The 60,187-nt window shown below is 41.2% G+C and overlaps 6 protein-coding genes across 9 annotated transcripts; 1 reads left to right on the top strand and 5 right to left on the bottom strand.

The window, feature by feature from the left end:
• The first annotated feature begins 1,209 nt into the window (after nt 1-1,209).
• On the top strand, nt 1,210-4,879 carry LOC134637745 (retinol-binding protein 1-like). Of its 2 annotated transcripts, none has more exons than XM_063488264.1 (5): nt 1,210-1,340; nt 1,618-1,780; nt 2,105-2,289; nt 3,858-3,959; nt 4,623-4,879. In XM_063488264.1, the coding sequence occupies exons 2-5, from the start codon at nt 1,711-1,713 to the stop codon at nt 4,674-4,676; spliced, it is 411 nt and encodes a 136-aa protein (XP_063344334.1). In that variant the 5' UTR covers nt 1,210-1,340; nt 1,618-1,710; the 3' UTR covers nt 4,677-4,879. The 2 variants fall into 2 exon arrangements, with proteins under 2 accessions (XP_063344334.1, XP_063344332.1); XM_063488262.1 differs by having other exon boundaries at nt 1,618-1,786.
• A 2,181-nt stretch (nt 4,880-7,060) lies between these two features.
• Nucleotides 7,061-11,941, bottom strand: clk2b (CDC-like kinase 2b). The gene is made up of 11 exons (XM_063484853.2): nt 11,846-11,941; nt 11,209-11,296; nt 11,059-11,125; nt 10,785-10,901; nt 10,543-10,709; nt 9,336-9,430; nt 7,830-7,959; nt 7,666-7,748; nt 7,504-7,583; nt 7,335-7,425; nt 7,061-7,247 (listed from the first exon to the last, which is right to left on the bottom strand). The coding sequence occupies exons 1-11, from the start codon at nt 11,909-11,911 to the stop codon at nt 7,065-7,067; spliced, it is 1,167 nt and encodes a 388-aa protein (XP_063340923.2). The 5' UTR covers nt 11,912-11,941; the 3' UTR covers nt 7,061-7,064.
• Nucleotides 11,942-12,815: 874 nt separating this feature from the next.
• Nucleotides 12,816-22,641, bottom strand: LOC134635470 (meiotic recombination protein REC8 homolog). Its single transcript, XM_063484852.1, has 17 exons — nt 22,624-22,641; nt 20,200-20,339; nt 19,982-20,124; nt 19,830-19,905; nt 19,620-19,740; nt 19,446-19,521; nt 17,516-17,583; nt 17,365-17,443; nt 17,147-17,270; nt 16,887-17,064; nt 15,427-15,628; nt 14,897-15,048; nt 14,730-14,775; nt 13,708-13,786; nt 13,518-13,607; nt 13,311-13,420; nt 12,816-13,026 (listed from the first exon to the last, which is right to left on the bottom strand). Exons 1-17 carry the CDS (start codon nt 22,639-22,641, stop codon nt 12,923-12,925), a joined length of 1,806 nt encoding a protein of 601 aa, XP_063340922.1. The 3' UTR covers nt 12,816-12,922.
• A 315-nt stretch (nt 22,642-22,956) lies between these two features.
• On the bottom strand, nt 22,957-36,855 carry setdb1b (SET domain bifurcated histone lysine methyltransferase 1b). Of its 2 annotated transcripts, none has more exons than XM_063487572.1 (25): nt 36,745-36,855; nt 34,510-34,713; nt 34,231-34,394; nt 34,094-34,137; nt 33,388-33,514; nt 33,135-33,302; nt 32,841-33,042; nt 32,682-32,755; nt 32,388-32,578; nt 31,428-31,557; nt 31,155-31,341; nt 29,695-29,808; nt 29,292-29,595; nt 28,934-29,195; nt 27,597-27,687; nt 27,372-27,488; nt 27,054-27,223; nt 26,744-26,968; nt 26,485-26,655; nt 25,403-25,533; nt 25,222-25,241; nt 24,964-25,082; nt 24,534-24,784; nt 24,346-24,434; nt 22,957-23,325 (listed from the first exon to the last, which is right to left on the bottom strand). In XM_063487572.1, exons 1-25 carry the CDS (start codon nt 36,759-36,761, stop codon nt 23,208-23,210), a joined length of 3,690 nt encoding a protein of 1,229 aa, XP_063343642.1. In that variant the 5' UTR covers nt 36,762-36,855; the 3' UTR covers nt 22,957-23,207. The 2 variants fall into 2 exon arrangements, with proteins under 2 accessions (XP_063343642.1, XP_063343643.1); XM_063487573.1 differs by lacking the exon at nt 36,745-36,855 and adding an exon at nt 36,476-36,561.
• Nucleotides 36,856-38,968: 2,113 nt separating this feature from the next.
• Nucleotides 38,969-39,154, bottom strand: LOC134636086 (cortexin domain-containing 1 protein-like). The gene has a single exon (XM_063485889.1). It carries the CDS (start codon nt 39,152-39,154, stop codon nt 38,969-38,971), a length of 186 nt encoding a protein of 61 aa, XP_063341959.1.
• Nucleotides 39,155-44,305: 5,151 nt separating this feature from the next.
• Nucleotides 44,306-59,490, bottom strand: arnt (aryl hydrocarbon receptor nuclear translocator). Of its 2 annotated transcripts, none has more exons than XM_063485738.1 (19): nt 59,384-59,490; nt 58,702-58,795; nt 58,470-58,508; nt 58,330-58,380; nt 57,209-57,422; nt 55,381-55,594; nt 55,182-55,284; nt 55,022-55,087; nt 54,812-54,897; nt 54,572-54,648; nt 54,027-54,161; nt 53,842-53,916; nt 51,929-52,080; nt 51,053-51,128; nt 48,707-48,897; nt 46,881-47,076; nt 46,510-46,705; nt 46,276-46,397; nt 44,306-46,183 (listed from the first exon to the last, which is right to left on the bottom strand). In XM_063485738.1, the coding sequence occupies exons 1-19, from the start codon at nt 59,418-59,420 to the stop codon at nt 46,100-46,102; spliced, it is 2,208 nt and encodes a 735-aa protein (XP_063341808.1). In that variant the 5' UTR covers nt 59,421-59,490; the 3' UTR covers nt 44,306-46,099. The 2 variants fall into 2 exon arrangements, with proteins under 2 accessions (XP_063341808.1, XP_063341807.1); XM_063485737.1 differs by having other exon boundaries at nt 46,510-46,708; nt 59,384-59,489.
• Between the last annotated feature and the right edge of the window lie 697 nt (nt 59,491-60,187).

The following is a 60,187-nucleotide window of genomic DNA, read 5'->3' as shown; positions in this document are numbered from 1 at the left end:
ATATGGCAAAATGTTATAAATGTCAATGATATCGTATCTTGGGGTGTTTGGTGACTCCCACCTATATAAAAAGCAGTGAGGTCCTCGGTTTTTCTCCTTATGGTGACAAAGGCCGATGTGGCATCGGGTGAACTGAGCCTCATTTAGATGACTAGACGAGTGTTTACACACACCTAGACTGATACGGGGAGATTTATAGCTCACGTCACATGTGCACGTGGGGTTTTGAGACTCTCTAAGGGCTGCCAGCTTCTACACAGATCCACAAATGTAAGCAGCATTCACGTACTAACAGAAAACTGGTGCATTTGGGCTTCCCGTGGAATTCCCCAATTTATGATTACAGACGCCATATAGGAGCCTGGATGTAGTCATTCTACATCACCTGGATTAAATCTATATTTAAAAATGAGCAAGAGTTATCCTATACTCGCTTCAGAGAAGGAGCTCTAACTGACCGTTTTACAACAGAAGAACATCCAGCATGTAGTGCAGGTTATTTAAACCATATATTAACTTTCACAGGCTATTACTCGTTTTCTAGTCGAGGGATGATATATGAAAAACGCATGAAGCTCAGATGTCCCAGTTCTCCACCCTCACTTGAAAGCAGCTTACATTTGTCAGCTTAAAAATTGTCTCCAAAGCCCATGTGCACATGTGACGGGATCTGTGCGTGTCACCGGGGATTTATACTTATGTGTAGGGACGTCGTAACCCCTTCCCCCGAATCCTACGACGTCACCAGACGTGCACCAGCTTACTGGAAATGTAACTACAGGTGGCGTCGAAGGAGCTGGCAGCTGCTGTGATTGGCCTGTGGATCCCTCCTATGCATTTCCTGCTACCTGTTCGCCGCAGTTTTTGAATTTATCGCCGAGAATAATAATAATCATCATCACCTCAGTATAAAGACTCACAAACCTTGAATTGGATAAGTGAAAGAAAAAGGATGGATGGAGATGTTAGGGAGATAGTTTCGGCAATCAGTATGGATGTGATGAAATATACAAAGAAGTGGAAGGGGGCCGGGGGAGGGGTGGCGAGGGACAAAAAATTAGCCCCGGGGGGAGAGACAAAAAAGCAACAGACCACTACAAAGAGTGGGGACCCAAGAGGGGAAAAGCCCCGGCATTTTATTTGTTTCCATCGTGGCTGACACCGCATATAAAACACCGGGACAGACGATAAGGTAATTACAGGGAACACCACGCAAAAGCTGGCAACTACGTCGGTCAGTTACGTAGCTTACGTCGTCAGCTGTACAAAGGTTCACCGCAGAAGTGATGATTAGACTTCTGCGATCAACAGGCGATTCGTGCACGGATATTTAACGACCTGTAAGTGAGCGAAAAGAACATCACAAGTATTTGTAGACATTTGTGCGCGCTGGAAGTAAAAAGCTAAAATAGCAGATTTGTGAAGTTTAGCTTAAATGTGTGTGTAAATTATTACTATTTATTCACATTATGGGATCTCTTTAGATTACTCTGTATTTGTGTTTCGATTGGAGCAGGTATTTGCCAGGGCTTAGAATTTACGCACAAGTGGTTGTACACTAATCTTGGTTCAGACTTGTGGGTCTTGTCACTTTGGGACTAATTTCACTCCATACAGTAAGTCGGCAGCTGATCTGTGGGATCCAGACGGGACTGGAGGAAAAACCAGAACAAGGCAAAGCAGGAATTTCTGGAGTTTCTTAAGGAAAAAATGACTAAACCTAATTACTCCGGCACCTATCATATGGTGGAGCAGGAGAATATGGACGCCTACCTGACAGGTTTAGGTACCAGTCTTTATGCAGCATATTTTATAGTATTATTACCATCAAATGTTTAATGGGTAAAACCCTCTAATTTAACATTCATCTTTCATGCTTTTATCTTTAAATAATTGTTTATATGTTGACTGATTTATAATCTTCAGTGTCTGATTTAGTGATGTGGACTGTCTACATTTCCAGCAGCACATTAGTGTAATGAAATCACCACCTTTGACCCACTTACACCCTCACAAGTGTGTGTTCACTCCACCTGCAGTGTCTGCGGTAGAAAAGATCCCCCCATAAGTGTGGCTTACAAAATCTCTCCCTCTTTTCTCCCAGATGTTAATGTTGCTTTGAGGAAGATCGTGTGTATGTTGAAGCCCACTAAAGAGATCATCCATGACCCAGAGACAGGAGCCATGAAAATCAACACAATCACTACCTTCAAGAATTTCAGCATGGATTTTAATATTGGAAAAGAATTTACTGAGGACCTGGGGATAGTGGATGGCCGTACCTGTCAGGTGTGTGTTGTGTTTTTTCCAAAGTTTGCTTTGAAGGTTAGGTACTTGAGTAAAGTCTGTACACTTCCCGCTGGGATTATTCCATAACCACTCGTTGTTGTTTAAAAACCCAGAATAAGAAACATTCAGCTCCTTCCCAAGTAACCATTCAATGATGGGCTATGATGATATTCTTCAGCTGAATGCTAAACAGAGAGGACTCATATCCCAGATTTATGATCTTATCAGTAACCTTAATCCATGCTCCACTGACTGTCTGAGACTGGGACACTGACTTGGGGATAACTTTAACTGATGAGCCCTGGAACTCTGTCCTAAACTTGGTGCGCTAATCATCTGTCTTTGCTGGTGCAAAGTGTTCACTTAACTAATGCTAGATTAGTAAGGATTTATCCAAATGCTGACCCGAAATGTCCTCGGTGAGAGTCCAGACAGCAGATCTGACACACATGTGTTGGTCGTGCCCGGGATTGCCCTCCTTATGGTGAAGAATTTTTAAAGCATTTGGTGAAATGTTTAAAATGTAATGTGACCCTGAGGCGGGGTTTGTGCACATTTGCCAGCCAGGACTCGTGTAATTGTGGCTTTTACCACTTTGCTTGTAAAATGCTTGAGTTTTCAGAAATGGGAAGTGTGTCATGGCCCAAACAGAGGAGGTTCCTCTGTTGTATTGATTTGATTTATTGATTTAATGATGCTCATCAGTCTGGAGAGGTTATAAAACCATCCTTAAAGAGTTTGTCTCGACAACAGTGACAGTGTTCAGGTTACTGAGTCTAAGATCAGCAGAACATTAAACAGCGATGGAGTCCATCATAGCAGCGCAAACTCCACCTGCAGATTGCTAAAGATCTCACTGGGAAACCAGAAGGCTGTTTGAAGTAGAATTCATGTATAGATGATACTGAAGTAGAACTTTTTAGTATGAAATAAGAAGTCTTATGTTTGGACAAAGGAAATGGCGATGGTGGCGTCATGTTTTGGATCGGTTTTTGTGCATTTAGTCTTAAACAACTTGATGAACAAATTAATTCTGAATCATACCAGAAAAGTCTCAAGGAGGGAGGTGACAGGACCCCTGTCCGTGGATTAAATCTCAGGAGGAAATGGATCATAAAACAAAAAAATAACCCCAAACTCACAAGTTGTTCCACCAAAGTGATGTTAAGGAGATCAAAGATAATGTTTTGGAAAGTCAAAGCCCAAGCTTTTATCTTTAAATGTTCTTTTTTTTTAGTTATTACTGTCTACAGGGGGTCACATGATACAAAAGATGCAAAGGTTCATGAGCTCTTACATTTAGAGATATAATATTGGATCATTTTTTATCAGGTCCAACTAATATATTCATGTAATTTTTAAACAAATATCTAAAATCTGATGTTTTTGTTCACATCTTTGAAAAAATGAAGTATATTTTAAAGGCTCCATGACCTTTCACGCATCACTGTATTAGTCTCCCCTTTTTGCACCGCACAAAGCTTCTTGTCTCTTTGTGTGGCTGAGTGTTGAGTGGGCTACTTTACATGCTAATGTCTCACACTAACGGCATCTCTGTGGTTACACAGACTACAGTAGATTGGGACGGAGACAAGCTGGTTTGTGTACAGCGAGGCGAGAAAGAGGGACGAGGCTGGACGCACTGGCTGGAGGGCGACAAGCTGCATTTGGTAAGGATGTACGAGGGGAACAAGAGGCCAGTGCAGAGAGAAAGCAAGGAAGAGGGAACAAGGAAAATGAAAGCTTAAAGGGAAGTGATGGAGAAATTGATATGCTAAATGAGGGAGGGTATTCAAATAAGGCAAGTTTTAGAAGTTATTCATTGGCTAATTCTGTTACTGTCTTTGTGAGAAAAGGTTTTTATTAAGAGGTCTGTGGAGTTTGTATGTGCCTAGGGGAAAGTCCATCACCTAACAAAGGAGTACACACAAACTGAATGCACATAGCTTATCTTTCATTGCTGGTTACGTTTTCAAACGGTTAGCATTCTCCCACTAAAAAGCTCTCACAAATTTAGAGAAAGTGTTGCCAATGCTAAACTCAATATGCTGGGGAATACCAGCGACGGTTTCAGAGGTTACACAAAGGGAACAGTGAGGGACTAATGAAGAGCTGGAGGAGGAAAGTGGGAGCAGGCTGAAAAGACCTGATGAATAGATGGTGAAAGAGTGGAAGACGGATTATGACGTCAAAGCATGAGCTGGGGGGGGGGGGGGGGGGGGGGGGGGGGTGTTCTGGACAGAATCCCAAATGTTCTTGTTGCTTCTCACCATTCATTTACACCCTCTCACCTCATGTTTTTTTCCCTCTTCTTCTCCGCCTCGTCTCTGCAGGAAATGAGAGTTCAAGGCGTCACAGCAAAGCAAGTCTTCAAGAAGGCTGAATGAAGTCACTGAAAATGTTTTACAGTGAATAGTCTCATTTTAAACGTAGCCGGTACGAGAGTCGTGTTTATAGTATTATTTATTAACAATATATTTGAAGTACTGAATATTTGTGGAAAAAAACATTGTTCTGAGAGAAGAGAGTTGTAGAGCTTTTGTAACGGTCTTTCCCTATATTGCACAATCTTATAAAGAAGTGATGCATCTGTCATGTTTCTTATTTTAAATGATAAGGTGTGTGTGTGTGTTGGGGGGGTGTTGCTGCATCTTCATATCTAAAGTGATTTTTATGCATTATTGCACTGGAGCCCTGAACTTCTACAGAAATTACCAAATGGAAGTGCATGTGAAAACTGTCTGGGACAGTCGGATCGGATGCTAGCTGATCTTTAACCTCCGGCTTCCTGGTTCAAAGTCCGCGTGATGTCGCCTTGCGCCCATGTGACAGTAGAACACTTAAATATGCATTCACTGCCAGTGAGTGGGCGTCATGCGTCCTGCCTCCTGCACTCGCTTTCAGCACTGCAAAAGCTGAAGAGGGGAAACTGGCGAGTACACGCTCGCACTCAGCAGAGTGACCATGCTCTCTGCTGAGCTGCACTCAATCAAGATGCTAGAGGAGGGCTGAGAGTCAGTAGTGTGTGAATGTATGAGTGATGAACTGAAAGGTTGCAAGAAAAACATGAAAAATTGAATTAATTCAATAACTGAAGGTGCTATTTTATGCAAAATTTATTACAGAAAACATAAAAATTGCCATAAAGTGACTGCAAGCACAAAACTGAAAGGATCATACATCTTCAGCTTTTAAATGCAACATGTCCTCCAAATGTTAGAGACATATCTGAATACATTTTATTTTTTCCCTTTGAAATGTCCAATTTTAGAACATGTTTCTTTTATTAGCATGAAGACAACGTCTGTTGTGTTTGTTATAACCATTACTAGATCACCTGTTTCCAAACTTCAGTGTTTTTGCTTGGGTGACCAGATGTCCCTTTTTTTTGTGGGACTCCGCAGCAGTTTTATGACATCTCCCACATACAGAAGCAGAGTCCCACATTTACACTGCACTTTCCTAAACTCTGTTTTGTTTTTTCTGTTTTGTTTTTTTTTTAGCCTTCCCTGAGTTTAAAGAACGCAGAGAAGGCTTTTTATTATATTTAACTGGAGGTTAGCCTGTCCCATCAGAGCAAGAAGTCACCAAAAAGTTAGCAGCTTGTTTAATCTGATGGAACCTACCACAAAGAAAATGATTTGGCAGTTTATACTGAGAAATACAATTTTTGTCTCTTTAGATAAAATTATACTTCAATTTCACAGATGGGGAAATATGGCATGAAGTGACACAGTGCATGTGTGTTATAATTGACTAGAAAAATCTTAATATTTTTTTTAGATATAGCTAATATAAGAACATGAATCATGAATACAGGGTTAAATAAGGACTACTGCATAACAGGTTAGTTTAGTTGGCCTTTACATGCTAGACTCATGTCTGATTTATTGTATTTTTTTTAAGTTTGGTATGAAACTTTCAGACATGGCATCTGGTCACCCTAATCATAATTCTGATCATCACACAAGCCTAAGATGTAATATTTCCTTCAGTTGATTTGCTTGTTAAGGTCAGTTCTCCATTAGTAGTTTAACGTTTGGCACCTGCGCCATTTCTTCATCTTTTTTCCTCCAATATAAAAAGTACAGCATAAAAAAAGTAAAAGCAAATAACTTTTATATTTTTCAATTGTTTCCTTTTTTAATGTTATATATAATTCTTTTATTTTTTAATGTTTTATATAATTAAAACTACAAACTAGAAAATTACACTTAAAAAAATCACATTTATTCTAAATAATATCTATAGACTCATTACCTCAAAAAATGCTTCTGTTCTGGGGGATACATTAAGGCTGAGACTGTTGGATTTTTACAATGTCACGTAGGTTGCATTTGTCAAGTCTTTCCATACTTAACAAGCTTGTAAACAATTTTAAGACAATTTTAACAGAAACATAGAAAAGCAAACAAACATAAAAATAATATGCTCAGAAAAAAATTGCTAGCACCTTTAGACAAACGTGTTTGCTAAATTAATTTTTGTCCCTACTTGAAAGGAAGTGAGCTATATAACAGAAATCCCACTGATTTGTCTTTGTAGTGCTTCTCTCCTTTCTCTCTTCCAGCTCAATCAGCTGTAACTGTTCAAACTTCCTTTTATCTGAGAAGCTGCTTACAATAATGCTTTCAGACTTTCTCTTTCACTGTTAGCTGTCATTTCAGTGTTTAACTCAAATAACTTAAACCTCTTATTTTTAAAGCTTAAATTAAAAATAAACTTGCAAACACCCTCACCATATGGTCCACATATGGTTAAGTGTCTACCAAAGGTCATCTGCTCATGTCACAGCTGTTCCTCCACCCCTGACTTCTTCCTGGATGATGGAGGGGCTGGAAGAAGGGATGGCACAGAGCAGAGGAAAGAGAAATACGCTTTGAGGGCTCGTACTCCAGCATCCTCTCTAGGAGATCGAAAAAATGGTGGTGTTCTCTCCCGTGTGATAACAAGTATTCCTGTAAAACAAGGAGAGAGACATTATATTCAAATGGTGGGCACTGAGCAGATAATGCTTATCTGTGGTCCGCCTGCCCACGGCTCACCCTTAACGGCTTGCATTTGGATTTGACGTAGCGTCCAGCTTTGGAGCACTCGTTCCAGTCTAGATGTCCACGGTGGAAATACTTCTGCTTTCTGAGAATCAAAATGAAGAGTCGTCAGATCAAAGTGTTTCAGAGTTTGTGACAATGAGAGGGTGCACGAGCGGGATACCTGCTCCTCTGAATCATCCTCTGAGGAATCGGTCCCTGTACTCTCTCTATCATAGCAAGATGCTCCTTGTTGTCATGAGTCTGTAAGTGGACACAAGAGGAAGTAAAGACCATGACAAATAAAAAGACAAAGTTCGTCTTACTTTTATGTCGAATGTGTGACCTGGAAGAGTGTGAACCCTTTGTAGTATTCAAACAGGATGCAGCCGATACTCCACACATCACACGGTTGACTCCAACCCAACTCTGTGGAAGAAGGAAGAGCTTTGTTACCAACTGGACTGGACAGGTCCTGGATACTCCCCGAGCTAAAATGACATTTCTTACCAAGTATGACCTCTGGGGCTCGGTAGTGACGAGTAGAGATGATGACAGAGTGATGTTCGTGGTCAAAGGTGGCGCTGCCGAAGTCGACGAGCCGCACTGTGGTGTCATTTATCCGCCTTTCATTGCACTTCTAAATGGGCGACAGGTGCAAACACTGTAAACCCTCCCAACTTCGCTCATTTAAAGTATAATCTTTGTATTTTCCTGCTATTGATGATGCTTTGATAAAAATGATAAAGAGCATTAGGCTTGAGCTAATGTGATGAAAATAACATAAAAAGTTATGAACAATTTTACAACACCGCAACACGGTAGGACAAAACAAGAACTGGTCTATCAGATTAGAAAAACAGCAACAACAAAAACGCTACTATCGGCTGTTTCCATGTGGACAAGGGGTCACTGTAGCTGGTAGCTCTGCATGTTTGATTTGGTAGCGTTTTACAGCAGATGCCCTTCGTGACACAACCCCACCAGCAGATAAACCCCCTTAATCTCCCACTTCTTTTTTGGTTGGATTAAACTAATTAGATTAAACATCTCAATTAACTAACTGAATCAACGTCTCACAACGTCTCAATTAACCCAGTTAACCTTAAAAAAAACCCTGCTTGGTGGATTTAACTAATTCCAAGAATGTCAACAAGCTTGTTTTCCCTAATATCAAAAACAGCTCTGAGCCCATAAATCAGTCTTATACAGTATGTGTTTCTCTCCTAAACAGCCTTGGCTAATTAAAACATATAAAAAGTTTTCTCTTGTGAAAAACTAAGTGCACCCTATGATTCATGAGCTTGGCTTTAACCAGGACCACCTTTAGCAGCAACGACTTGAAGTTTGTTTTCTGACTTGCTTCAAATTATGTTTATGCACAGCTCCACTTAGAGGTCAGCACTTGGACTGTGTGTCTGCAGGCTGGTGCATTTGGGATCAATTTCATCCAAGCGTTATCTGGTCTTACATTTGACTCTAGAATACTTTGGTAAAAGTCTTCACAGTCAACTTAATGAGTGCAAGGTCATTGAGTTGAGCCCAATTCATCTCCCCTCTGTCACTGTGCTTGACAGTCGGTATGAGCTGTTGCTGTGTCATTTTTTTTGCTAAATGCAACACTGTGTCTCCACTTTGGTCTTGTCTGTTCACAGGACATTGGTCCAGAAGCCATGTGATTTGTTCAAACCAAGCCATGGTGCCATCATAAAGTTTAGTATTTAGTTTTCTTTTTTATGTGGCTGCGAAAAACTAAGAAAAAGTGGAGATTTCCATAAATAAAAATTCAGCAATATGTCTCAGAGCTGCCACATATTTTCCTGCAAAGGTCAACAAACAGGCTGCAGCCTTCCTGGATAAATATGAGATTATAAAAAGCATACATGTGGGTGTCTGAGTTCTGCTGAAACAAATTTGCACCCAAATGAAAAGCTGCATTTTTCTGCCATCATTAATTCCCGCTTTTTCTACCATCCCCTGAAGCGCTCAGCCTTCACGCCTGCAGCCATTTCTGACCTTCTCAGCGTTGTATATGAGGGAGTAGTCCGAGTTGACAAAGAGGATGTTCTCAGGCTTCAGGTCAGTGTGAGTCAGCTTGTTGTCATGGAGAACTGCAGAGGAAACGGGAGGGAAGTTCAAATGAGGAAGTTTATAATGAGCAGACATACCTCAAATCTCAGTTGATAGGTTGGTTGGTTGATTGTAGACAGCTGGATGTGACAGATTTACAGCAGCGAATTAAATGTTAGTAGATAGGATATTATAAAGATTATATATCAGAAACCCGAATGAAGCCACTCTGTCTGATGAAATGTTGGTTTAATTAAAGCAGAGGGACTCTTTGATGGTGTGATGCGTCCCAGCTGAGGAGTAACCTCCAGGGCCGAAAACTGAACCCGAGGTGAAGCTGCCAAAGACTACAGCTTCTCTAATGGCCACTTGAGGCCAGTTCCAAAAGCAAGTCAATCCCCATGACCCCATGTGTTAAAACACGTTTACAGTACAAACATGCACCAAGTGGCATTCGAGTTTTTAAAAAAGCTTTTTAATAGAGAAATTTAATATTATTACATCCTGTGTGGTACAGCCCTGCTTCAGGTTTAGTTTGCAATATCTGTGCATTGCACGTGCATCCAAAAATGTGATATCTCTTGTCTCCAAAAAACAAAAACATTTTAATGACCAAAAAAGTAGCATTAAACTAATCTAAACCAATGTGTGAAGTCACAGTGGATGAACCCATCTTCTATAAAATCTGTGGTTGCAGCTCATCTTTTGTGCTGTTTATGTTTGAATATTTAGGAGTGCATGCTCTGCTTTTATTTTGGAGAATCGTAGGCCGCGGTTTGCAGCATCCTGTCTCATTCTGAAGTTAATTTGCCAGCATGATATCAAGCAAATGATACCATGTTATGGCTACATAACAAATGGTTGTACTGAATATGAAATTAATATTTGATATGACTAAATTATAAATAGCAGACTTGTCTGCTTGACTACAGAGATTTGCAAATGATTGCGTTCGGTTATTGACTAGAATTAATCACTGAATGATATCAATCATCGTGAATGAAATCAATCACTCACTGCCCTAACTGCTCCTGCGTCTTGCTCTAATTTGCCGTGTTTAATCTGCTTAGTCTCATCCCTGGCATTGATGCAGAGGTGCAGCAGAAAAGGGAAAGTGGTGCTGCACACTCTGTATGATGCATATTGGACTCACAGCTGACGGCGTGGCAGATCTGCTGGGCCATGTGTCGGATCTGGTTAATTGGATACGGCAGGAAGTTGTTTGATTTCAAGAAGTCAAATGTGCTGAGAGACAGCAGCTCAAAGGAGATGCACACATGGCCGTAGTAGTTAAACCAGTTGAGCATCTGCACGCAGTTACTGATGAGGAAGAGAAACAGAGGGTGAAACATAAAGCACATGAAACGGGTAACAGCATTTCAATCACAGACTCACTGTTTGTTGTGCGGATCCTTCTCACTGATCTTCTCCAGGACGTTGATTTCCAGTTTGGCTGCTTCTCTGTATTTGTCCTGGTTCTTAATGATCTTCAATGCGACTTGATTTCCTCCTCTGTTTTTATAATAATAATAATAATAATAATGGATTGCGTTTATATAGTGCTTTTCGAGACCCTCAAAGCACTGTTTTTTAAATATACCCCCCCCCACACACACACACACACACACTGCACATTGATTCAACTTGAAACTCCTGATGAAAAGCTTACCTGCTGTGGTCCACACACTGAACCACTTTCCCAAAGGTCCCCTCACCTAAAGTGTCGACTATCTCATCTGCAAGACAGATAAAGATCAGCTTAATGACGGAGCACCATAACAAGGCTGCTTACTCTTCCTACATCTGTACTGCAACCTACATCTGTCGTCAAGGACGTCACCACTTTTGTAGATCAGGTGACCATTTTCAGAGTCCCTCTCACTGTCGTTTGCAGCCTGGCCGCTTCTCTGCAAACAAAGTCAGCCACATTCATGACAAGGTGGAGCAAAAGATCAAAGAAACATCAACCTGCTTCTGTCACACCCCACCGAGTAACATCTGACCTCTGGGTCTGTAAGGAGAAAGGTCACCAGCTGGACATACCTGTGCACTCAAGCTTGCATGGTTATAGAAGCTCACACAGCTTTGTGTACTTCCTCCTGCCGAGGCTGTCCTAATGCAGCCATGATTAATGCATTAAGGTTGATCTCAAAGACCTGAGCCTGCCCTAAAGGGGGCTCATAAGAAATGCCAGATGACTCTCTTTGGAGGAGCTGAGGCTCTATTTCCATCCACATTCTGAGACTGTTATTAATATCAGAAGCTCAGCATGTGAGTAACTGACACTTAGCGCAGGACATGGGCCACTGACATACATAAACACAACCAATCTGCACATTCATTGTTAGAAAGCTGGTGATCTTTAAGAGATCAACACATAGTGCAGCTGGTTAAAAGTAAATCACACAGACTTAGAAAGAGACACAAAAACATGCTCAAAGAACGCAGATACTCACAGAAAGGCAGAGGCAAATACAGTCCAGAAAACCCTTAAACAGAGAATGCAGCTCTGTCTTTCCCATCGCACAGCAGTGCAGATCTACTCAGAGAAAAGACGAGCCTGAGTGGAAGAGAGGCGGATGGAGGGATGCTGCACCGAAGGTGAAGGCGAGATGCAGGTGAGGTAGCGGCAGGAACAAAAGGCGATGAGGAGATGTGGAGAGGAAAGGCGCCAAGGTCGGCACGATAAATAGTCAAGTAGCAGCACGGGAACAAACTGGAGGACGAGGAGTTGTGAAAAAGTAAAAAATAGCCCGCAGTGTTGTCAGCTGAAACCAGAAGTGAAAGGAAGACACGATGCCAAAGCTTCACCACGAAAGTGACAAAAGAAGAAAAAATATCTTAGGGAGAATAGGGAAAAAGTAAAAGGCAAACACTGAAAGTAAGCAAACACGACAGCTGAAGCAGACAAACACAAAAAGTGAGGAACAGACGGACAGAGAGGAGGGCGAGCTGAGACAGACGCTAAGAATAAACTTTGGTCACAACCCCCTGAGAAAGTTTTCAGATGAGAATCAAGATGTGGGCACAGGGGCTGAGCGGATCCAGTTTCACTCAACTTACTTACTCTCCTCCTCGCACCTCCTTAACCCCAGCAGTATGTTTTTCCACACCCGTCCTCCTCCGCATGCTACAGATACTTTGTTGCGTGCATGCAGCGCACGCTTTCGTCACAGAAATAACTCACAGAGGTCACAAAAATTCATTTATTTTGCAGTTCAACAGAGCACAGCACACTTCAACTGAGTGCACAGAACAACAACATTTCTGTTTGATTGCAGATAAAACGATAAAAATTGTTAAAATATTTATCAGAAATCTCATAAACCTGGTAGCACTAAGGAACAATTATAAAAACAACATTTAATCGCATTAAAAGCTCGATAAAATGCTTTTTAAACCCTTCTTGTGAAATGATCTCTCACAAAACACTGCTTTGTATTTATGATACTGTTGAACACGAAGTTTCCAGTCTGGCTTTAAAACGGAACAAGTCCGATCAGGAGGCTCAGCGCTGCTTCGCTGCTTCCATGTTACAAAGGCAGATCTTTTTCTTCATAGTTGGAGCCACGAAATATGAAGATGTCACCATAAGGCTCATCCTGCTCCACACGCAGCTTCCTGGCAGATAAAGATGCTACCCACCAACATAACACACACACACATAAACGGTCACTGAAGCACAGAAAAGATCTCATGTTTTTAAAGCAAATTACTTTTCCATGAATGTACACAAGTCACCAGTTTGTTTGTTCATCAGTTCATTCCTAAAGCTTCCACTAGTGACACTGTTTGTTATTTCAACCTTTATAAACTGAAGGTCACGGGCCAGGGACCGCCACAGCCTTGGCGCTGTACCGTTAATACAATTTTAACATGAGTGACAGGACAGTTCGATGATAAGTGAAAGTGCCTCCTTACCCAGAAGCCGCTGAAAAACATTGCTGACAGTTTTGCGATTGACCTCGGGCGGCAAGAGGGACTGAAAAAGCAGAGGCTCTACTTCACCCTCGGCCAATTCTGGCAGCAACCTGGCAACAAACAAGCCACATTCCTGTCTCCAAATCAAACTCAAACATCGGGAGACACTAAAGAGAGAGTCGTCTCTGTTTTTCTGCTGGTTATTACCGAGGTGACTCTGCGGCTACTCTCCCAGGCAACTCGTCCGACACCTCTGGGATGTCCCTCAGTGTAGAAATAGACCTGGAGAGAGTGGACCTGCCAAATGATGGGTGCACATGAGTGTGATTGCTCACACACACACACACACACACCTGCACATCAACACACACAGAGATCTTCTTTGATACTTACTTACCCTTCAGATAGATATAAGGGGGAGATCTCTCGAGACACCTCTCTCTGGTCACTGCCCTCCAGTGGCAGTGTACCCTGGGCTGGATGTATACATGCATATTAAAATGAATGCATCTTATCGTATTTTAAAAGCCGTTAGTGTTACACACCTGACCTGACCTCTGACCTCAGCCTCACCCCATGTGAATGCACAGAAAGTTTTAGCTTGTGCCAAATAAATCTGCAACGCTAACACACTGAGGACAAAATGTTACATCCAGTTAAGCTAAAAAAAACTACACACATCTGCTAATTTAAACCTAAAATTGGCTTCTGCTCTGTTTTGTGTGTTGTGAATTTCTACCTTTAATCCAAAGACTGTATACAAAGATGGACGTAACTATTTTTATGACACTCAGTAGTTATTCAGGTCATGTTGAAGCCTCAGCCCCTTTCTAATTACTAACCGGGGCGGATGGCTTGGAGCCTGGTTCCGCAGGAGGTTTCTTCCTGTTAAAAGGGAGTTTTTCCTTCCCACTGTTGCCAAGTGCTTGCTCATAGGGGGTCATTTGATTATTGTGGGTGTTTCTTGTGTATTTGTTTAACAAAGTAGGGTAGCTTACAGTATAAAGCACCTTGTGAGACAGTTGTTGTGAACTGGTGCTTTAAATAAAACTGAGTGTAACTGAATGTTTGTGATTTGTGGTGTGTTGAAATCATGTGTGATTAGTGAGTGGGTTGGGTGAGTGATATAAAATTCATGATACTGCACACAGTAGCAGCATGCAAGGTAGGCCTGGCTTAAAGCATTAATTGTGCTCACTGATTCTAATAGGGTTCATAATAAAATATACTGCCTTGAAAAACACTTGAAATTAGTGCTTGAGATCTTAAACCCTTCAGGAAAGTTTTTACTAAGATATCAGGATAGTGCAACTTATGGTGTCGCCCCCTGCTGGTCATGACTTCATCACTAGCTTTAGTTTTTAGAACTGGAATCTACATCCATCTTTGCATACCGGTGATAATCTTTGATAATCTTACCTGAAATATCAAGCATCTCTGTTTCTGCCATTTCTCTGAGGACCTGCTTCACGCAAAGACATAAGTAATGAATTAACAACTGTGGGTGTTTTCACATCTCCTGCATTAAAAGCCTTTGCAGACATCCCTGCCAATCACTGCCCACATAACAAACAGCTTTTCCACACCTCTCTTTCAGGAACCTCGATCATCTCACGCTCTCTCTCCCTTTCAGAATCAGTGGATTCGGGGCCTCGCTCCCCAACTTGCAGGTCCGAGCCCGAGAGGGGTGTGATGGTTGCACTCTGTCTCCATAGAAACTGAACCTCTTCAGGCAAGACTGCAGGGGAAAATAGCTTCGTGGTTTATTTTTGAAAAGGTTACTTGAGTCACACCATTAATAGAGCTGGAGCGGCCGCTGAATATAAGAAGTGAGGGGAATAAATAGAATTCAAGGTTCCATGTGAAGCTTTTACTGCAACAATTTAGAGGAGCCAGCATTAAAAATATTAGCAGTTAGATTATTAGAAGCCTGTAATTAGAAAAGAAAGGAGCTCGCAGCATAGTCCATGGCCATACTAGAAAACCAACAGTGCACAGCTCTACCCGATTTCCATCTGAGTAATGAGTAAGGTATAAAGGGGGGTGAGATTTAAACAGATGTTTCTGGGGTGACGAGAGGATGCTTTGCTCTATTTTTAGCAGCTGTGATACTGACAGGTGCAGGGCTTGTTGAAGAGATCAGCAGCAGGAAGGATCCTTTGAAAGGAAAGCGGGGCGAGGAGTGGTCGCCTCGTCTCGGTCAAAGGGTCGTCGATCTGTCGCTGCAGATCATCCTGGGAGAGCTGCGTCACCGGGTCAAAGAAGATCAGCTGCCTCCTTCTCCTCTTCCTCTTCTTCATCTCTGGTGAAGCCACATCCTGGGGGTGAGGAAAATAGATTGACTAAAGGGGACCAGAGATTTGTAAGTTGTAGCTAATGTCTTGTTTTTATGTTACGATTTAGTAAAAGAGGGTTAGGGAGATTTTTCAAAAGGGGGTGGGGGTAGCTACCCTACAAAATATTCCTCCAGTTGGTGTTAATCTTCCACCAGAATGGAAAGCTCTCAGGGAGGCTTCACACTCAGTTTTAAGACATTTCTATACCTATTCAAGACCTAAACAAAGCAAAATGACAGTAATTTTCCCTTTAAAACTAGAACTGTAATCTCTGAATAACTGATTCCAAAGATTTCAGCTGGTAATATGGACTCTATATAGTCTCAGCAAAGTATTATACACAAGCCACTTTATTAAGTACAGCCATTTAACTTCTTATTAACACAAATATCTAATCAGCCAATCAAATGGAAGCAACTTTGCATATTTAGAATTGGAAGCATTTATGATTCCAGGTCGGGACTGCCTAAAGACAGCACTCTACTGCTGAAACCCGGGATTGAACCAAAGCTTTAGAGCTTCAGTCTAAAGCTCTCCCAACTGAGCTATTTCAGCATGTTTGGGTAAGTAGGTACAGATAATGAACAAAAAGACGTGCTGAAGTTCAATCTCAACATCAGAAAGAGGAAGAAGAGAGAGATTTAGGTGTTTTTGCCACAAAACCATGCGTAGGGTTTAAAGAGGGATGGTCAGAAAAGTAGTGATATAATGTGGAAGATATTTTCTTTGCACGCTTTGGGCCCTCAGAGCCTGAGCATCGTTTAAACATTGCAGCCTACGTCAGTATTGCTGCTATGTCCATTACTTTACAACCACTGTGTGCCCATCCTGCTTCCAGCAAGATAACAAAGCTGAAATCACCTTTTTTTTTAACATGACAATGGGTTTACATCTCAGTCAAACAGAGCACCGTTGGGATGTGGTGAAACAGGAGATTGACATTGTGGATGTGCAGCCATCAAATCTGCAGCAACCGAGTGATGCTATCATGTCAATCTGGACAAACTTGATTCATTATTTATTATCATTTCTAGCTGCACATATAATCTTACATGTTTGACCTTCTTAAATAGTACTGGCAGTAATGAGAGCATCACAGGGTCTACAGATTGGTGTGCGTGGGAGGGGTAAAGATACTTAATGTTCATCTGTTAGGGCAAAACCGTTTACAGCTCTTTCTGTTTTTGTTAAATACATTAAATATTTCTGTCATTTAAGTAAAACCCACAAAAGCCAGCACCTCCAACTCCAGACTTCTTAGACGCCTTTCACGTTCCTTTGCTGCAGAGGGCGGAGAAGGCAGGCCGGGCACAGAGACGGGCGTGAGCTGGTCTGTGGGGGGCTTCTCTGCGGGCAGGCCTGGCTCTTCCTGAGGCAACAAAATAGCCTCCTCACTGGAAAGAGTAGTGGGCTGCAACCTGACACAGGTAATAACACAGTAAGTGGATCACTGTTTGTTTGTCGTGGTATTTTCTGTTTACATAAGTGTCTCTAAGTTACTCTAGAGTGGATCCTGTGAGCTCCTTTGCTCCGTGTTTCTCCAGGTCGCCCTCTCGTTCTTCCCGTTCCACCTCTTTTTCTTGTTCCCCTGCTGCCACCTTTTCTCCCGGTATCTCCAAATCTCCTGTTAGAAAAGATTATAGATTATGTTATGTCCCATTCTACGTTTTGTTTTTGTTTTTGAAAATGCAACATCACAGAAGCTTTTTGCTACACACCTTCTGGAAAGTGATCTGTTTGTGCCAGCAGGAAGTCAATAGTATCTGGATGGTCATCAACCAGCTCTGCACCCTCAAACTAGCAGTGAAATAAGGCAGATGATGAGCAGAGATATTACACTGAAGATCTGTTTCCTTTTTACTCCCCTACCTCTGTAACGGGGATACCAACAGGCTCCGCCTCTCTCAGAGTGATGGCCTCTGGAGACACAGTTATACCTGCGAAAACAGAGTCGTGAATACACATTAATATAAAAGTCACTATTTCAGCATCAACTCCACAGAGGCCAGCAGAAGCTATGACTAATCATGTTTAAATTAAAGTGCTCTCCTCCGCTGAGTGAAATTTAGCTGCACAACCCTTCCTGACTCTGAGGCATCACTTTCTGCAAATTAAGTGTTTGAAGGCACTCTGCTCTGCTCTGCTTTGACCTGCCGTTTTCTTTCTGCTCCTCACTTCTGGCTGGATTTGCAGTGTGAGCTCATGCAGGGACATGGACATGCTGCACATCCCTGAACACATTTCTACAGAAAAATAAGCCATGTGAGCAGATATTATTTGAACAACTAGTGCAGGTGTATCTGCTTAAAGTGCAAAAGGTTCCTGCTTCTATAGGAATTAAGAAGATAAGTAGGCGCTGCTAAATAAACTTGATTTGATTAACAATATCCGTGCCAAAGATGAAATAAGATGCAATAGTGATTAAAAAAAGCTTTCTGCTCCTTATTTTGGTGTATCTGTATATATTATTCATAGAACAGCAACGTTCTAGGAGATGCTGAACGATTCTTGAGTTAATGGTAAGTTCAAACCAATACTTGGAAAAGTGTGAGTTGATCATCAGCACATGTGAGCACCTCTATAAAACAGAGACTTTTCAGTTTTCTGGTCTGGGGCATTCAGTTTTGTGCTAACACAACACCAAAGAGGAAAGAAAGCAGGGAAGCATTTGTTGTTCCCCATCAATCTGGGAAAGGTTAAAAAGCCATTTCAAAACAATTTAAAGTCCATTCAACTTTCTACAGAGAGAAAAGTTGTTCACAAGTGGAAAACATTCAAGACAGCTGCACACAGGTGAGACGACACAATGCTCAGAGAAATTGGAAAAAAACAACGAGCCACATCTCAGACTCTCCAGATCTCAGTCAGCATGTTAAATGTTAAAGTTCATGACAGTGCAATCAGGAGAAGACTGAACAAGTACAGCTTGTTTGGGCTGCCAGGAGAACATCTCCTCTCTCTAAAAGGATCATGGTAGTTTAAATCTGAACAAACCACAAGACTTCAGGAACAATGTCCTTTGGAGAGATGAAACCAAAGTGGAGATATTTGGCCATGATGAACAGTGATATGTTGGGTGAAAGCCAAACACTGCATGTCAGCACAAACACCTCATACAAACTGTCAAACATGGTGGTGAGGGGTACCTTACAGTCACTGAGTCATGAACTCCTCTGCATACTAAAGTATTATAAAGTCAAAGGTGAAGCCAGCTGAAGCCTGCCTGAATTATGTCATAGAACAGGACAATGATCACAGCAGCAAATCTACAACAAAATGTTTGAAAAAGAAAAGAGTCAAAATCTAGAACTCAATCTGACAGAAATGGTCCTTAAGAAAGACCAACCCTTGGCAACAGCCTATACCTAGGAGGGGTTTTAGGTATAAGTAAGTAAGTAAGTAAGTAAGGGACCTTGAGAGAGCTGCGCACAAATAAATCCCCACAAACCTTCATGAACTACTTCGTAAAGAGGAGTGGGCCAAAATTCCTCCACAACAATGTGAGGGACTGATAAAGTCCCAGGGAAAGTGATTTCTTCAAGCTGTTGCTGCTAAAGGTGGTTCCACAAGCTGCTGAATCATGTCGTATACTTACCTTTGCACTCAGTGTTTCTACATTTAGGCTTTTTGTTAAATTAATTATGACAAGGTGTAATGTGACATGTGTTGTTCATTTGAGGCTGTATTTAAATGATTTTAAGACCTGCTAAGGTCATTCTTTTAGTATGACTTGATACATACATAAAAAGGAAAGAAAACTAGTACACTTTTTCAATTCAGCAACTTTAACACATCCTACCGCTTTCCAGTGCAGCAGCTGGACTGATCAGTTCAGGATGCTCAGGAGAGGCTTCTCTCAGATACTCCCAACTCATCTGAGAATCAATACAGCCAGAGAACTCTTAGTTTATGAACTAATAAGATGATTTACAGCTCCACTTTCACTTATTAACTGCTACTATTTAGTTGCGACCTGTACTAGTGTACTGGGGCTGGGCATGGCATCCTGCAGCTGCATCACTCCAAATAAAGGGTCGGGAGCGCCGTCTGTCTCCTCCAGCAGAGTCAGGGCATCTGGCAGGACCAGAGATGGTCTGGAAAACAACAGGAAGCTCAGTGCCAGGAAACAGCTGTTACTCTGGGATTGAACATGAAGGTAAATATGCTGAGCATAATTTCTCACCTGCTGTGGTCATCCATATCAATTTTCTGTGAGGGTCTCTGTTTGACCAGCTGTCCCACAATGGACTGAAGTTCCTCTGAAAGGACAACAAATGAATCAACATCAGGATCACTTATGTCTCTCCTTCCTTCAGTGTGTAAATGCCTCCTTACCCAGAAGAATAGCACACTGCCGGTGGTAGACCACAACGATACCATACTGAAGCTGAGAGGACAGGTAGAGGGAGAATCGGGGTCGGGGCAGACCTGGACGAGGTGGTGCGACCCGCTCCAGCAGGTAGTTTATGATGTCATCACTGGATGAGCATTAACTTTATTTTAATATGCAAGCAAGCTAAAAATGTGAGAAAATGACTCAAATAACTCCTTACCAGGTGCTTCTAACGTTGACTTTCAGGAAATCCCGGCGGGGAACCTTGATTCCTTTGGTAGCTGCCAGCCTGAAATGGGCACAGGGGATTAATGACGACTCATGTTTTATTTTACTGAAGATGATAATCAGGATTAAAAGCTAAAGAACGAATAAATAATGTTTAATCTTTTAAACTGTAACAGAAAAGAACCAAAGACAGTCTGTGGTTGGGAAAAGTTTATGGTACCATTAACACGAGATTCACCTCTCCGTCTACTCGCTCTTGTGCTCCGTTTTTGGAGTAAAACTGAGCAAGTATCAGTTAAAAATACCAATAGATTCTCATAGTTTTAACACCCTTTGATGCTCATTGTTGCATTTGGGCATTTTGGCTTTTTTCATATTTCTTGTTTGAAGATATTCAAAATATTTTCAGTCAGTGAAAGGTCTGGTCTGCAGGGAGGCCAGTCCAGCACCTGAACTCTTCTACTATGAAGTCATCCATAGATGCAGTATGTGGCTTATCATTATCTTTGTCTTGCTGAAATATACAAGGATTTCCCAGAAGAACAAAACCTCATTCTGGATGGGAGCATATGTTGCTCTATAGGTAGCAACATATGCCAGTTGCTTGCACAGTCAGGCAGCATTCCCATCAGACATGCAGGCTTTTCAACTGAGCACTGATATCAATGGTCCCTCTCCTCTTCAGTACAGAGGACGCTCCATGAATGTTTTATAATAATTTGTGGCTGACACACTGAACTGTGTTTACAGACGACTTCTGCAAATGTTTCTGAGCCCTGCAGTGATTTGTTTTTGGCAGATTCACATCTGTTTTTGATGCAGCACCGCCTGATGGCCAGAAGATCACAAGCGTCCAGTTTTAATTTACAGCCTGTTCCAGCCTTGTGCAGAGAGATTTCTCCAGATTCTCTGAATCTTTTAAATTTTATATACTGTAGATGATGAATTATTCAAAGACTTTGCAATTTTCATTGAAAAACATTACTCTGAAATCCCAGAAAGTTGATTCTATTCATCTGGATGTAATGTTTTCAGTGGGAGAAACGTTTCATCACTCATTCAAGTGACTTCTTCAAACCTTATGAACATCTTATAATTCTGTGATTGCAGCCATTCTCCAACTGTCTGTGAATGATACTCATGGCCATTGATTAATGGGCATACATCAAAATGTTACTCTGAAATTGTTCCACAATTCTGCAGATGCATTTTTTTCCAGACTGATGAATCTCTGTCTATTTAAGATGCTGTTTTAATGCTCAGTTATGTTACTCTGCTCTGCTGCCAATTAAGTTAGTTGCAAAATGTTCCTCCGCCTGTCTCCCCCTCCAGCCCAGCATCTTCGAGATATGTTGCTAACAAGAAATTCAAACTGAACTAATATTTTACATGATTAAAAATGTCTCAGTCGAAACATCTCATATGTTTTCTATGTTCTATTGAGAGTAAAATTTAGGGTTTATAAAATTTGCAAATCACTCCATTGTTGTTTTTATTTTCATTTTACACAGCATAGGTCAGTGAATTCTTAAGTGTACTTAGGACAAATGTACAAATGTGTACTTTTTTTTAAAGTACACATTTGTGTATGAAAAATGATTCCATATTTGGCACATTAACAATTTACCCGTTTCTAACCTTTAATAGATGCAGTTTCATTTGCTTTTAAGCTAAAAACCGATCGAAATTACTTTGATCATCATATAAAGAATTTTTTTCACCGTTTTAAAAATGTCTGAAAGTACTTTGAATAAATACAAAGATGGGAATGCCCTCATTTTACGTTTGATCTCTCAATCTTCAAAGCTAGCGTCTTTTATAAACATGTTTATGTTTGTTTAACCTCAGCTGCACCTGCACCGTGCGATCTTTTTTTTTTTTTACATATTTAAATATACATATGCACTCAGAGGCAGAATGTGAGTTTTACATGCATAAAAATGTTGGTAAAATGTATGTAAAATTGATAAACTCCCCCCAAAACTAACACACAGTGCACCGGCTATTTTCCTTGTGAGGAAGTACATACATTTAATTACTTTAACGGGTCGACAGAAACGTGCTTCTGTTAGGCTTTTATAGACTAAATTATTAATATGTTTAACCACTTAAAATGTACTTAAACCCCGTGTTCTCTCTGGGTAAAGGAAGACTGGAACATAAAACGTAACCATCAGTGAGTCTGAATGTATACTTCAGGGGTTTGTGCACATTGGCAACATTTTTTCCCAGATTTAAGCTTTTTCATGATTAGAAACTAGTCTAAAATACCCCTTTTCCTATTAAACGTAATGATTTTTAAAACATCTTATCAATAATGTTAGCTGACATGAAACGGCCTAATTAGCCTACTGACTAAGCGCTGTGGAGTACATCTATGTGTCGATTGAAAGATTATAACCAGGTTTTTACTCACCAGATGGTAGAAAAGCATCCTGTGTGACGCTTTAAAACTGTGGGATAGTAAAACATTTCAGCAAATTTTTGATAAATCAATTAATTAGAGATAAAATCAGATAGATCACAGCTTCCGATCTACATCAGAGCTGATTCTCTCCACTGTGAGATATAAATGTTAGTTTGTTTATTCTTCTGAGACAGGTGGTTGGTCAGTGCTGCTGTGAGAAACTACAACACTTCTATGATTTGCTGGTCACTCTGATCGCTTTAAGTAACATTTTAAGAGAAATAGGCACACAAAAATTAAAGCTCGATTAAATAAAATATCAATACACTATTAAAAACAAAAAAGGTTCATAACAGTTATTTTATTGTGAAGGGGTTTTTTTTTGTCAATTCAGGACCTTTGGTGAATTTCACAGAGAGGACATTTTATTGAGATGTAGAGGAACAATAAAACCAAGGCAGTAGTAATAAAATGTAAAATTTGAATACAAAAACAAACAAAAAAAACCCTCCAAAAAAAGAACAAATAAAACTCAGGGTACATTGTTGACAGGGTTCCTTAGTTTTACTACAGATAATGGAGGTCCCTGTGGATCACAGCAGTCTTCCTCGGCACTCGGTGGACCCGCAGCAGCAGAGCAGGACTTTACCCTCCACGCTGCCCACCTCGTAGTTATAGTCCCAGGTCAGCTCTGTGCCAGCCCGGATCCTCCTGCACGACGACACAAACGGTGATGTCAGTGAAAGAACAAAACGTTAAGATGTTGTTAGGTACATATTCATTAACGCAAATGTCTAATCAGCCACACATGGCAGCAACTCAATTCATTTAGGCTTGTAGACACAGTTGAGACAACTTGCTGATGTTGAAACTGAGCATGGCACGGTTCTTGTTGCCAGCTGTGTTGGTTTGAGTGTTTCAGAAACTGCTGATCTACTGAGTCATCAGATATTGATCTATTAGAGAAACTGTGTGATGCTATCATGTCAATATGGACCAGAATCTCTGAGGAATGTCTCCAGCATCTCGTTGTCATGAAGAATTAAAGCTGTTCTGAAAGTAAAAGGGCAGAGCAACCTGCCCTTTTACCTTGCAAAGGGCAAAGGCCAGCAAGGTGAAGTGGCCAGATGAGTCAGATGAGTCTTCATTGTACGTTCTAGCCTTGAAACTAATAGTCAGAGCGGTCGACTGCTTGTTACAGAGTTCCCAGTCTAATGCCTCTCTCTTTCCCTGCAAACACTAAGCCACAAGTGCTGTTTAGGCGGGTGGCATAAATCCAGTCCATTGCTAATAGGAACACCTTTCCACAACTGTAAAACTATGTCTGTATGATCCAATGGCAGGCCTAAACACGACACAGCAGCGCCACCCTAAGGCTGCGCTCACACAGAAAACAACACAGCATCTTTGTTTTTCTCACTTCCACTCAAAACTCCACCCTGTTTAACAGAAAGCAAACATTCAAAGTAGTGCAGTCTCAGTGTTAGACATGATTAAATAATATTAATAATTAATAAAAAACTCATCAAGATATTTATGGATGATGGCCTCTCGCCCTGTAAGAGAGAAATCCACTAAAATTAAACGGCACATATGTTGAACTTTACTCAACTTTAAACACACCTTCCTGTCAGTTTATTTGTAACAGTAAAGACAAGAATTCTACTGTTTTGCAGGCATGTTCAAGTACAGAAAATCTTGGATAATCTTTTCCTCTGTTTCAAAACTCACTTGCTGGCAAAGAAGGCAACCCAGGGAAACCTCAAGTCATGCGTGTCTACAAACACATTCTGGACGAAAAGGTTCGGACTGCAGCTGTGCTGTAACACAAACAGAGAGCAGAGGTGACAACGTCAGAGGAAAGTAATCAGAGCGGCGCTCAAGTGACATAAAACGATCACACAGCAGCAGATTCATACGTTGAGATAACGTCCGAGGTTTCCTTCCAACTTGGCATCAATGATGTAACAGGACTCTTCCCCATCAAAGAACTGGCGGGTGTTTTTAGTGGGAGTGTTGTCTCCGCCTCCTCCCGTCTGCCCCTGCTGTCCTCCTTTACCTCCTCCCAGCCCTCCGCCTCCAGGCACACCTGTTTTTACCATCATCCCGTGGCTGTTTTTCAGGGCGATGCCACGAGTCGATTTCACAGCCACCTGCTTTTTAGTCACACCTGATCCAGATGTAAGAAGAGAGAAAGCCAGTGGAAAGTTACGATAAGTGTGGTGACAAACAAAAGCAATTCAAGCTAAGATAAGATAAATCTTTACTGTCATTGTACAGATCAGCGTGCTACATCTGATAGTGCGTTAAGACCAGTTAAAACAATGAAACAGACAACCGACTCTTTACCTGGCGTTGCTTTCTCTTTGTCCTTGTTGTCATCGGATCCTGAGCTGATGGTCTGAACATCGTCACTGTCAGACAAAGTCATCACATCCTGCTTCTTCACCACTTCTGGCTTCACTGGACTGAAAGAGGTAAATAAAAAAAAAAGAAAGTCATCTCAACAGAAATGCTTTCCAGCAAAATGAGCTCAAGCACAAACGTGTAAAAGCAAACACAATCTAAACACCAGTTTAAGCATGTTTGTGTGGAATCCAAACAAACCTCTTGTTATCTCCAGTTTCCTGCGAAGAAAATAGAAAAGGAAGGCTTATTAATAATCACGCAGCATGTTCATGAAGAAAAAGAGCCACCTTTTACCATTCAGCCTTTTACTGTACTAAGATGAAAGTAGGATTACAGCTTTATTTCAGTGTATTTCCAACATTATGTTGTCTTTAATCACCTTTTTAAGCCCCTGGCTCGTTAGCCAGGAAGCCACTTTGCTTTTTCCCGTCTCCTCTGGCATAGATGGTGGCTTCTCATCATCTGTTCCTTTGGCTGAGACGCTCATTCCATCTTTACTATCTTGACTCCCTGTGGCAGAGGAGGAGAGAGACAAGTGTAAAAATAAAACACAGAAATCTTTCTGACAGTATTAATGAGGAAACACTGCAGGAAGTGAGGCCGAAAAGCTTAAATGTGTTTCATACAATCCGTACAAAGGTTGTCCCTAACTCCCACTGTGTGGGACACTTCACACTTAACCAAAACTACACTCACATACACTATATTGCCAAAAGTATTCAAACAGTCATCCAAATCTTTGTTAAGGTACACCAATCACTTTCATGACCACAGATGTATAAAATCAAACACCTAGGCATGCAGACTACTTCTAAGAATATTTGTGGGTCGCTCTCATGAGCTCACTGAATTCCAGCGTGGTACCGTGATAAGATGATACCTTTACAAGTCTGCTCATGAAATTTTCTCGCTACTAAATATTCCACAGTCACTTGTTAGTGGTCTTATAGCAAAGTGGAAGTGATTGGGAATGACAGCAACACAGAGCGGGGTCAGCGAATGCTGAAGTTCATAGTCCGCAACTTTCTCCATAGTCAGTCACTACAGACCTCCGAACTTCATGTGGCCTTCAGGTTCACTCAAGAACAGTTGGTAGAGAGCTTTATGGAATGGGTTTCCATGGCCCGAGCAGCCGCATTAAAGCCTTACGTCATATTAAACAACATTAAAATATTAAACCTTATAGATTAGGTATTGGATGTCCTTCAAGCTCATGTGTGCGTGAAGGCAGAAGAGTGAATACTTTTGCCAGTATAGTGTATATATTATAAGAATAACATAAGAGAAGAAAACCCTGTTGGTTACTCTATTTCTAAGAAAAAAAAAGACCCAAAACATAATAAGCATTTAGTCACTGACAAATCTTCATAACAAAGCACACATACACAAACTCCTCATCTATCCAATGTGAACTGTCCTTTGTGTGAAACCCGTTACACTACAAAGACGCAGCTGGCTCACCTTCCTTGTTGCCTTTGACCTGCCCACGTGTGGTGTAACTCCTCCACACCGAGCTGGAGCTGTAGTAGCTGTCCTTCACAAACGTGTCATCTGAACTGTCGCTTTCATCTTCACTCTTAGACTCTTTGTCCTCATCCTCATTGCTGTCGCCTGACGAGCTCGAGCTTCGGGCTGTAAGAAAAAAAGAAATGTGAGAAATTATATGGAGAATAAGAAGATCAACACCGCTTTGATCTCTCGTGTTTGGATTTAGACTCACTCTTTTTAGCTGGTCGCCCCACAGGGTTAGCTGACACTAAAGCAGAGGGCTGGATTTTTATCCTGGATACGTCCACGCCGCTTCCCTCGCTGTCTGAACAGTGAGCCTCGCTCTCATAGCCCTCCTTAAAGTTCTCCACACTCTCTATGTGGTCCAGGTTAGCAAAATACTCATCACCCATCTCAAGACCTTCTTTGTCAGCAAAGTCATCTGTCAGGATTTTACCTGGTGAAGCGGCAGGAAAAAAAGGCAAATAATTAGGTCCTCTTGCAATAAAGTCATCATCTGAATTCAAAGTATGCTTCCTCACCAGCATAAATGCACACAAATGAGCCTTTAGCCACATCATCCAGACATCGGATGCCCCAGCCTTTGTTCTGGGTCTTGAAGAGTTGGAGACGGACCTGCAGGCCGTGCTGCACCAGCCGGTTGGTGCACATCTGAGCGTTACATTTGCATCTTTTATTACACTCATAGATCCTGAGAGAGAGAACGGGAAACAAGAAGAAAGAAGAGATAAGTGCCTCTGAAGAAAGACGGCCCAATAAGCTGTTCTGCTCAACAGTAATTATGGTCTCATGAGGTGCTAAGGGGAATGAGGGTTCAGTATTGTTGTTCAGTGTCTCACCCTGTGGGTAGGCACTCCTCCAATCGTTTGTACGAATATCCTGCGTTTGGGTTGATCTGTCCCCCCGGTGTACAACCTGTAGCCTGAAGGGTCAGCTGGTGGCAGGAGCATTTGGATCTGTAATTAAGTGATAACAGGTATTAAAACTCAAAGACACATCCTCAGAGCTCTAGAAGTGGGAGAAATATGAAAAAGAGAAAGAAAAAAAAAAGCTGCTTCACTAACTTGTCCTGACAGCCGTCGGTGCAATCACAGCCGACAAGGAAGTCTGCACTGGTGTTGATAAACACGCCATCTTCAGGAATACGCTCTTTACCTTAAAGAGAGGACAACATGATCTATTAGCCTGTCATTACAAAGTAACTCTGCATTAATGTGGTGTCGGAGTCATTTTTAAAAATGAATTTTCACATTAACAGTACTCTTCACATTAAGTCTTAATATGAGCTGCTGAGTTGTTGACTTCAAAAGAAAACCACAGTGGAAAAAGTGAACATCACATCATATAATATCACAAGAAATCATAAAGTTTTCCTAAAGGGTTTTTATCCACATATTGTGCATAATTTATTCATTTATTCATTTTTTTGTTAACCTGTAGTGTATTTCACATCGTGGTTCACTTTTTTGTGAAAAACTAAACACAACAGATGAATCAATAGCGACTAGAACAACCTTTATCAGCAATAACTTGTTGCTTCTTGTTTTTCTATGACGTCATCAGTCCCTGACCTGAATTTTGGCCCACTCATGTTTCCAGTATTGCTTCAGTTCTTTGAGGTTTGCCTGTATTTCACTGCAACACAGCATCACTGCTTGTTGTTTTTCTTTTTCAGCCATTCTGTTGCAGATTTGTTCCTGTACTTGGGATCATCTGCATCAGAACAGTGATAGCCTCACATCTGACCCTGTAACAGTTAGACATAGAGAGGAGCTCATGACTCAATGACTACAGGGTGCCCTGGTTATGTGGCTACAAAACAAGCCCAAATCATGGCCCCTCCACCGCTGTGCTTGACAGTCAGTTTGCTGTGTTTGTGCTGATATGCTGTGTTTGGTTTTCACCAAATGTGTTGCCGTACAATAGCAAACGTCTCCACAGTGGTTTCATCTCTCTAAAAGATGCTTTTCAAGACGTTTTGTGATTTGTTCAAAGGCAATGATGCAAATCTAAGCTGTGCTGTTCTTTTTACATTTGACAACCTATCCAAACAAGCCATATTTGTTTACTCTTTTTCTAGTTGTACTGTCATGAATTTTATCATTTAACAAAAATTCATGACAGTACAAAATTCATGAGGCCTTTAGAGTCTAAAATGGAGCTGGTTTTTTGCAGCTTCTCTAAGCACTGAATGAATTTGCTGGACGTCCATTATAACCAAGTTTTAAAAAATGACTTGGCTAGTGTTGTGTCTTGGCTCATATGTCATCTTCTCATATGTACACATAATACTTTCTCATACCACTGAAAATGCTCTGTTGGGTGCCATTTGTCCTTAAACCCCACCCTAAACAAAAAAAAGGCCTCTGTCCCTTTATTATGATCTCAGTGTTGTTCTTACTGTAAGCTACTTCAGGAGCAGAGCTGTTATCAATCTCATTGACGCAGGAAAGTGGAATATCCTCCTTTCCCGCTGTGATGTCTGGAATGTAATAAAAGGGCCTTTGTGGCTGGAAGGGACGATCGACGAGCACGTAGGGGTCCAGGCAAAACATCTCTAAGAATATAAAGTCACAGTTCGTCTGGAAGAGGTACTGCTGGATCTCGGCCATGTTACGCAAGCAAAGTCCACATGGAGCCTTGTAGATGACGTGGAAAGACATCTGAGGAGTGGACATGTAAAAGGTAAGGGTTACCTATAAATACAAAAAAAAGAAATATATTTTAAAGTCGTCAATCATGTTGCTGTTCCTTATCACCTTGCGGTTGACTTTGCGCCGTCCTGTCATACGTCTGAAGTCATACAGCAAAGGTGTGAGGAGCGGGTTCTTCCCTCTGTGCATGCTTGTTGTTGTGGGCCGGACGCGCTTCAGACAGGCAGGCTGACACGTGTGCGCCAAGTAGAAGATTCGGTCGGTTGGGGCGCGGTACGCCGGCTGGTGTGGGACGGGGGCCACTGCGTGGGGAATAGTAGCAGGGACTGTAGTCAGCGGGGTCATTTGTCTCTGATACGTTTGTGTGAACGTGGGCGCCACAGGGTTTGGGGCATTCAGCACTCTTCCGCTGTGGATTGACAAGCAAACAGGGAAAAGACAGAGAGTGAAGTTAACGCTTTCTGTGCTGAAAAACATGGCTAGTTTAATGAACACAAGGTGAACTCACGCTGAGAGGTTGCTGTTAGTGGATGTAAGAGACTGCGTGACTTTAGAGGCATGTGTGCCTCCCACCCCAGGAACAAATGGAGACGTACTCTTTCGGGCCATCTGATGTTTATTCCTTCAAGTCAGTGAAAAGGGGGAAAAAAATGCACAAATAGTCAGTTAAAGGAAAAACAATCCAACCCCTCTGCATTTCTATATTTTGATTCTTAATATTAGCTGCTTATTAAGGGATGATGTTTAAAGGTTCAGATGAGTTACACGGGCAGTGCTGTGTAACTCATCTGAACCTTTAAACATCATCCCTTAATAAGCAGCTAGCCCATCCATGTTATACCATCACAGTTCACAGGTTACTGGCTGTAAAACAATTAAAGTGACCTGGATAGGTGAAAATTCATTAGGCATTCAATGTGTTTTACTAACAAGTTTTAATAAAATCTGATCAATACTTTAGGAGGAGAAGCAATTCTTGGGAGTTTGCATACGCTCATCAGTCCTTCAGCCGTTCTTTAGGTCAATTTATTTGCTGCAAACTTTTAAACCTTTATCTTTCACTTTAAAACTCCGGACTCATGGTGTCCCAACACCTATTCGAACATAGCTGACCAGACAGCGATTGCTCTGTGATGTTTGGTATGGAGATGTGAGGGCAGATTTATAAGAAATTTAATTAGAAAAAAAGCACAACACAAATTATCTGTAAAACTAACCACAACTATGAGCACAATTTGGGGATTGTGTTCGCCATTTTACCCCCTTTAGTAAATCTGGCCCATGGAGAGCAAGATTAGGGTCATTATTTTTTGTAGGAAATGATTCAAATAATGTAAAATAATAATAATAATAACAATAACTACTATCCTTATATTATGGTAGTCATTTAAATGGTGGTATCTTGGACTCTCTTGGGTTCATTATATCTGTTTTCTAGTTTTTCTTTCCACCATATCTCTGGGAGGAAACCCACACAGACAGACACCGACCAATCAGGAGGCTCAAACCACAAACCTTGTTGACATGATGTGACAGTACCACCTCGCCCACCTGCTGATAATCCTGTTAATCTAAAAAGATTTGTGTTCTCTTTTGAGCTCAAGGGGCAAATACATAAATCTAATCCCATGCTGACTGAGGAAGCGAGTCACACCGTGTAACAATCCCACCCACACATTTCTTTTCATTTAGAAACATGTCACATCATGTTGGTGAAATGAAACCTCATTAAAATCTGCAACATTGCAATCAGCAAATAAAACGCTTTGTAAAATATTATAAATCTAATAAAATGGAAGTGTTATCTCACATGAATTAAGAGTTTCTCAGCTTCTTATTATACGTTTTACTTACTTTACAAGATTCTTGTTTTAATTCGAACTGGCATGAAGCTCCAACTCTAAATTTCCCTCAAGTTTTACTTTTTTTGAGCCGAATAAAGCCGACATGTTTATAAGCATCACTCACTGTGGCAGAGGCTGTGGAGGAAGAGCGGGCTGAGGGCTTTGTTGAGGTTGCAGCGGCTGCGGGCGCTGCTGAAGCTGTGCTGTTGGTGAACTCTGGCTGGTCGAAGGCTGCGGCGCTTTGACCGGAGACGCTCCAACATGCCCGTCACTGGTGTACTGAACTACTGGGCCTTTGCTCCTCAACGCCCCTGCAGACAGAAAAATGGAACAAGTCAAATTAGAAAGAAGCACAAACAGAAAATCGCAAGTGAGTGGTGAACGCTTGGGTTTTTACCCATGTTAGGTCTTGTCCTCTGCTGGCCAGCTAGCTTCTTCTCCTGGGTGTTGGCTGTGGTCATCTTCAGGTTGAACATCGGCTCCAGCCTGGTGGAGCCTCTGTAGATCCACTCACTCCTCTTATCATCCTGTCAACAGCGGGCAACACAGACAGTTTAGCCTCCCAGCTGCTAAGGTGTCTGGTGACTTTTTAATCAAGGACTCAAACGGTGTAGTTTTCATTTGTAAATCCATAAGGAGGCGTGCCATGATACACCTCTATTCACAATAACGGCAATAATTAATTTGTAATTATTAGCAAATGTCATTTTTAGCATCGTTTACATGTTGAAAGGTTGAATGCCGTATGCAGCTGAAGAAAAAAGAAGCCGACTGCCTCACGGACTAAGCTGAACTTTAGTCAAAATTAAATTGAAAGTAGTGTGTGTTTTTGGCCATTAGGCTGATGCATTTTATCTAGTAGCAAAGTTTTAATTTGAAGAATTCAAACCCAAATATTTCACTGCAGAGTAATTACATGGGGGATTTAACCATTTATCCCTTTTATTAATCTGATAATCTTATACATCATTACATTTTGCAAGTCCATGCAGATTTGTTTTGGCCAAATATTGCTCATAAATGGCTCTTTGGAGAAAACTCTCCGCTATCATAGAATTAGGCCTGTGCCAGCGTATGTAGCTCTGGCAAGTATGATTTACAGGCAATGTTGCATCATGCACAAGCAAACATCCTCTTAGGTAAATTAAGTAAGGTAGTAAAGTATATAGATTTTTAATGAAGAGGCACAGATGGGTCAGTGCAAGTGAGATGTGAGAGAATTTGGATGCATTTGTTTTTATCTAGTTTTTGTGCTGTGTGACTTATTGTTTCCATTGACTACGAGTCAGGAATTATGATTGATTGATTGATTGATTGAGCATTGACTAAATCAGTGTTATTTCTAGTGCAAACATACCAAGAAGAGGATCTTCACCAAGCTGCCATCCACCTCCTCCACTTTGCTCTTCCACCACGTTCCCTCCCACTCTGTCTTGATTATCTGGCCAACCTTTAGGAGCACCATTGGCCTGCTGGGATATGCGGTTATGTATTCCTCGATAAAGTCTCGACACGATGCATCCTCTATGTCCTCCCAAGTATGCCTTACTGTAAAAACAAGAACAAAAACTCTTAAAAATCAAATTTTCCATTAAGTCCTACTTATTTTCCCCTTTAGATAAACAAAAAAATTTGAGAGAAGGGCTCTTACATGGTCGGCAAACTGGGTAGAGCTCAGGCAGCGTCACATATGAAGCATACCCATCATCAAAGAAGATCAGAAACCTGAAACATGCGCAAAGGCCTTTATAAAGAAACCCAGGCAATCAGCACCCCCACAGCTCTTCAGATTTTTGACCATCTAACCCACCTCATGCGGTTCTTGTTGTTGGGCATCTCTGCTACTATTCCAGCATAGAGCCACACCAGGTTTCCATCCTTATACTTGGCGACTACACGAGCACCAACGTACAGACTCTCCAGGGTGGGGTTATAGTCAAAAGCCACATGATTTCCAGACAGCAGACTCTTGCCTTTATCAAACTTGACTTTATACTTGAATGTACCATTTCCTGAAGACAGATAGAGGGTGTGGAGCATTAAAGACAAAGCAGACACAGCCCATGGAGTAAGAACCTGGCAGAAAAGGAAAATGATAACACACCAACTGGGTTGATAGCAACGAGAGTGCCTTTGTGCCACGTCTTGGTGCGCTTCTTTCCCAGAATGCTCATCCAGATTCTGAGCTCATCTTCTGGCATGTTGGGGTTTGGCTGGCCTGCAGACTGAGATGCTTGGGATATAAACACGGCAGGTGGTGAGCTGTGGCTACCTAAAGGGCAGAAGAGCAAAACACATTAGAATCAGTAATTCAACACAAGCCTGAAGAATGCAGCAGCACTTCAGTGTGTGTTCACCTGACTGAGTTGAGGGCGGTACTGGGGAACGGAGCAATGGCGCACTCAGTGGTGGCTTGCTGACCATATGGACCAATTTCTGCACCTGCTGGGAGGTTTTCTGCAGCACTGTGGAAGTTTCCTTTACCTGGCATTAGAAATAAAAAGGACACAAGGGTTTTTCTAGCTTAAAATGGGGCTTTGGGGGATGGTGCATGTGAGCACGACTGGTTATGTCTATTGAAGGAAAAGTATTTTTTTTGGCAGTTTGATGAACAAAAATGTATTTTAAGTCTGGCTAAAACTCCACTTAATGTGTGGAACTATATTTTTTAACCACTGTCCAGGTGATTTTCCTTTCCCAAAGTTGTTCACATGCAGGAAAATCTCTGGTCCTGTCCGAGGTGTACTCTACCTCTTGCCTAATAACAGATCAGACAGGCTGTCCTAGAATGGCTCTTTTTCTAGTTATAACATAAAAAATTAGTGACAAGCTACGAAGGAAATTGTTTCGGTTAATCTGGATTAAATCTAGCAAGAGAGACAGTGTTTTGCTTTTCTCAGAGGCTTTATCGGTCACGTCCACCAATCCATTTGTTAGATGTCAGGAAAAACTGAACCAGCTAAGAGCTATCAATCAGCAAAATGAAAATAATTCGACCGATCAACTCTCCTCAAACAGACAGATATAACAGATCAATACAGCAATGCTTTGTGTTGCTCTCACCACTGGATCTTTGACTGGAGTTAGAGGCTTCTTCGGCGGAACCACTGAAAATGAAGGATGGAAGAAAAACAAATAATTATTAGGCATAATCACTCCATTACATACATGCATCTTCATAACTAAACAGCCCGACTTACAACAGCCAACAGCAATAACGTCATCGTCGTCGTCGTCGTCAATCTCGATGACTTCAGAGGACAACATGGCTCCGCCTCCCTCGTCCTCCGAGCTGCTCTCTCGGTAGACGAGGCCGTTCTTTCGGTAAGTTGCCTTCACCAGTTTCTCACACTCCAGTACAGACCTGAGGAAGAGGGGGGAGGAAAGAAGTGAGCGGGAAGTGTAGAAGAGTTCGTTTGTAGACCAATAAAGACACAGTGTTTGATGAAAATAAAAGAAATATCTTAATTCCCGCTCACTGGTTGGCATCACGGAGAAGCTTCTCTGTCCTAGCTTCCTCCTCCTCTTTCTGCTCCACCCATTCCTTCAGTTCTGACAACTGAGCCTTTTTCTTCTGCACAATCTCACTCTTCTCCACAGCTTCTTCAATCCATTTCTTCAGCTCGTCCAAAGAAACACCCAGCTCTTCCTCCAGACTGGAGTCCCAGCCGTCCACCTCCATTCTGGGAAAGGAGCACAGAAACATGTCGGTGTGTATTTATTGCTCCTTCTTCCAAAGATTCCTTCACATTTGCCCGTTAACGTTCTCTCACACACGACGTAGGATTTTTCAATACTGATATTGATATTTGGTGATAAAAAATAGAATATTCTGATATTTCAGCTGATATGTTGCTTTTTTTCTTTCAGACATATGACACATAACAATACTGAGGAAATTCGCTTATGTGTAGTTAATCATTTGCTTCTTTGTGATCTGCCCGACTGTGCTCAAATAAGCCGGATATTATTTTTGCCCTGTGACAGCACATGTGATGTGCAACCTTTGATAGGCAAGCTGAAGTATACTGGCCGAAAAACGAATCAGGATCTGAAATTTGGCACAGACACATCAAAAACTGTCTGACTATCTGCAAGGTAAATTCAAAACAAATAAATAAAATCAGATAATAATTAAACACTATCATATAAATTCCCATATTTGAGTACCTACTAATAAAAAAAAAAAACAATTTCTGAACGGTATATAGTTGTATTTCACAATAATTCAAATTAAAGTACTTAATGTGAAATTCTTGGTCAAAATAAATAAGGAAAAATGCTATTTTCATTCAACTTTCATGCTGGGCTAAGCAAATATGACGTTGCGCAACAAAAATGGAGTCTCCATATTTTAAATACTACATTACTGAGTTTGTAATGCTCTGTTTTTCATGATCACGCCTATAAAGTACCACATTTATCACATCAACACTAGCCACACACACAAACAGTAACCACCAGTGCATCTCTGATCCTCCGTCTCTATCAGCAGTCGCTACACGTTGTGGTGAAGCACTCTGGTGCTCTTTGAGCCAAGTCCAGGTGTGCCTGGGAAATTTGTGTCAACCAAACAGTGATACTGTAACTGCACAGAAAGTCATGAATGAAATTTAAAATCACTGTGTTACTACACACCAAAGGCCCTGACTGACACCTTAAACTTGATATTGAAGAGGATAACACGTGTGAGGAGGTGAAACTGATCATCCTCTTGCATGGAGAAAACCACATACACACAAACTGTGAAGAGGAACTACTCCAACAGTCAACGCGGTACCAAGGAAGTTAAAGCGACAGCTGGAAACCTGAGATCCTTCTGAGAGAAACTTTGCCTACTGTAAAGTGTTGGCTCCGACTCAGACTGACCAGGAAGGTTTGTTGGATTGTGAGGAAGTGTCTGATAAGGATACACATGTAAGCTATAAGCTAATGGAGCTGAAATCACAGCCAAAGCTCATAACTCTTAACTCCAGATAACATAAATGCTGTTTTCTGCAGATATGAGCTGGTGTGCATGCTTGTGCAGTGCATGTTTGCAGCATTCGCTTCACCTTAGCATGCAAAAGCCTACATGTTCCTCTGTGGCGAAGACAGAACAATTAAAAACATCAGTGAGAAGCAAATTTTTAAACTGATCTGACGCTGCAGTTGATGCTGGGCATGCTCACATGAGTTGAAAATGCGACTACAACATGTCACGGCTGACTTTGTTTACATGCTACTTCAAACTAGAACCTACAGTCCGGATAAAGGCAGCAAAGACAGATGCAGTTTGTAGTAATAGCACACGTAATTATTTTAAAGTTAAATGTTTAATCGCCAGTTTAAATGATTATACAGCAGCTGCATAAGTGAATACACTAAGCTGCTACTGGATAGCATGCAAGGAGATGCACTGAATTAAAAATCCACTTAAATGATTTCGATTATTTACAGTTTTACCCTAGCCTTGCTGCTGACGGTCATAACTGCATTTACGTTTTATTCCGAGTTGCAGAGGAGCTGAGAGAAGCCACACAGGAGCAGGACACACGAGAGCGGGACACACGGGAGCACAGGCTAGCTCGTTAGCCTAGCATAGAAAATGGCTCATCTGCTGAATAAGTAAAGCCTGCAACTACTGAAAAACCAACAAATTTGCGTGCCCTGAAGCTGCAGTCAAAGAAACGCCTGCTCCTACGCGTAAAATTTCACCCAGAAACAGGACTCACCCCTCAACGTTTTCCATCCTCTTGGCTCGCAAATATTTGGCTAACTAGCCAATGCTACCGGCTAGCTACAATGGGGAGTGCATGCTTTGTTTGTCAGGGAAACCGAGGTAGGCGGTGTTAGCTCGCTTGATACGTTCGGGTCAAACCCGCCCACACGGGTTACCCAGGTTTAAGAAAAGTGCAGTCTGGCACACGGGACGCAGAGCGATGTCCCTCCTCCAAGATCCCATAAAAATATGAAACAAATAAAGGATTTATTTAGGACAACAGTTATATTTTCAATCGTTGCCTGATTTTTGTGTTTCTCTTTACATAAATACAGACATTTCCATCATGAATATATACTGAATAGGGCACAAAATTGACCAGAAACTACGAAAATGAAGGGTCACTGAGTTGAAATTTCCTGGGGAGGACACAAAACTCCCAGAGGCCTTCTTTTCATCATGATAAAAAAATCTGCTCCAAAAGTCCGAAAACAAACAAACAAAAAATCAAGCCATTGTAACGTTTTTTATTTAAAGAATAAAATTGCATAATTGTTTTAGTATACGTGCAGTCAAGCTTTACAAACACTGCATGTGTGATTCAGCTAACTGTGTGAATGTGCACAGAAATTGCTTTAGACAATGATCTCATGGAGTGTTTCCGTGCAGAAACTTTGAAATGTTGTAATTACATCAGGCCACTTTATTAGGTACACCGGTTAGACTACTAATTAACACAGATATCACACAATAATATGGTCAAGATGCGGAAGTTCAAACTGAGCATCAAATGGAGAAGAAAGGTCACAACATGAAAGCATGTGTTCTATCAACAGTGTAGGCTGCTGCTGGTGGTGTAAAGGGGTGGGGGATATTTTCTTGGCACACTTTGCGCCCCTTAGTATTAACGGAGCATAGGTTAAATACCACAGCCTACCTGGGTCTTGCGGTTCCTTTGTGACTGCAGTATACCCAATTTTCCGATGGCTGTTTCCAGCAGGATAACACACCATATCACAAAGTTGACAGTGAGTTCACTGCACTCAAATAGTCACCAGATCTCAGTCCAATAGAGATGTGATGAAATGGGAGATTTGCCTCATTGATTTGCAGTAAACAAATCTGGATCAGCAGCAACTGTGTGATGCTATCACATTAATATGGACAAAAAATTCAGAGTAATGTTTCCAGCACCTTGTTGAATCTATGCCATGAAAAATTAAGGTGGGTCTGAAGACAAAAGAGGTTCCAACCCAACCCAGTAGTAGCAAGGTGTACCTAATAAGGTGTCTGGTGAGTGCAAAGCAATTATTTAATCAACTTTGGACCGTTAGAATGAGTTAGTCTCTCCTGACAGGATCACTGGGTGTGAATTCCTACATTTGAAAGAGTGGCTGGAAGCGGCAAAGCATCACTGTAACACAAACTAAACGAAAGGAAACACAAACAATAAACTTGTGAAAAATGTTAAAAACCTAGAATTTTAAAGGTTGGCTTTAACAGATTGTGAAGTCAGTTTGTGAAACACATCCGGAGGGCTGTGAGCTGAATATTCACATCATATTTAATTTAAAAACCACTGTGGACAAAGAGAAGCTCTTCAGTTTTTCTTCCACATAGACACCATCATCGACTTACTGACACCTGCTACAAGCTAACTTACTTACACAATTTGTTCGATAATAAGTCGCTTGCACGAGAGTTTGCGCAAATAGCTCAAAAACATCGTGTGGCAGAGTTTGGGGAATGAACTGAACATCTGTTTTGCATTGAGAACATCTGCGCTCTATTATCGTGGAAGGGAGGGGATTTGCTTTTGTTGAAATTAAGCAGCTTTTCACAGTGTACTTTCTGGTACAATGAACAGATTCCACTTCATTCTTAAGAGTCACCCGAGACTTATTGAACTGTTTTCCCCCCTCATAATTTGTCCTAGCATTAAACAGCTATGAGATATATTACAGAAACATGTGGGGCATTAATGCATATTTCAACAAATCACATTATGAAACATGTTCTACATTTTAGATGGACGCTTACATGATTAGAAGGTGCAGATGCTGTTGGCATAACTCTATCCTGCTGCAGTAGGGTAGAAGCTTTATAAAAGTTCAGAGGGTCTCAAACCACTCAGCCCCCTCACTCATTCACAAAAAATGCCTGAAAATATTCTGTGGCGTGTAGGATTTTATTTCTGTTATCCCATCTGTACAGCTTGAACCGGTCTCTGGTCTCCATCACTCCTCCGTTTGCTCCTCCTGGTATGTCGTTACAGAGATTGCGCTGTAAGGGTCCAGCACCATCTGAGCACAGCGGATGATGGTCACCAACAAGAAAAAGCAGAGGAGGAAGAAGAAGAAGAGGGCAAACCCGAGATCTACATCCACATCCAGCCTGGCCACAGGGAGGGCTGGAGGGTCCATTTTGAAATATCCAAATAAATCCAAAGTTTATCTGCTTCACAGTTCTCTTCTCATCTGTTGGCTTCGATAAAAGGGCCTCCTTCAGTTCGTCACATATCATCCAACTCTTCTTCTGTCTTGGCTGTTTTTCCTCTCTGCGCTGACACCTAACGTCCTCGTCCCGAAGATAAGATTTACTGATGGACACACGGAGCTCCATTTGGCTACCGTGTCCTCTATGCATAGTTAATAAGGAGTTTGGTAACAATCAGGCCGTTCCTGAGATTAGGACACCCAGGCATCTCTTTAGGACATGAGGCCTTTACAGGAGATTACACCTGAGTAGGATCTCAGTTCTCAGCGCAAGGTGTAGATACATGACAACAAGGAAGAAATTGCGGCTGTACACAGTTTTGTTTTGTTTTGTTTTAATCTTGCTCAAGTCAAGTGAGCAGATTGAAATCCTCCGATCTGCTGTGCCACGTGCCCCTGCACAGCAACATGAAGTTTGGGCCACTTTATGGCCTGAAAGAGGCAGAAAGATGAGAGCACAAGATGGTCAAGATGGTCAAGAAAAGGGAGGGAAAAAAGGGTTGAGGAGAAAGAGGATATGATGCCTTAGTGGCAATCCACTTGAGAGGGTTTGGAATTTGATCCTGACCAAAAAAAATGCAGATTGCTTGTATTCTGATGCCACTAACAGACACACAAACACACAACGGGTAAAGTGACTCTACGTAAATAACAGCGAATCCAACTAAAAAGTCTGATGAGGAGGCGAATTTGTTGAAACGATACTGGAAAAACAAGATTTACAGCACATGCTGTCACTCAAGTGCAACCCAAAGACTGAAGAGGTGACACAGTAAACCTCTCTTAGAAGAGTTGTAGCATTACTACCATCCGTTTTCACCCCCAGCCTGTGAAAGAGAGGAGGGAAGGACGAAGGTGGAACCTGATCCCAGGAGATACCTGCAGATATCTCGGTCTTCACTCATAAACAGAAAGGCGAAAGAAAACGGATACAATCCGGGCAAACATGGTTTTTGTTTTTTCTGCAAATAAGTACACAAAACTGTTTAAAGGAAGCTCAAGCAAGGATGGATGTAACTACAACAGGGACTGCTGTGTGAATAGACCAATGCCATAAACGGTGGAAATACAGTAACCCCCAGAAATATTTGGACAGTCACATAGTAATTATACTTTTGCCTCTCTGCAGCATCATGGTACATTTTAAATCAAGTGCTGTACTTGCAGACATCAACAAATGAAATAGCATTACATTAAATATTTTGGAATTACAGTCCTTTTTATACACAATCCCCCATTTTCAGAAGCTCAAAAGTAATTGGATAACTGACTGATACACAGTTTGATGACCAGGTGAGGCCTGTTTCCATGACAAATGAAGCAGATAGAAAGATTAAAGTGATGAACTTGCATTTGGTTGCTTTTTACAATAACCCTCAATGTGAGGTTTAAAGAAATGGAAAATGGTTCTTATATGGCGCCTTTCTACTCAAGCCCTTGAGCAAGTGTTTTATACAACATGCCTCATTCACCTATCCATAAAAGACCTTTTGCCTACATAGGTAGGTGATTTCTAGCTAACATTCACACTCCAATGCACCTATTGTACTGCAAGTTGGGTTTCAGTATCTTGCTCAGGAATACTTTGGCATGCACACCTGGATTGAACCACCAACCAACCTCAGGCCAACTAATAAATGACCTCCTCTACCTTCTGAGCTACAGACACTACTAAGATGTGGGTGCAAATGAAGGATAACAAGAGGCTGAAAACCCCAAATAAACCTACCAGAGAGACAGCAAAAACTTTAGGAGTGGCTAAATCAGCATCATCTGGTTAAAAAGAAGGAATGTACTGACCAGCTAAGCAACACCAAAAGGTCCGAAAGACACAGCAGGCAACTGAAGTACATGACGACAGAATGATTTCCGTAGATAAGAAAAACCACTTTGTAAGATCTAATCAAGAGCACACACAAGGAAGTTAGTGTAATACAGTGTACTTAGATTTACTTAGTGCTTTTGTAGTGTTACTGACCACTCTAAGCACTTTAATTCAGTTCAGTTTTATTTATATAGCACCAAATCACAACAACAGTTGCCTTAAGGCATGTTATATTGTAAGTTAAAGACCCTACAGTAATATAGAGAAAAGAGAGACGATCCCTACCATCAGATGAGCAAGCACTTGGTGAAAGTGGGAAGGAAAAACTCCCTTTTAACAGGAAGAAACATCCAGTAGAACCAGGCTCAGGGAGGGGCAGCCATCTGCCTCGACCAGTTTCGGGTGAGGGAAGGAAGACAACATAAAGACATGCTGTGGATGACAGCATGAGATTAATGATAACTAAATGCAGAGTCATGTATAAACACAGTGGGTGAAAAATGAGGTGAGTGAAGAAGAAATATTCAGTGCATCATGGGAATCACCTAGCAGCCCAAGTCTATTGCAGCATAACAAAGGGAGGATTCAGGGTCACCTGATCTAGTCCCAACTATATGCTTTATCAAAAAGGAAAGTTTTAAGCCTGATCTTAAAACTAGAGGCTGCCTGTCTCCCAAATGCAAACCGGGAGCTGGTTCCACAGAAAAGGGTCCTGAAAGCTGAAGGCTCTGACTCCCTTTCTACTTTTAAATATTCTAGGAACTACAAGTAGGTCTGCAGTCTTAAAGTGAAGTGCTCTAAAGGAGTGATACGGTACTATGAGGTCATTAAGATAAGATGGGGCCAATTATTCAAAACCTTGTATGTGAGGAGAAATATTTAAATGTGATGGGTTTAACAGGGAGCCAATAAGGAGAAGCCAATATGGGAAAAATATTTTATTTTTCTAGTCTCAGTAGTACTCTTGTAGAAACATTTTAAATCAACTAAAGGCTTTTCCTGAAGTTTTGAGCACATCTGATAAAAACGAATTACACTAGACCAGCCTTGAAGTAATAAATGCATGAGCTGTTTTTTCAGCATCACTCTGAGACAAGATGTTTCTTTTTGAAATATTGCACAGATTAAAGAAAGCAGTAATAAATATTTATAAAGATATCCTGGTCAAAAAATGGGAAATTAGAGGTCATCAAGGTGTGTCCCATCTGGCATTGTGGATAGATAGAATCGGGCCACACACGTGTTTATTGATGATGTGACTGCTGATAGAAGTGGAAAGATGAATTCTGAAGTGCTGCTCTGACTCATCCAAATGCTGGAAAACTGAACAGACAGCATTTCACAGGTAAAATGACTCAAAGCAAACTGCAAAAGGAACCCAAGAGATTCTCAAAGCAAAGAAATTAGATATTCTTCAAAGGCCAAGTCAGTCACCTGATCTCAACCTAACACAGCAGCTTTTAGTTACTGAACTCAAAGCTAAAGGCAGAGAGACCCACAAAAAAGCAGCACCTGAAGGCTAGTAGAGCATCTTCAAGGACTGCAGAGGAATTTCATCACATTAAAATACTAAAACAATCCACGAAGTTAAAATTATGGTTTGCTTGTGCAATTAAAATGCCTGAAAATGGGGGACTGTAATTTCAAAGCAGTTAATGTAATACCCTTAAGTCTCGTGTAAAAACTTGAGTCTGCACATACCTGAATATTACATTTAACATTGACTGTGGCAGTACACAGATCCAAAATTTACTACAGTATATCTTTTTATAATAAAAAAAAATACTATTAATTATAACAAAAAATTAAGCAAGAGGGAGCTTATCTCATGCAGTGAACTGCATGCCGTCATTCACCTCCTACATCGTTCCCTCTCTCACCTGGAGACCGCTGGGAGCACTGTGAGAATCATGTTCTTTGATTTCTCCAGTGCCTTTAACACCATTCTTCCCACGGTCCTGAAGGACAAGCTGGAGAACTCTGGAGTGGACCATCACTTCACTACATGGATTTTGGACTACCTCACTGACCGACCACAGTCTGTGAGAACTCAGGGCTGTGTGTTGGACAGGGTCGTCTGCAGTACGGGGGCCCCACGGGGAACGGTTCTGGCACCGTTCCTCTTCACCATCTACACTGCAGACTTCTCCCACAACTCCACCCAGTGCTTCCTGCAGAAGTTCTCTGATGACTCTGCAATAGTCGGCCTCATCACTGATGGGGACGACAAGGAGTACAGAGAACTGACACAAGGCTTTGTGGACTGGTGCCAGCAGAACTACCTCCAGATCAACACTAGTAAAACCAAGGAGCTGGTGGTAGACTTCCGCAGGCACAAACATCCTCCACTGCAACCACTGAACATCCAAGGTATGGACATTGAGGTTGTGGACAGCTACAGGTACCTTGGTGTTCATCTGAACAATAAACTGGACTGGACTCATAATTCAGACGCCCTCTACAGGAAAGGGCAGAGCAGGCTGTACCTGCTGCGGAGACTCAGGTCTTTTGGAGTGAAGGTCCCACTCCTGAAGACCTTCTATGACTCTGTGGTGGCCTCAGACATCTTTTACGGTGCGGTCTGCTGGGGACAGGAAGAGACTGAACAGGCTGATCTGAAGGGCCAGCTCTGTTCTAGGATGCCCTCTGGACCCAGTGGAGGTGGTGAGTGACAGGAGAATGGTGGCTAAGCTGTCATCCCTGTTGGACAACATCTCCCACCCTATCCAGGAGACTCTGACAGCACTGAGCAGCTCCTTCAGTGGCAGGCTGTGGCACCCACAATGTGGGACGGAGAGATTTCGCAGGTCTTTCCTCCCCACTGCTGTCAGACTCCACAACAAAGACTTCAACTGATCAAATACACACATCCACACATGTGCAATAGCAATAACACTAAGTGCAATACTCTTTCTGGCATCATTGTATTATACTCAATTGTATATAGCATTTGTATTCCATTTTATTCGATTGTATATAGTATTTTATTTTATTCTATTGTGTACAGTATCTTATTGATATCTTATTCCAGTGTTTTTCTCCAATTTTTCTATGCAACTTTGCACTGTCCACTGTTGTAACAAAACAAATTTCCCACGCGTGGGACTAATAAAGGTTATCTTATCTTATATAAAATAAAGATTATACTGAACTATGAATCAGGATAAGTCACTTTAGTAAAAAAATAAAAACCTAGAGCTGAAAATAAACATAATAAAATGAGAACCCAGTACAATAAAACACTTTCATTTTGGACATTGTAACAATTTAATACAAAAACCAAAACATATCTCTCTCATTAAAAATTTCATATACCTCTACAGTATATTTATATATGTGTGTTTCTATGAGTGAGGGAAGAAAAAGAAAGAAACAAAACTGGATACAGAGTAACCAATGACATTTTCAACAATAACGAAGACACAGTCACCAACAGCATAGCATCCTCCGGAAGATGAAGCCTGGGCGTTATCTACATGAGTTTACATACAATGACATAATCTGTTATCATGAATGTGTGTATGCTACACACAGACAAGAGAAGATAACATCAGGGGTCAACTTTAAACTCCACATCTTAAAACTTAAATCATCTTAGAAGCACAGCCGTTCATTGTGAGACATTCTGCTAGAATGCAAAATTGCCAAAAAACAGACTCAGTCCAAGTCTAACAAACAACAGGACAGGACAAAACACTGTTAGAAAAATACACATACATGGACATTCTCACTGAATATCATACCAGTTTTATCTCTGTTGATTCCATTTTAATCCTGAATACCCTGATTAAACCATTAGTAAAATACCAGTCAAGAGAATGGTTAATGGATAGATCAAGAGTTCAAACAATATAATACTTTGGAGACATTTCAATTAAAAATCACACGTCTCCATTTCAAAACATTTAAAGGAAACATTTATAACAATGATAAAGAATGGCTTGAAAATTACACAATTCCTGCTTGTTAATTATTGCTGTGTGATTTTTTATTTAATATTTCTCTTATAAAATACGTACAAAAGCCTGTAATTAAAGGGTAATCAGGGTAGCAGAAAGAAGCAAATTAGGCAAGGCAGAAACCCAATAAGTTTGAGTTGATTATGATACTGTATGCATCCATTTTACAAACATTAACACATGTATATTGTATTTATGTCTATGTAGGCAACGAAAAATAGATTGTTTACATTTCAAATGGACACCTTATAGGAAAAAAATGTATATAAGCCATTTTAAGGTGTGTTGAAGTACATCACAAAAAAAATGCTTGCATGTTTCACAAAAAAGGGGGAAAACAAATGAATTCACAGGGGAGGCCACCTTTGTACATGGAAAACTACTTGATAAAAATCTGTGCTATGGACAGTTCAGTCTTGCGGAGACATGCTGTGGATAGGAAACAGAGTGAGGTTAGCGTGCAACAGCTGAGAAAGAAAAAAAAAGAAAAAAGAAAAAAAATCACCAAAGCTGTATATCCCTGTAATTTCCCAAGAGTTTAAATCAGTGACTGGAGTGATTAGTCTACACGCCAAAAGCTAAAACAGCAAAACACACTCTTAAAAAATGCCTGAGAAAAACCATGAATATATTAGAATAAAAGGCCTTTGTGTGCAAGTGTGTGTTTACTTCCATTTTCATTTCCATTTACCAGAGTTAGGAGGGTGTTTTGTGCAGTCTATTCAAGTGTGGTTGTGGGATTGTGCGTTTTTATATTTATATATATATTTTTATATATATATATATATATGAACATATATACTGTATATCACATATCTACAACATGGGTTGTTGAGCTTTGGGCAGTGCTAGCTAGAAAATTCTCTTACAATGGCGGTATATTGTTAAAATAATCTTTTAGTCAGTAGCAAATTCTTGATTTTTCTCCCATTCCCCTGCATTCAACTTTATCCCTCCATCCTGTCTTGTAGCTGTGCAGTTGAAGCCATGCAAAGAAGGGGAAGAGCAGAAAGAACAGGCGAGGAGAAGAGCTAAATATAAGAAACCGTGAGGGCAAAAATCAGGCAAGACGACAGAAGTATTTCCAGGTCACTCGTTAAATGGCGTGTACATAGGAATCTCAAAGTCCTCGTTGTTGAAGTTGGCAGGCTGCTCCAACATAGACAACACATCCTGAGTCAAATAAAAGAAACAGATTTATTTAATGTGACATAGAATAGAAAAGTAAAACAACATCTAAAACTGAATGAGCTTGTGTCACTCACAGGAAAGATGTCTTGCTGGTTGCCCTGCTCTGAATTACTCTGTGAATGCTGCTGGCCTTGCCACTGGGGCCACACTGCCTCTGCTGCTCGAGGAGGGAACTGTGCCCCAGACTGAGAGCCATCTGGGACAGGAGTGCAGAAGAGACTGAGACTACAGACCAGTACAACTAAAGACAAAGAAGAAGACGAAAAAAAGAAGAAAAAAACCCCACACACAATATACACACAACCTACCAAAACCGTTGTTGTTGAGGCTTGCACGAGCATTAATTTGCGAGTAGTTTGCGCCACTGGTGGCGGTGGGAGCAGCACCTGTTGGCATGGGAGCAGCACCTGTTGGCATCTGGCCAAAAGTGTTGGTAGGGCCGCCTACAAACCCTCCCATGGGAGTAAATTGTGGCGACATGGTCTTTGCCGCCTGGGGAGCCACCTGCTGGGTAGAAAAGAAACAGAGATTTCTTAATTTACTAGCCCTTAGGTAGTATGATGTGATCAATAACCAAGCAGACACGTAAACATATTCCTGATAGTGTCTTTTTTTGTGAATATAAAATGACTAAAAATGCCATCAAACACAATCACACAATTTGGTTATACTAGTTTACCTGGTTATTAAATTGCGGTCTGGCTGCAGGTCCAGCCCCAGGCCACCCGCCTGCTGGGCCTCCATGGAGGGGGCCTGTCGTACTGGATTGGTTAACTTGCTGTGGGGCTACATTCTGACGAGAAATCTGAGCCAAGATCTGTCCTGCTGAGGCTGAGTGGGTGGGCTGCGGCATCTGTGGATTCATATTGACTGGTCTACGGAGAAAAGTGACAACATGCATAGGGATAAAATCAGATCAGAGCCCAACATTCTGTCATAATCTCTGTGGAGACAGGTTTCAGATGTGCAAGTGTTTTGGTGGCAATGTCTTGCTAATATTGTGATGCAAATACATTTGATGGACAATAATTCCTGATAACATCACTGCATGTCAACATTTTACTGCTTCATTTCCACTTTTTGCCAGTGTTGGATTTGGCAAACAATTGTTTATTTTTTAAAGCTTCTAAAAGGGAAAGAAAACTTATATGCTGAGAGTCTGCAAAGGTTAGTGGCAAACATCATAAGAAGGCATGCTAACCACAGAGGTTGCTGTTAAGGCTCTTTTCCACTAGCACCTGCTTGGCTCGACATAATTCCAATTGATTTTTAGGATTTTTTTTTTCCATTAGGGGGTAGTACCCGGTATCAGGTATGATGCCGTTGGATGGGGCGTGAGAGTGAAACAAGAATAAAACCAGGCTTTTTTTTTTTTTTTTTTTTAAACCCAGCAGCGAGGGACATGGCCACACATGCTTTTTGGCTCTCTTCTTTTACCCGGAGACTGACAAAAAGCCACAGACCGAGCAGCATTTAAACCATTGCCTCCATGCCCTCCATTGCTGTGTTGCGTCTCATATAAATGACAGGACTTTCAGGTTGCCTTGCTATAACAACCACAATTGTAATGTGGTACTCAACTGTATTGGAAAACGACCAAAACGGAGAAGAGAAGAGTCGAGTAGGTGCAAAGGGAAAAGACGCATTAGTGACATCTTCTTGCATCTACTGCCGGTCATAAGCATTCCTCCTACTGTTTATGACACTCCCAACTCTCGGGAATACAATGAGTGATAACGTATTTGCACTAAAGGTAATTTTGCTAGTTTGATGATGGGATGAAACTGAATGAACGTCTAAAAATGTTAGAAAAGCTTTTAATAGTATTCCATCATCTGACTTTCTGATTGTAGTTTAGTTCGGTCTTGCTGTTGCAGGTACTGTATTCATGCTGACCCGCTCCTCAGGCCATATATACACACAGTACTTTGTTAGGATATGATATACGAGTTATCTTTTATGTTATGATTGATTCAATGTGATTGGAAATCTACTAAATAAGACATGACAAACATTTACAACAACAACAACAAAAAAAAGTATAGCAAATTTTAAAGTCAGGAGAACAGGGAGTATAGCTACTTCAGTCTGTGCTTTGAAGAGCAGATTTTGAAGGGACCTATAATCTTTACCAGGCACCTTCTGCATCAACTTAAAGCTTTTATTACCCGATTTCCAGACACAGAGGAAGATTTACAACTTAATAACTGGGAGTTTTTCTCCTTGCCTCCAGTTAATAGATAATAAACATTTCTAAATTTTTACTACAGTAAGGTTCACAGCATTAACTTTACATCATCCCAAGGTGATAATAAAACCTAATTTAGTCCTATATCAACTAAACAAAGCTACAAAAGTGCTTGTTTATGGGAAAAATAGCTATGCACTCCTAAGTAACTGAAATTAAATGTCTAAGAGTAAATATATTCACAAGCGACAGCACACAAACACTGAGCAGCCCTCACAATGACTAAGGTACACAGACGGACACAGAAGACTTGCTACCTGTATGCATCGCTAGAACGACCAGCAGCAAAGTTGTTGTTTGGGGCATAGATCTGGGTGGATGGAGTAGGGGTGGAGGAAGGAAGGCCTTTGGTCTGATCTTGCCCTTGGAAAAGCGAAGGGTAGAGTTCTGGCTTCTCAATGCTCTTGCTGTGGTCCGGCCCTGCTGCAGTGACTGGCTGCACCTGCATCTGAAGCACACCGAAAAAAAAAAGGTGTGAGTCTGGAGTTACACTAAAGAAGAGCAGGCTCAAAACATAAACTGTAAACATTCTGGTGATCAATAATGAAAATAACTGATGCCTGCAGCGCTGGGCAAGTTAAAGGTCTGGTTTGTAACAGACCAGGCTCTGTTCACAGTAGCATGAGGACAACAAAAAACATTAAGGACATTAAAACTGGCAAACATATCCCACGTGATACAAACAGTATCAGTAAAACCAGCCAAATGTTATGACTGAACTGTTTTTCCTTTATATGTTCATATGTTGTCAATCTACACATGTTCAGTAAGTGAAGTGAACGACTGGCCGATGCTGCCAGTCTGTAAAACGTCCTTTAAAGCTGCACACTGAGGGCGATGTGAAAACTGCTGCTGCCAACACAAAAACAGCTGCTTGTGAACACGGACCATCTAATAAACGTGTGTGTACCACTGTCGGTTGTGAATACTCTGTTGCCCTAGTAACCGCTACTGGCAGCTTTCCATGGCAGCTACACCACTGCTTCCACCATTTGGTCAGATCTAAGAATAAGCAAATATTGACATGTTCTAGCTGCGCCCTGTGGATACTTTACTTCTAATTGCAATTGTGCATCTGCTGCGCCATTTTTTTTTTTTATCCTGCAGTCAGTTTAGCTTTCACAGCTTTGACATTGGCAATTGACTGGAAAACCTAAAAGTTATGAGGGACCCAGAGTTGGAATCCAGTTTATTGCTACTGGTTGCTTTACTTTACCACCATTGGCTATCTTGCTTGTAGTTCACCTTATTTCTGATTCATAAATTGTGTTATGTTTTACCTATTGCTGTTTTCATAACCAAAGATTAAGAGGTTACATGATAACTAAATGAATTCCTTTTAGTTGTGAGCTTGAATGAAAATGGATCTAATTTATAAACAGGGGTATGAATTGCTAATGACTAAATAAGGAAACTGCACTGTGAAGAGCAGCAAACTTCCTCATATCTCACATGTCTATTAGACAACACTCCCTGGTTTAGACATGGCTCAGCCGTTAAAAAAAAAAAAAAAAAGTGCAAGGCTTTTGTTTGGCGTATACGGAAAATCCAGTGCTTTTTGGGTGATTTCTGCCACTGGTGTTTTAGGGGGTAGCCCATCTAATAAGAATGTCCCCAATTTACTATCAATGCAATTCTTAATGGTTTCTGTAATCAATTATTTCCACTTGTCAGACACTGAAAATACGCACAAACTTACTGAGACATATAGAAACTACACGCCCATCACCACATGCTGATGTGCTGCTTATATAGGTGGCTAGCTGATGATGTTGTAAGTACAAGAACAGCACAAGCAAATATGAACACTTAACAGACTAATCATAAATATGGGATAAATAAATATTTTCTTTATCAGAAAAAAATATTAGATGTAGCAGACTAAATGCTGTGCCTCTCTTCTCTTCACTCCTACATGCTGCAGGTATCACTGCTACAATGTCAAACTTTACAAGAAAACCTTCCAAATTCACAGATCTAGCAGGTGATCTGCCTACAGACAGCTCTGACATTTGCTTATTATTGATTCTGTTTTGCTCTTGTTTTGAAAAACAGATGACAGTGGATGGGAGCAGCTGCAAACATTGCTTTTCTTCTCACACCGTTGGTTAGATGAAGGAATTTTATTATTTTTAATCTATGGCACTGTCCTGCTCACTCCTGTCTTTTTACAACTGGGAGGGTAAAGCTCAGGCTAAATGCAAACAAACATCCTTGTAGCTTCTCAAAAAACAACAACAGCAAAGAATGCAGCACATAACTGTGCTCAGACCTACGCCATTTCATTTGAGAAGTTGATATTCTCCCACTGCCCCCAATATTTTCTCTGTAACATATCTGCACAATTCACGTGGGTCATGATTAAAAAAAAAAAAAATCATTTCTGCTGAAAATGACTAAGTACTACAACAGAAAGCACTGCAGTTAACTCAACCAAGAATAGCAGGCAGTTGGTAGACTCATCACAGCTTCCTTACAACATCCGGATGTGCTTTCCTGGAAAGCAAACAATCCACATCCTGCCACTGTTTCTATAAAAAGAAACCCAAAAGAAACAGGAAACGTATGTGCTTCAGTCAAGTGGTACAGTCGTGTTCTCTGACCTGTGGGTGGGTCATTGATCCTGGTTCATATGGACCATCTCGTCCTTCCAGGTCGGCCTGCTGCTGTTGTAGCTGTCTGAAAAAGCAGAAGAGAGAGTTTGCTATTTGAAGTCGGCCTAATATACCATAATTTTCACATACCCATGCTCTTCACTGTTGCATTTGAAATCCCAAATAACTGCTGACACACTAGCACTCAGCCCACCACCGTCAACCACCATCCACCGTGGGAACACAAAAGGTGTCAGGAGAAGAATGTGAGAGTACATACAGCTAACATGCCACACCACCTATGCCAAAAGCTCACCTCTTTAAAGTATATTTAATACTCAGAATAATAAAAGAAAAATAAGACATGCTCCATTTTAGCACTTCTATTCCATTACTACAGAAATGAAGAAAGGAAGAATCACCCAGAGTGGGAAAAGGACAAAAAAAACCAGAAGGACTGTAGTTTGCTAGAAACAGCAGAAGTCTCCCATGAAGAAGCAGCCCCTGTTCTCCCAAGCAGGGAGAGGATAGGGAGGTCAGGCCTGGTCTCACCTTGTGGCCATCTGGCCCGGACTGAGCACTACAGGAGGACCACTTGGGTTGCTCTGACCCAGGGAAGGGGGCATCGAAGCCCCAGGGGAGGAGATGGGAGTGAGGGGGTCCTGAGTTGAGTTTCTACTGCCCCACAATCATTGGTGGGTGCAGAGGAGAAGTATTGGGAGAGAGTGATGAGTCTGTGGTTTATTAAAAGCGGCTGTGGTAGTTGTGGATGTAAGAGGAACTGTAAGCGTTCACACAGAGGAATGTCTCACAGACACGGTGAAAAACATCAATGCTTTCGTTATTTGCTAGATCTGATTGTGTAATCATGTCTGCTTGACTCACTTGACATTGACATTGGTGCAGATGATGTACTCGATCTCCTCCGAGAACGGGTTCTGGAAAGTGAAGGAGCTGGTTCGCATCCATATAAATTCTCTCGACTTGGTGCGGAATCGAAACATCACTGACAGAACCTGACCCTTCAGCTTAATCACCTGTGGACACACACATCCAACAAGCCAAACATTCATACTGTGGTGTTTTCATAAGCAATGAGCGGAGGATTGCATGCACACACAGAAACTGAGTGACTGGAAGATATCGGGTTACAAAGGTAATGGGACAACAGTGTCTACTGCTGAATCTGGTGTTGCAGAAAGAACATTTTCCCTTGCAGCAAATACAATCAGGCAAGTGCTCTTTAGTGGAAAATGGACGGTTTATACTTGTACGGTCAGTTTCAGTTTTAGTTTGACTTTGCACCATTAACTTTGAATGTTCTGAGATCTTATCTTCCATTTTTGCCACATTGCTCTTGCAGCAATGCTTTCCTCCATTTTGAGCCTCTGTCATCCACACACAGACATGTAAATTTAAATTTATGTAGTTAAGGAAATAAATTACCTAAATGCAAATAAACTTTCAAGAGAAATCTCTCTCTAACATCATCCAGGTTAAATAAACCATGTTTCTCATATACAGCTAAAGAAAACAAGGATCCAGCTATTTAAAGTTAACATCCAAGTGGTTCTGGACAGGGCTAAAAGTTGCATGAAGTTTTCTGTTGCTCAAGATCATGCTGATAGCAGTTCATTTATACTATAAGATACTTTTATTAGCCTCATCGTGACTTTTGATTTTGTACAGTTTTACGCCGGATTTCTTTCCTGATGTAAACCCAAAGGTATCTGTGTCTCCAGCTGGAATTAAACCAGCAACCTTTTGCTTGCCAAGCAAATATCTAAACCAGTACGCAACAGAACCGTCAGCCATTTATTCATACCACAAATCTGAAAATGAACAACATCAAGCCATTTGGCATTACAAAGAATTATTGTTAAGTTATTCCTCAGCCTCATGTAGACATTCATCATGTCCACTTGCATGATGAAAGTCCAGGTGCAGCTTTTCTTTATGTGGTTAAAAAAGTTTTTTGTTTTTTTTTACTTAACTACAAACTGTGTTAGCGTGACTAAACACAGCTGAAAGCCTCAGACTGCAGCTCTTTTTCTTTCTCGCTAAGGAGCTGTCATCAGATCCATTGAAATTACTACACTTTTAATGGCAAGCCAAACGTGAAGTGTGTGTGTGTGTGTGTGTGTGTGCATGTGTATGAGAGAGAGAGAGAGAAAGAGAGAGCAGGTGAAAGTAGGGAAAGGGAAAAACAAGCAGTGACAACAGAATTCAGCAAATGAATGACTGACACTGCACTGAAGATGGCAACCACGTAGCAGCCACTGGTAGCTGAAGGGAAAAAATATGTATTCCTCTACTTGTTGACGAGTGATTGCTTGTTACTGCTTGAGTGGAATTGGTTGTAAAGAGGTATACACCACTGCACGGACAACTTCCTTGCAATTATTTTGGTCACTAGCAGGCTGCAATAGTTGCCAGTGGTGTGCATGGAAAACACCAAGATGTTTGCAAACACTGTGGTGGCAAAACTGTCCTCCATGCAAACTAGGGGCAACCACGACAATCTGCTAGTGACAAAGCAATTACAGCCAGGTTCTTGGTGTAACACCCTTTTTCACCCATCTAACATAATATGATTCCCAATCTCATTCTCAAAGTCAGGAGTACAGTTTACAAATCTAACAGTGATACCCCATTGAGCTGGAATTCTGTATGAGCAGACACCCAAAGGCAAAGTGCGTTTCACATTTGAATTGGAAAATGGTGGATCAATGCAACCACAAATACAAAACTCCAATACTAAACCGAGTTCATGATATTAAATAGAGTTTTTAATTCACCTGTTGAAAGCTGTCTCTTAGTAAGCCCTGGTCTTCAGGGTGGGCGAAGTCTAGGATACTCTTCCCCAATAAATCCTGCAACAAAAGAAAATGTGGTTACTCTACAGGACATGAAAACTAACTTCTGACAAAGACTTTCAGAGGAAATGCAATGCAACCCTGGCACTTTAGCCAGCTATGTTCACCTGGGGTTGATATCCGATAGCGGGCAAGCAGCGATGATCTACAAAAGTGAACATGCCCTGACAGTTGTGTCGGGAGATGAACTCCACAGGAACACTGATACTGTTCGCATCTGTGTCACCAGGACAACAAGTAACCTGGAGAAGAGTCAAAAATAAAAGGTAATAAAAACCCAGACACAAAAACTTAGATAATATCAAAGTTGCAATGAGCATGAGTAAGATTAGATTTTTTACATTTTCAGTTTCAGATCAGTTTTTGTTCTAGCAAGAACAGAACAAAACGCAGAAGTTCTTAATTATATCAGTGTTTCACAATGACTTCAACTAACTAGTGCAAAATCACCTTCAGATAACACACTAATAAAAAGATAAAATGCAGCTTTTTCCACCTCATAAATCTATCTTCCACCACTCGTACAGTTAATTTTATTTATGTTCTGATGATTAGAGGATCAAAGGTTACTGCACTTTAATATCAACGAAACATTTGCCCTTTTACTTGACCTCACAGCAAAAGACATGGGACCACAAGACATCCACTGTACCTGTAATCTCCCAATAGCAACTAGACAGTAGCGACTCCCCTGAGTATTGTCTGCTTCATCATCTGTTAATGATACTCCTGAAAGACAAAAGACAAAATGCAAAATATAAAGGATTAAAGTTTTGTTTTGTTTTTTAATCTAGCTCTGTGATTTTAAGCATTGTAAAGAGGTCTTCTGCATATAATTAAGCAAATATAACAGATGCTCATGTATCTAAAGACTGAGAATGACTAGTTTTACCTGCAGGGGGCCAGGACTTGATGTATCCTGTGCAGTGCACCACTACATACTGTGGTTCCCCTTCCTTGGCTGCACCCAAACCATTTCTTAGGTTGAAGAAGTAAAGACAATGAAAATATGAATTTACAGCTGGTATATGTTAGGTATGCTTGTTCTCTGCACAGTAAATTCGATACGACTGTAAAAGAAGATCTTTTTGTTTTTGGTCACCTGTTTCTGTTCCTAAGAAACTGCAGTCTGTTCATTGACATTGGTTCCACTGGACACGTGCCACACCTGCAAACACAAACAGTCCACACACCACATGAAACTGTGCATTCTGCTACACATTTCAATACAATCATAAACTATATTATTAACTGTTAATCACCTCATTCTGCAGATGAATGATCGACGAGCTCCCATACTCATCCTCGCTGATGACTGCTGACTCTCCTTCTTCACTGTTCCTGTCTTTAAGTCCAACATCCTCCCTTTTTAAGGAAAAGGACAACACTGAACTGTGCTCACAAAATGGAACACACATTTTCCCTCATCACCGTGAAACTGCTCCTAGAATGTGTTTATACCTGTGTTGTTATTCTCTGCGGTGGAGAGCTGCTCCTGAAGCTTGTCTTTGTCGTCTGGGTGGAGCTGATCATACAGGGAGGATCCGAGCCAGTCAGACTGTGATTGGTTGAGGACCGGGGTCAGGGAGTCAGAGACGTAAACAATGCGCCCCGTCTCGCATGACACCACAAACAGGAAGCCATCAGCAGCTTCCAGGATGAGATGCTTAAGCTCCTACAGACAGACAGCGAGCAGTGAAGGTCAAAGATCAGTCGTGGAGGTATCAATCTAAAGTATTTGTAAAAATGCAGAAAAGTGTTAGAAGTGTAAACACTTCTATGGGAAGAGTATATAGAAACATTGGCTACCCGGTTATTGGCTTGGTAGACTAGAAATCTGATGGTTTCATTTACATATTTTACAGCCAAACAGCCAATAAGTTTAAAAGTAAGAAAACATGAGGCAAGAGAAACTGTTGAGCAGAAATCTAGTGGATGTGGTTAAACAATGTCCATACTACCACTATATACGCATTTTAAAGCCATCAGAAACTATCAAACCATGATTGGCTTGCACTTCTGTTTTACTTTTTGTTGCTTGAAAAATACTGAAAAATCTTGACTTGTGTCACATTCAGGTGAAAAATTGCTGATACTGGATATGAGCCCTGCAACTAGAACACAGCTGCCTAACCCCTGGAGCATTTGTCCCTCAGATAATATAAGCCATTTGTTTTACGTGTATATATCTTAGTCTTTCATCTTGTCACCCCATTGTTGTATTCCAAACCTTTGATGTTTCTGTCTCTGTTTAACCTTTACATGTAAATCTTAAGCCCCACTGATTGTTGTGCCTTCCTATCCCCTTGCGTATCAGTATTAATGCCATGCTTTTTCAGTTGTTCAGGGCCAGATTTCTAGTCCCACTCTCTGGGTTGGTAAGCCCACCAAATCCAGAAAACTTAAATAAAACACCACACAACTCTTGAAATCATTTCTTCAACTATAATGATATCAGCAATATTTAAACATCTAGTCATCTAATGGTGCACATCCTTAGTTTCATCACTTGCATGCATGCATTTCAGATGTGAACTTTCACATTTCTAATTCACCTTTGATGAGATGACGTAATGCACTGCAAAACAGTATTGTGAGTCTGTTGATTTGCTTGCAGCGCAGAGGTGACAAAAGTTTTACTTTTCAACCGATAGCCAATCAAATCCGATTCTACCACTGACAGCAGTGTGGAAGCTGATGCAGCATGCCACTAAGCTTTAAAATGTAAGAGATCATCACTTTGGTGAATACAATATGGTTAGTATTATACAATAAAATTCGTCACAAACACCACCTACAGACAATCCTAAATTCACACACCCACATTTAAGTGCTAGCACAACATACACAAGTTCTGCATAATATACAAGTGTACAAGGCTCACTTGAACACAAGGCATATTAATAGTTGGGTTTTTGAACAATTAACAAATTAAACAAGTGTCTAAATGAAAGATGGTTAAAATAAAAATGAACATAACCTTTGACATTACTAATTTAAACTTTACCGACTACCTAATAAGGAAAGTTACTGAAAGTAGAAGCTAACCAACAGCCACAACGTGAGAAAACAAGCATGTTTAAAAAGGTGTTACTTTCAGTATCCTTTACTTCTATTGATCTCAGTGTTACACAGTGTGAGGTTAACTGTGACTGTGAAACCTTTATATTAACAACTCTTACATAAGTAATACTGTCACATAGTCACAGGTATTGCCTTCCCTGAATAGTAAGGGTTTTTTAAATTTTAGCAGGCATTTCAAATCTGACCTTCCTTCCGTTTCTCATACCTGGTCAGTGAGAAATGAAGGTTTGTACGACCCATCTGCATTGGTATTCCCGCTTCCTCTAAGTGACTTCATATGAGAAACTGCCATTCGCAGGATGGTTAGTTTGTCTGGTTTCCGCGCTAGTGCACTGCAGGTGGGTACCATGTCAGATAATTCTGTGATGTAAGCGGTCATCTTATTACGCCTCCGCCTTTCAATCTCGCTGTGGTTCTCCCTGGAGTGAGGAAACGAAGGAGGCAGAGGTGGAGAGGAGGGATCGAGATGGGGGAAACAGATGGGCGGGTGGACAACATGAGTATAGTTTAGAGTTTATGTCGCAATGTAAAGATGCCAATCGGGAAGAAGTGGGAGTGCAAGAAGGTGAAACATGTAATGAACGTATCAAACAATAACGTGAAGTCAATGATCTAAAAAGAAATTTAAAAAATGAACGTGAGAAAGCAAAAGAGTTTGGTCTTTCAAGGCCAGTTTGTGTGATAAAAGAGAGCAAGTGCCGAAAGAGAAAGACCCTTCAGTTAACCTGAGAGGGGAGAGGGGGACAAAACAGACAGAAAGGATAGTTGCTGAAGAGGAAGGGGTTACTGGAGTGAAAAAAATCCTTAACTTACACAGTGTAGCAGTTAGTGACACATAACATAGTGGTGGGTTGAAAGGGGAAACCAGCCACTTTGGGAAAATAAGCAAAACATTCTGAAGGCACCCAAACAGACGCAAAGCAGCAAAATATACGGGTAATTTTGTGCTGTTGAAACAATAATGTGCTGGTATCCCAGCAGGACAGGAAAATATTTGATCAGTGCATTCAATATCAATATGAATACAAGCAGGAGAGGGAGCCTTCCACAGTGGTACAGGCCATACCTGGCTAGTTTTTCCTTATCTGCAAAACTCTGATCGTCTTCCAAAAACCTGGAAATGAAACCAACCCACTAAAAAAAAAAACAGGCCCAAAGTCACTACCGAAACAAAAATAAGTGCAGGATGACCTCTCCCCTCAAAAAAAAAAAGAAAAAAAGAAAAAAAAAGTGGAGAGACAGGCATAGGGGTTGCTCCTGCATCTATATTAATGCTCTGCTATATTCCCTTGCTATATGTCCATTCCTCTAAATTCATCCTCCTACCTGGCAAAGCGCTCTTTGTCATTGCTGGAGCCTCCTGTGTCATCATCAAACCTAAAGAGAAAGAAGAGAACCAGATAGATTTTTACTATAATGCAGCCAGTTTAAACCCTCGATGTCCAGCATAACTCACACAAACATACCTGCTTATCTTGCCTCCATCAACATCATCAAAGTCTGGCCTGCGAGAGAAGAGAAGAAACAAGAGAATCTGACGCAGTTTCACACATTTTTTCCCACCAGAGTTTTCAACCACGACGATCAGAAACAAAAGTCAGCCAGTCAGCAAATGTGCATAGCACAATATGGATACATCAGCACAAAAATTAACAGTATCTTTCTCTCTCTCTCTCTCTGTCTCACACACACACTTACGCAGCTCGTCTTTTGTTGCTCCCTTTTGGTACAACAGCCCCGCCACTTGTTTGGGTCCCACTGGCCCCCATACCCAGATCTGGGTCTTGTAACTCTATTAATAACACAGGGCAACACAGAGGCGCAATAAACAAGATGACAAGTGATTTCCTATTATGCCTGAAGCACTGAAAAACAAACTCAACCACCGCCAGGAGCCTGTAATCGGAGCTCAAAATAACATCAGCGTACATGTGTCTGATTTCAAGGCCACAACATAGAAAATTAACCTCATCTCCTCCTGGTTCGTGTTCGTTACGATTCGGGGCTAACCTCAAAGCTACATGTAGCATACAGACACAATCTTGTGCACAGAATTGTCTGAAAACGAAACATTTGAACAGCGTCAGCCTATTGCAACTTGACAGTCTGCTGAACTCAGATTTGGCTTTTCAGCGTAACTCTTTTAGTGGTGCAAAATATGAAAGGAGAGCCACAATAGCCGTTAACTAATGTGCGCTGGTTAGCATGTTTGTGCAATAACAAGTCTAGCCATGCTACGGAGCTAAGTTAGCCGACGCTGTCACGCTATCATTGGGAAAGTGTCCGCTTAAAGCTCCGCTCAAGAAATCCCTCATAACTGGTTAACAGCTGCAGTGTGGGGTGTGACTACAACATCGTTGTGGCTTAAAGTTGACCTTACCTGCATTTGAAGAAGACATCTCCGTGTGGAATAACATAAACAAAAACTTCAGCTTCACCAAAAAAAAAAAAAAAAAAAAAAAAAAAAATCCTCAACTACCCCGCCCCTCCCCCTTGCCCGTTCGCTAGGTAGCTAAATGCTAACTAGTATCTTGCTGATTTCCTCACTTTCTCGCCCTTTTTCCTTTTGCGTTTATGCAGGCCCTCAAACCATGACTAACACTAGTCCAGGTGACTCAGATAATTTTAATCATAAAAAAAATAACAGGTTCGCCTCCTCAGTGCCTGTCTCCCTGTTTTTACTCCGTTTAAACCCCCCGTCAACTTAAGATGGCGTTTCTCGCTAGCAGGGCTAAAGCTACCGTGTAAACGACACCAATGACGTCACTACCTCAAACCCTGCTGGCAGCGGAGGGAACTGCAGCTCCACCGCTTTCCATGACAGAGGTGCATGATGCAAATGTGACGGGGTTTTGGTGCATAACCAGTTCGACTGAAACTCGTGGTTCACACTAACGCCTACAATATTTTACTGCACGGCTGTGAATAGGAATCCTCTCTCCTGCTCCTCAAGGTGGCAAATTTAACAACTTGAAGGACGTGAAATAGTCCAGAAATGCTTAGATCAAAGAATTAAACGGCGATTTAATAAATTTTGTGTTTATACCCTGCTACCTGTTTCTAAATGTTGGATTGTTTGTTTAGTGCTTGTAACTTGTCCTTCTTTTTGCTTACTTAAGGGGGGTCACCGCAGAAGATGATCTGCCTCCCTCTCACCTTTTTCCAGGTATACTCTGTCTTACCA

Source organism: Pelmatolapia mariae, linkage group LG10_11 (assembly GCF_036321145.2).
Source record: "Pelmatolapia mariae isolate MD_Pm_ZW linkage group LG10_11, Pm_UMD_F_2, whole genome shotgun sequence".
NCBI lineage: Eukaryota > Metazoa > Chordata > Actinopteri > Cichliformes > Cichlidae > Pelmatolapia > Pelmatolapia mariae.
This window is presented reverse-complemented; position numbering and strand designations above follow the sequence as displayed.

Coding starts and splice junctions, on each gene's coding strand:
- LOC134637745 (XM_063488262.1), top strand. CDS start 1,711: ATGACTAAACCTAATTACTCCGGCACCTATCATATGGTGGAGCAGGAG. Junction 2,290..3,857: donor TGGATGGCCGTACCTGTCAG/GTGTGTGTTGTG, acceptor GTGGTTACACAG/ACTACAGTAGATTGGGACGG. Junction 3,960..4,622: donor AGGGCGACAAGCTGCATTTG/GTAAGGATGTAC, acceptor TCGTCTCTGCAG/GAAATGAGAGTTCAAGGCGT.
- clk2b (XM_063484853.2), bottom strand. CDS start 11,911: ATGGGAAAGACAGAGCTGCATTCTCTGTTTAAGGGTTTTCTGGACTGT. Junction 11,126..11,208: donor TGACGTCCTTGACGACAGAT/GTAGGTTGCAGT, acceptor TCTGTCTTGCAG/ATGAGATAGTCGACACTTTA. Junction 7,960..9,335: donor TCATATACAACGCTGAGAAG/GTCAGAAATGGC, acceptor TCGCCCATTTAG/AAGTGCAATGAAAGGCGGAT.
- LOC134635470 (XM_063484852.1), bottom strand. Junction 15,049..15,426: donor CTTCAACAAGCCCTGCACCT/GTCAGTATCACA, acceptor TTTCCCCTGCAG/TCTTGCCTGAAGAGGTTCAG. Junction 13,787..14,729: donor AGAGATGCTTGATATTTCAG/GTAAGATTATCA, acceptor GTATACATCCAG/CCCAGGGTACACTGCCACTG.
- setdb1b (XM_063487572.1), bottom strand. Junction 34,395..34,509: donor CTTCTCCGTGATGCCAACCA/GTGAGCGGGAAT, acceptor CCTCTTCCTCAG/GTCTGTACTGGAGTGTGAGA. Junction 34,138..34,230: donor CGTTATTGCTGTTGGCTGTT/GTAAGTCGGGCT, acceptor CTTCATTTTCAG/TGGTTCCGCCGAAGAAGCCT.
- LOC134636086 (XM_063485889.1), bottom strand. CDS start 39,154: ATGGACCCTCCAGCCCTCCCTGTGGCCAGGCTGGATGTGGATGTAGAT.
- arnt (XM_063485737.1), bottom strand. CDS start 59,420: ATGTTATTCCACACGGAGATGTCTTCTTCAAATGCAG. Junction 55,595..57,208: donor CTTCATTTCTCACTGACCAG/GTATGAGAAACG, acceptor GTCTGTCTGTAG/GAGCTTAAGCATCTCATCCT. Junction 46,398..46,509: donor CCTCAACAACAACGGTTTTG/GTAGGTTGTGTG, acceptor CTCCTGTCCCAG/ATGGCTCTCAGTCTGGGGCA.